Here is a 63184-nt window from a genome sequence, read left to right on the forward strand (position 1 = left end):
ATTTTCACTCTCTCTCCCTCTGCTCCTCTCCCCTGCTCATGCTTTCTCTATAAGTAAATAAATAGACAAGAAAATACATAAACAAACAACATAGTAAGTACTCAACCACACACTAATCAAGGACATAACATTTGGAGCGTGAACTCTGCATCACCTATCACCATGTTTTAGTCAAGGTACTGAGAACGTGTGTACCCCGGACGTTCAGGCTCCTTTCATCAGGCGTGATGCCTGCCTATTTGTTGAGGGCGGAGTCTCAGGAATCTGCAAACAGTTGAGCCAAGTAAGCACCCCTTCTACCACAAACATCAGCCCCAGCGGACTCAAGCAGATGCACACAGCTATAAAGATAAGCCATCAGGCCGACTGGGTTAGGATCGCTATCCCGCTGGCATCTCAGCCCAGAAAAAGCAGCAAACGTCTGAATCCCACCAGGACTCAGATGTGGAATCCAACCTTCCTTCCAAGCCACTGACATTCCTTTTATCACCACGGTGTGCCTTTAACCGGATCAAATCCCCCTCTCTTTTCTCCCGTTAACCTGCTGGTGGTGCCTCTTCTTCCTGCTTTCTCCTTTTCCATCTCTTCTGGCTCAGCCAGAGTAAAGCTCACGTTAACATTCCCAGGTCAGTGGGTGTCTTCTATGTGTTCTTTCTCCTCTGGGTGTGCCCAGCCGGCATCCCACCCGAACTCTTGTGAGAGCGGGCCCTCTCTCTGACACCTACCAGGACAGTATTCTGCAGTTCAGGCTTCAGACTGAAAACTGACATGGCTCCCACGCAGCCACCCAGCACCTTTCATCAAAGGAGAGGAACTGAGATAAGTCAGCGAGGGGGGTGTGGCATGGGTGAGAATCGTCTCAGGCAATCAATGATAAAATGTCCTTTCGCCTTTCCCAGTACACCCTGGGAGCAGATGCTTTGTGGGTCTATGACGTGTGCATCGCGCTATTCATTCATCTTACAAATATTTATTCACTTGTTTAGCCTGGGAGCCGGGTCTCTAGGCCCCTTTCCCGGATGCTGGACCGCATACAGCATCAGGGAAGACCAGTTAAGAACCCTACTATTTTAGGCGTTACGCTGTCTTGCATTCCATATTTCTACGAAAAAGTAAGGAGAGTGGTGCCTGGGTGGCTCAGGCGGTTAAGCATCTGACTCTTGATTTCAGCTCAGGTCATGATCTTGTGGTTCATGGGATCGAGCCCCGCGTCGGGCTCGGCGCTGACAGCACAGAGTCTGCTTGGGATTCTCTCTCCCTCTCTGCTCCTCCCCCACTCGCGCTCCTTCTCTCTCTCAAAATAAACAAACATTATAAAATAAATAAAAAGTAAGGAGGCTCCTGCCCTCTCAACCATCTGAGTGAGACTGGAATACCAACGGGTCCAGAGAAAGCAAACATATCAGAACGTATCCCGGTTTTGAAAGTGAGCCCTCCAGCGCAGACACTTGGCTACCAGGCTTGAGCACCCCGTGCACCACCTGCCTCCACATCACTGGAGATGTGCTCCGGCTCAGGTCCCAAACTGCCCACACAGCGGCAGAGACCCACCTCCCGGCCACAGACAGGAAGCAATGTGGGCACCATCTGAATGCTGCTCAGAGTGGTTTGGCCCATCTGTCTTTTGATGTTCCAAAATCTTCTTTGAAGCTAATAATGTGACAAAGTGGAAAGATCAAGGACTTTAGAGCCAGGCTGCCAGGGATGTATAGATAGGCTCTGTCCTCTCAGGCAGGCTACTTGGGTTCTGCCGAACCTGGCTTTATCTATCAAAGGAGCGTAAGACCACCAACGCTATAGACTTATTATTGGGATTAAAGATCACATGTGCAGAGTGCCTGGATGGTGCTCAAAATCACAGCTATTCTAACTAGCAGAATGCCAGGGTTTGAACTCAGGGACCCAGGATGATCTAAATGTAATCTCTTGAATGGATGCACTGGATGTTTCCCATTCCTAAAGATTTAAGGTGATGTACCCCAATGTTCATAGCAGCACTCTCAACAATAGCCAAAACATGGAAAGAACCTAAGTTTCCATCAACTGACGAATGGATCAAGAAGATGTGGTTCATCTATACAATGGAATACTACATGGCAATGAGAAAGAATGAAATCTGGCCATGTGTAGCAACATGGATGGAACCTGAGGGTGTTATGCTGAGCGAAATAAGTCAGGCAGAGAAGGACAAATATCATATGTTTGCACGTATAGGTGGATTAGGAGGAACTTAACGGAGGACCATGGAAGAGGAGGAGAAGGGGAAAATAGTTGGAGAGGGAGAGAGGCAAACCATGAGAGATTCTTGAATGCTGAGAACAAACTGAGGGCTGAGGGGGGTGGGAGGTAGGGAAAGGGAGGTGATGGGCATGGAGGAGGTCACTTGTGGGATGAGCACTGGGTGTTATATGGAAACCAACTTGACAATAAACTATTTAAGGAAGAAAAAAAAAAGCATAAAAAAAGATAAGGTGTAAAGAAGAAAATGACAGAGACACGCTCCTCCCACCACACACATACCTGCACGCATAAACACACACTTCCCTAAACCAAAACAAAATGATGGCAATCAAACTCAGAAGTGCCCTTTGCTCATGTACCTCCTTGAGCAAAACAAAAAAGCCTAGTTTCTCATCTCTGCTCCTGTGGACCCAGCATTTGCATTTCCAGCTGCTGAAGGTGAGCTTTCAGACCCCATCCTGGTTTTGAGGGGGCAAGATGGCAAAAAGTTTGGAAGAAGAAAGGGAGGGGGGCCTTGACACAGAAGGGAAAGGAAAAGCAGACGAAGAGAGTAAAGAATCAAAAGTCACATTACCTCCAGCCCTGGGAGTGTTTCTAGTGCCCAGTTTCCAGAGCAAGAACGTTCAGGAACAGCCTCTGTTAGGCGCTCTGTTCAGTTTCCAGAGCAAAAACATTCGACAGCCTCTGTTAGGTGCTCGGTTCTGCAGGCAGAAGAGCAACAGTGGCATCTTAAGGACAGCCAGATGAACTTGGCCAGGGAAGCAGAGGGTAATGACCGAGGAAGCCCTGCTTTCAGAACACACACTCCGCAGTGGAGACTTCTGCAGCCGGCTGGCCTTTTCTCTACCTGAGACGACAGACGTATGCACAGACACACCCCCAGGTCCCCCACCATAACCGTTGCCTCAACATGCCTCCCCTCTGCTGTTAGAGAGACCTCAGCCACACTCCCATGGAGTCAGTTCGGGTCTCTATGGCAAGCGACCAAAACTTGTTTTGGAAGGAATCAGGTGTATCAGGAAGACACCGGATCGCTCATGCAATCTCCGGGAAAGCTGGAGAACCAGGCTCAGGGGACAGACAGGAACGAAGGGAAGCGAAAACATTTAGAATCCAATCAAAGCATGCCTCTGGGCAATCAGTTCGGATGAGGGGCCTCACGGGGGTCGCCCACGGCTGCCACCAGTACCAGTACTGGCACCAGCAGCTGGGAGCCCCAGCTGGATGCAATGTCCCTGCTGCCCCTGGAGACTGGATGTTGCCAAGAGGTCCCTCTACCGCCCCCAGAATGAAATCTCCACTGTCCCTGCTGCCTCTTATCACGGGCTCTCCACTTAAAAGTCCCCAGCGGTTGTCCGATGACCCAATCCCAGGCCCCCAGGCTTACACCATAGCCTGTAAGGTGTCCCCGGAAAAGATCTTGCCCCCCAGAGGTGGCTTCCCCAAACACAGAAAAGACATCACACCGATGCTGGGCAGCCAACGTCAACAAAATGTCCCCTACAGAATGCAACTGACTGTGACTGGCCCACCACCACCGAGTGTTCTGAGTTTGTGCAAAGTCGCATGACAAAGCAGAACAGGCACTCGCCAGGACCTCAAAAACCTAGGCAAGATTCCATCCATTACTAGCTGCGCCTCGGAGGTGGGCACATAAGCTTCTCCGGGTTTTTGGTTATGCATGGAACAGAAACATCATCTCTACCTACTTTGCAAGGCTGATGTGTATATCAAACCAGTTCGTCAGTAAGTCCATTTCCCTCTGGGGGTTCGCAAGTTACCCAACTGTAAAATGAGAATATTTCCTACGTTGTAGGGCTATTGGCGAGGTATAAACACCAATGGTTTAATTTACAGATTGAAATCTTTGCCGTCTGGTATTTGCCTCAAAGTAAGGGAGGCAGAGGAAGTGGGGGGGGGGGGCGGAGCGGATACAGAGGCGGCTGACCTGGAGTTAGTAGGCGTAAAACCTGCCGGGTGGGCACATTACACCACCCTCTCTGCGTCAGTGTATGAACTTTTCCATAATAAATGTTTCTAAAAATTAAGGGGTTGGAATACTTAGAAGAAGCAGCCCCCCCCCCCACATCCCCAGCTCATCTCTGCCGAGTCAGCGTTAGGCGCCCCCGGCCCGCAGCCCCAGGCGCTGCGCCCCTTCCTCTCTGCCCACCACCCTCCGCCCCACGCGAGCGCCAGTGCATCCTTCGTGGCTCAACACCGGCTTGAAACGAAAACCAAAAGCCCCAAAGAACTGATCGACATCAAGAGAAAAACCGAAGTCCAACGAGCGGGACGCGCGCCTCAGAAGAGCCGGTCCGGAGCAACTGCGAAGTTACTCTCGCCGGCGAACACGAACGGATCCCAACTCCTCCACCCCGGGGGTCGCAACCGGCCAAGGGCCCCGTAAGAGAACGCCCGGTGCCCGCAGGCGGCGCAGGGACCCAAGTTGTCGAGTTCTGCCGGGACCCGGGGCGGCTGCGGCTTCCCAAGGGGCTCGGACGTCGGGAGCAGACGGTGCAGCCGCACGGCCGGGGCAGACGTCGGACGCGTGGAGGGCACACCTGCGCCCGAGGGATGACCCCACCCACCCGCCGCGTCTCCCTTTAAAAAGAGCCACCGCCCATCCCGGCCCCGCCCCTCGGCCCCCGGAGCGGCCCCTGACAAGAATGGCGGGCAGCGGGGCGGAAGCGCTTCCGCCCCCACCCAAGATGGCCGCCGGACAAGCCTCCGGGCGGAAGTGACCCGGCGGGAGGCTGACGGGGCCATCATGGCTGCCGCGGCCGCCTCCCCCGCGCTGAAGCGGCTGGATCTGCGCGACCCCGCGGCGCTTTTCGAGACACACGGAGCGGAGGAGATCCGCGGACTGGAGCGCCAGGTTCGGGCCGAGATCGAGCACAAGAAAGAGGAGCTGCGGCAAATGGTGGGAGAGCGGTACCGCGACCTGATCGAGGCGGCCGACACCATCGGCCAGATGCGCCGCTGCGCCGAGGGGCTGGTGGACGCCGTGAAGGCCACCGACCAGTACTGCGCCCGTCTCCGCGAGGCCGGCTCGGCCGCCCCCCTACCGCCGCGAGCCCCGCAGGTCAGCCCCGCACCCCCGGTCCCGCCCCCCGCCCTCCCCGGGGCCGCGGGCCAGTCCCCGCCGCCCGCGCGAGACTCACCTGCGGAGGGAAGAGCCTGCAGCCAATTTCTGGACTCCCTTCCTCGTGGGGGGAGCCCCGTGGTCCTGCCTGCGCGGCCTGCTGGTCGGTCGTTCAGCTCAGGAGCCGTCCCTGACTTCCGGGCCCAGATTCTCTCACCTTCCTCGTGGGTTCGCGGGGCTCTTCCCTTCCAGCTTTAGATGAAGACGCCAGGGGTCTCTTGCTCGACGCTTCCCCTCGTTCCCTGTATAACGTTTCCCGACATTATTCCTAGAACACATCTCTCACCGTCTCCTCAGGTCGTTCCTCGTCCCAGTCTTGACCCCATCCCACTCCCAAGGGTAACTTCCACGATCCCAAACAGCTATTCTAGCCTCTGTTGGAGTTGTTCCAGGACAGTGCCAGCCATCAAGCTCTCATCTTTCAGTAGCGGAACATTTTCTTTTCAGGGAAGTAAGGTCATTCTAATCGAGTTGCCCTAAGTGTCCCCCCCGCCCCCCCATGATAATGATTAGACCTGATGCGGAAGGATTCAGCCCTACATACAGCCTAATATTGGAGCAGCGTTTGGTGTTCCTAAGGAACGTTGACTTAGGGATGGATGACAAAGTGGAGGGAAGGGGTAGGGAGGGTCAGAAAAGTAAGCAAGGAATTTGTTCTTTTTTTTTTTTTTTAATTTATTTCTAGGGGAGAGAGAGAGAGAGAGACAGCGTGAGCAGGGGAGGGACAGAGAGAGAGGGAGTGACAGACTCAGAAACAGGCTCCAGGCTCTGAGCTGGCAGTCAGCACAGAGCCCGACGCGGGGCTCGAACCCACCAACCGCGAGATCATGACCTGAGCGAAAGTCGGACGCTTAACCGACTAAGCCCCGCAGGCGCCCCGCAAGGAATTTGTTCTTAACTACCTGGGGAGAAGGAACCTTATAGGGACATGGAAGACCCAGTTACAAAAGTACAGTTTGGCTCCAGCTGGGAACTTTTTGATACACCCTGTGTTTTTGAAGAATCCAGGTCAGTAAGCAGGGCTCACACAACAGAACCATAAAGATTGGAAATACTTGGCTAATTTTTGAAATGAGAGGCCTCATCCCTCTCCTCTGTTCATTTATACACGCCTCCTTTTAGTGGTCAGCCTTTCTTAGAACAGTCATGCTTCAGGTTTATTAAAAAGCTAACTTGTATCGTGCCTGACCTTAGAAATGTATTTATTTTTTAATAGTTATTTCTGATTTATTCTCAAACTCACAAATATTTGCGTGCCCTCTGTGTTGAAGGCACAAAGAAACAGAAGCCCCCCAAGCCCCCATTCCTGCTCTGATGGAATTTCCAAACTAGTCAAGGACTTAAATCCATGGAAAGATGATGAGAAAAATGTAAGTACTTCAGAGTAGCAACAGAAAACATTTTAGGATAATGTGTGATTGATTCCAAAATAATTACGTACATTTACCATAAGATTTCCGAAGGAAGTCACTTCAGGCTTGAGTCTTTCTCGGTAAGGAGGGGCTGTCATGATGGGTGAGATTTGGAGTATGGGCCTGGAGTATGAAAAGACCATTAAAAATAGGTAATCAATTTGATTAAAGCAGAGATTCTCAACCTTGGTGCTGCCAATATTTGGGGCTGGATCACTCATCGTTTCAGAGGCTTTCCTGTGCATTGTAGGATATTTATAAGCATCCCTGGCCTCAACCCACTGGACACCAGTCGTACCCCTCTTCTCCTTTCTGATAGTCAAAACTGTTTCCAGATGTTTCCGTAGAGGATGGAATCACTCCCCTCCCCTACGCATGAGAACCATCGGATTCAAGGGTCCCTGGAAGAAAGTACTTCCAAAGTACAGGAAATCTTTGACCACCCAGACCAAGTTACTAAACAGTGAGGAGCCTTTTAGAACTGAGGAAAGATAGGATCTAAACACCCTTTGAAGGAGACTAATCGGAAGGCAAAGGTAAAGGATAGCTCGGAGGCAGTAGAGAATGAGCACAGCACGAGTGAAATGGTTTTGGACTGATGTGAGTGTGTAAGGACCTGCATTAGAATCTTGGAAGTGGAACCTAGAAGCAGAGATCTGAGCAGAACCGTGGGAAGGACACACATCTCCTGGGAACGTGGGAGCGGAGTGGTGGCATGCTAAGCTACGCATGGGGGTCAGATGACAGATTTCGGGGAGGGCAGTGAATTTCATGTTGAACATACTGATTACGGAATGGCAGTGACGCTTAGCAGACAGCGGCAGAAGAGACGTCCCTGGGACACAGGAGAGTGGTGAGGACCGAGAAAGACGCCGTGGCGGTGCTCTGCTTAGAGGCGATGCTTCAGGGCAGAGGGTCCCGGAGAAGGACGGACTGGGGTGGGCAGCGGCGCGATGGCCGCAGGAGGCGGAGACGTCTGTCAAGCACTCAGAGAAGCAGGAGCAAACATGGGAAGGCAGAACATCAGAAAAGGGAAGGACGAGGCTCACTCGAACCGTGATCCACAGGGCTCCGTGCCGCGGAGGCATCTCGGGACTCGCTGATCACCAGATCGTGAGATGAGCAGGCTGAGGCCGCCTCTCAAGAGACCAGGCAGAGCCACACCCAGCTGGGAGGAAAAGCCAGTGCGACGGGCTCCAGTGATTCTGCCACCCCAGACTCAGATGCCTCACCACGTGGCATCGAGCTTAACAAGAGCTTGTGCCCTGGCAGTCCCCTCCCCCCGCGCCCCACCTCCCAATGCCAACCTCCCCCCGCCCCCCACCTGCCAACGCCAACCTTGCTCTTCTGACTTGGTTTCTGCGCCTTTCCCTGCAGCCCCAGCAGCCATCTCAGGAGAAGTTCTACAGCATGGCTGCCCAGATCAAGCTACTCTTGGAAATTCCCGAGAAGATCTGGAGCTCCATGGAGGCCGCCCGGTACCTCCATGCCACGCAGCTGTACCTGCTCTGCTGTCACCTCCACAGCCTGCTCCAGCTGGATCCCTCTGGGTCCCGATACAGCCCCGTCCTCCTGCGGTTCCCCATACTCATCCGGCAGGTGGCGGCGGCCAGCCACTTCCGGTAAGTGGAGCCGGGTCGCCGCCCTGCTCTGGGGAGGGCCATGCTTCACTGATGCCGGTTCGCGGAACATATGCCAAGGTTCTTCCTCCCAAGGTGTCAGGAATTCCCCGTTGACCTGGGTCCTCATCTCTCTAGGTCGACTATTCTGCACGAAAGCAAGCAGCTACTCAGATGCCAAGCCGTGTCTGACCAGGCTGTAGCCGAGGCGCTGTGCTCCATCATGCTCTTGGAAGAGAGTTCTCCTCGCCAAGCCCTCGCTGACTTCCTGTTGGCCCGAAAGGCAGCCATTCAGAAGCTTCTCAACCAGCCGCACCACGGTGGGTCTGGCTTCTTTCCAAAATGTGGCCCTCAGACAACGAGATGGAGAAGGATGAGCTCAGGGAGAGCAGAGCATCCAGGGTGTCCCTGTGTCTAATTTGACTGCAGGAGCTGGTTTACACGAGTTTGGTTTCTTCTCGCAGGTACTGGCATCAAGACTCAGATCTGCTCATTAGTGGAGCTGCTGGCCACCACCCTGAACCAAGCACATGCTCTTTTCTACACTTTGTCAGAAGGGCAGCTGCTAGACCCATCCCTGCCCTGCGGCCTGCTCTTCTCAACTCTGGCGACCGTCACAGGCCAGCCTCCCACTGGTGAGCCATCAGCCAGCCTGTCTCATTTTCTGGTAATTCGGCTGCTGCCTGCTGAGCTAGGTCTACCCTCTGCCTGTGCCTGCGGGGCTGAGCTCTGGGGGTGCAGCAGCGCACGGGACAAATGCGGGCCACACATTCGTGGAGGTCACACTCTAGCGGTTGAGGCGGATACTGAACTCACAGATACACACGCATCTATTGCATGGCCACATTGACCACTGTCATGAAGGCAAAGTACAAGTTGACTTGGGAGGGACCTCACCGATGACGCTTTCCTTGGAGAATGATATTTAGACTAAAATCTGAAAGCTCAGTAAGCATTAGTCAGGTGAGGGAGGCAAGGAAGTGTTCCAGGCAAAGGGGATGGGATGTGCAAAGGTCCTGAGGCAAGGGAGATATGAGGATAGTTGAGGGACTAAAAGCAAGCGGGCAAGGCTAAGGGGTGGGTATTGGGTGGGTGATGAAGAGCCGCATGGGAAGAGAAGTGGCCAGTCTGTCAGAAGTGACCAGATAATGCAGAGCTGTGTGGACCAGGCTGCGGAGTTTGGACTTGATCCAGAGAACAATGGAGAGCCTTCTAGGACCTTCCAGGCTTGTTCCTCCTTCTGTTATATGTTCTCAAGCATCCTGTGCTTTTATTTGATAGCATTTATTCTAATTGGAATTAAGTGCATTTGGCTTGCATGTGGCAGTGGCTCTTCATGGGGTCTGGAGTGGGCGTGGAGAGCTCACCCGGGCGGCTGTCCTCAGGACCTACGTGGCAGGCGGTGGGGGCTAACCGGACAACTTGGACATCTGTTTAGCAGGGGGGTTGGTAGATTGGCGGTGGAGGGTGTGGAAAAGAGGTATCCGAGTTTACAGGAAAAGGATCTGGCTTGAAAGGGCTGATGATGAGTTCTCTCTTGAAAATATTGCTTTGGAGACCATCGAGCCCTTGGGATGGGAGTGTGGAGTGGGCGGGCGGCTGTGGGTCCAGAGCAGAGCAGGAAGAGGTCTGGCCAGAGACACACATCTGTGCCTGTGGCTGCTGCGTGAGGCCGTGGGGATGGGTGACATCAGCAGCAGGAAGAGCGGATGACAGAGGACTGTGCCTCAGGGGACTCCAGAACTCAGAGGTCCGGCGGAGGAGACACAGCCAAAGGCAGAAGGGAAACAAACAAGAAAGTGGGGACAGCCCTCTGGTCAATTTCAGAGAAACATGTATTACGTAGTCTCTTCTTGGGCTTGTTTTATCTCCCAGCTAGGGGGCCACTCCCTTCTGCCTCGGCTTCCCTCTACGTGCTTCCATGTCGTCCTCTTCCCCCCCCCCCCCCCCCCCCCCCCCCCCCCCCCCCCCCCCCCCCCCCCCCCCCGTGCAAAGAGTATGGGCCAATTCGTCAAGGCTTTGGAGAACAAGGAGAAGGGACCTTAGAAGGACCCTGTGTCTCCAGCTCCGGAGGGCATTTGTGCACAGAGTACGGTGACGGGGCCTCCCAGAGTCGCCCCGCAGATGCCGATGTCCCTCTCGAGAGGTCACCGCTAAGGAGCTACAAGTCACTCGTCGGGACGAGTGGTCTTCGATTCCTAGCTCTTTCAGGTCGCTCGGAGGATAGCGAGGAAAGGCAAACGTCGTCTTTGGTGACGATGTAAGTTCCACCTCGAGGACGGGGAGGGCCGCACAGCGCTCAGTACTGCTTCTTCCCCCGGTCCCGCTCTACCCTTTGCTCTCTGCCCTTCGCCTTCTCAACCAACATGGCGCCCGTATCGGCGGGAAGCTGCCAGCTCCCTGCGGGACGTACATTCTGTACTTTCCTTTCCCCCGTTTCAGGGGCCGGGCCTGACCTGCCCCGCGGAAGACGAGATGATTTTTGGAAGTTCCTTCTAGGTCCATTTTGTAATATGCCTTCCAAAGGATGGCCCCGATGACTTGTTGCTTGGCCTCCTTTAGGGAAGGGCGCCGGCGTCCTGCAGGAGGAGGTAGCGCTGTGCGGCTGGTCCCGACACCTGCCACCATCTGTCGTCGGCTTCCAGCCCTCTCTCCGAACCCTGGCGCAGCCCATCAGCCAGGAGTACCTGAAGGACACACTGCAGAAGTGGATCCACATGTAAGTAGCCAGAACTTTCCCGAGGCTGGCAGGAACCACTCACGTGGCCACAGGAGGGCCCGTGAGGCCACTGAGGAACGCAGGGGAGGCCGGATCTTCTGGAGGATGCTCTGCGTGCTGTCCACTGGGTCACACCAGTCACTCACCCCGCCACCTGTCACTGCCTTTGGGGAGGGTCAGCCCCCGCTGTGGGAGAACCAAGGAATTCACCTTTCAGAATATTACCTACAGGGTGTTAAATTCTCTTCGTGTAACAGTCCTGCCCCTCCTAAGCTTGAATTCAGTGCAGCGGTTTCTAAGGCCATTGTGGTGAGCTGTACACTTCCTTCCGGATAGATTGCCCAGGGAGGCAAGGCTAGGCCCCAGCCCCCATCTAGCCAGAAATGCGGTCTTGAATGTAGATTTCTAAGTACTCTGAGATATATATTTATACGTGGGGACCCAGGTAAGAGGTTTTCAAATGGAGTCCTCTTTTTTTAAGAACGGTGTGAAAACCGTGACTCTAATAAAGCCCAAGACAAAGGATTCCGTTGCAGGTGCAATGAAGACATTAGAAACGGGATCACCAACCTGCTCTTGTACGTGAAGAGCATGAAGGGTCTCGCGGGGGTCCGGGATGCCATGTGGGAACTGCTGACCAATGAGGCCACCAGCCACAGCTGGGACATCATATGTCAGCGGCTTCTGGAGAAGCCGCTCTTGTTCTGGGAGGACCTGATGCAGCAGTTGTTCCTTGAGCGGCTACAGGTGAGGAGATCACACGGTCCAGTTGCCTTCCGGCCCATCCTGAGTGGCCTTCTGTCCCTCCCCGAGTCTGTTCTCTCTCTGCTGACTGAGTCAGGGGTGGCTCTTCTGGATCACGAACCACAGAAAAGAGCAGAGATCCAGACTCTGGTACAGAAAGAGACGAGGCCTCTGGCAGGGGCGGGGGGGAATTGGGGGCATGTCAGTGGCCATCAGTAGTGACCCTGTCCTCTGCCACCACCATGTGATCTCTCTGAGCATGCCGGAGAGCGTGCAGAGTGCCGGGATGGGGTCCCAGCTGGTGCTGTGGCTTTGAGATCTTCTGCCAGGGGTCGCGGCTGGAACGCTTCTCTCGCTCTCTTTCAGACTCTGACAAAAGAAGGCTTTGACTCCATCTCCGCCGGCTGCAAGGAGCTCCTCCTTTCAGCCCTGCGGGAGCTCGAGAGCAACGCCAGCAGCTCCGCTCCAAATAAGCACATCCACCTGGAGCACAACATGCCGCTCTTCCTCTGGTCCGAGAGTCCCCAGGACCTGCCTCCCGACGCCGCCTGGGTCAGCGTGGCGCACCGGGGGCAGTGTGCCGGCAGTGGGCTCTCCATGAAAGCGCTGGCCGTTAGCCCCTGCGTCCAGGACTTCTGCTCTGCCCTGGACTCTAAGCTGCAGGTTCAGCTGGATGACCTCCTGGCTTACCTTCCCCGTGCGGACCCGTCGCTGCCCAAGGACGTCTCCCCCGCGCAGGCCAAGGGCTGCGCCTTCGACAGGTACGCGGACGCCGGCACCGTGCGGGAGCTGCTGCAGGCCCAGTCCGTGGCCTGCGTCGCGCGCGTCACAGACTGCATCGGGGCCGAGCTGCGCAGGCTCGAGCAGGTGGTGCAGGGGCAGCAGGACGTCCTCAACAGTGTCCAGCTGCACGCGGTCCTTTTCATGGCCAGACTCTGCCAGTCGCTGGGAGAGCTGTGTCCCCATCTGAAGCAGTGCATCGTGGGGAAGTCCAGGAGCTCCGAGAAACCAGCGAGGGACCCCAAGGCTCTGAAAAAGCAGGGAAAGGGGAGAACCCAGGAAGTACTCCCCACGCAGGCCAAGTGGCAGGAAGTCACGGAGCTCCTCCTGCAGCAGAGCGTGACAGGCTACCGCGTGTGGAGCTCGGCGGTTGTGAAGGTGAGTGGCCGGCCCGTGGGTGTGTTCTTCCCGTGCTCAGCGGTGGCCCCGGGGGCGCCTCCCTTCTGTCAGCTCCAGGCTGGCCAGCCTCAGCGAGCGCTGTTCACGGTGAGGGAATAACAATTCTTATTTCATGCAGTTACTGTTACTTCCCTGTGATAGCGAGGTGGCTCGAGTGGGAACAGTTTTCCGCTCACGTTCTTAGTCCAGATTTTAGAGACAGAAACACTGGCTTTTTGTCCTGCTGCCTGATAAGAATGAAAGAAAGATCTCTCTTGGCGAGGGTCTGTATTTCCTGCTCTTCAACCTGAGTATCATATTCCCTGCGGTCTCTGCTGGCACCGTAAGGGGCGGCCCCCGACATCTGTAAGGCAGTTACAACAGAGCACCGGTGACTGGCGTAGGGAGTTAGCCCGAGAAGAGGCACGTTTCCACTCAGCACCGCACACATGATCTAAGCACAAGCTGGTCTCAAGATTATCCTGGTGGCTTGAAACACTCTATAGAGGAGCCCAGTGGCCTACTGGATATTTGCTTTTATTACCAGGTTTTGGCTCATGGGTTCACCCAGTCGTTGCTTCTAGACGATGCCGGCTCCATCCTGGCCACAGCCACCAGCTGGGAGGAGCTAGACATCCAGGAGGAAGCAGAGTCTGGTGGCAATGTCACGTCCACCATCCGACTCCCTACACAGGTAAGCGGGCGCCCCCATTAGCGCCCCCATGGCCTGGACAGGACCACACAGCCCACTCTGCGGAGAGAGGAGAGATCAGGAAGTCAGCCAACCTACGGCTTCCGAGGAAGAGCCGGAAGTAGTATTTGTAACTTTCCGTCACGGGGCTGAGTGGACTGACGCCCAAGTAGGTAGCGGCCTGTTCGAGAAGTCAGTTAGTTAATGGTCCTTTCCTTGTGTGTCCCGGGCTCTGCTCATCAGATGACTGTTTACCCTAAAGTGAAAACAGCGTAAAGCAAAGTGCCACCTGCCGGGCCAAGCCCCTGACCACCGTGGGAATGGCAGCAATTGTCACCTGTATCTGTTATCTGGCCTGCTGTGAGGGGGGCTGGTAGAGGGTCAAGGTCCAGGCACATGAGCCTAGTAAGGATAAACAGACCCAATTTTACCAATTAGCACAACTTGGTGACTCACCGTCCCTTTGTTCTTTTAGCCGTCCTGGTACGTGCAGTCCTTCCTCTTTAGCCTCTGCCAGGAAATTAACCGGGTTGGAGGCCACGCTTTGCCAAAAGTGACCCAGCAGGAGATACTGAAAAGCTGTATTGTCCACGTGGTGGCTGCCTACGAGAAGCTTTCAGAAGAGAAACAGGTGAAGATCGGTGTTTGCATTTTTTCCCACTAAAACCAGAAATAAAAGCCTTAGCTTTTTCTTGGGTGTGGGCCGTTCCCATCACGGATTCCAAGTGTTTACGCGCAGTGCAGGTGGCCTCAGCGGTAGTGGCTTCCGCGTGTGAGTTCCTCACACCCCTTCTCAGGGAGCGAGCTGGTGTTCACGCAAAGGCAGTTCAGTGGGAAAGAAAGCGTGGGTTCCGCACCCAGCACCGCCGAGTACACGCTGTGGCTCGGGGCAGCTTGTGACGCCTATTCCGTGCTCCACGGTCAAGTGCGGGCACTCCGAGAACTGCTTGGGAGCGGGGCGGGGGACCGTGCCCGGCGCAGGTGTGGCACACAGGCACTGGCCTCCGCCTGTCACCCAGCCCTCCGCCCCCCTCCCCTCCTCCAAAGCGCTCTGCCCTTGGCGGATGTTCCGGCTCCATTAGTGACATTTCAAAGGCAGGACCAGCTCCTCACCTGGGAAAGAATTCAGCGAAGTTTCTCTCCTGGGGCTCCTCAAAATACCTCTCCTTCACGCTAGGAGCTCTTCGCCCTTTTAAAGGGCGGTCTACAGCCCCCAGGTCCTTTCAGGTTTTTAGTTTGGTTTAAGACCAACTCTCAAACATAACTGTTCTTTCTGTTGCCGTTGTGAGATTGAACTGCCTTTATGAATATAAAAGCGGCTGCTTCTGGAATTAGCTGTAACTCAACCAGAACATGAGGCTGTTTATCTTGCTCATATCACAAGCCTCCCTTAACAGGTGGGGCCGGGAAATTCACTTACAGAAAGACGGTGCGTTCCCCATGACCCAGAATCGGGCCCTGCAGCTGCTGTATGATCTGCGCTATCTCAGCCTCGTCCTGACGGCCAGGGGTGAGGAGAAGAGCGGCCGCGCCAAGCAGGACTCCAGGTAGGCTCCTGCCACTGGCTCTCCCAAGCGCACACAGCCCCCGTTCCAGAAAGCCACCAAGGAGCGTCCTCTCTGTGTGCCATGTGCATTAGTTGTGTTTGTCTTGAACAGGAAGTGCTCGTATTGCCAGCTAGGTAGACAAGGGCCACCTGCCGGGTAAATGCCATGGTCGAGTGGGGTAGGTGGAATCTCATTCCTCCCTCTTTTGAGTCCGCCAACCAGCTCTTGGGTAGAACCCGAGCCTGCGGCGCTGCCCCCACCAGTGTGAGGAGGGACTGGACCTCACGTACACATCTCAGTGGGTTGAAGCCCTTGGGATTCCGGAAGGACCGTGGGCATGACGGGCGGTACCAAGCCAGCAATTATGACTGCATCCAAATACAGGGTTTCTTTAGCATCGAACTGCCCTCAGGTGAGTTTTGGACCTAGGAAATGTGGCGAAGAAAATCATAAATCTTTTTTTTCAGAATTGGGAAAGTGACCGACTACCTGGAAACACTCATTGACCCGTTTGACCTGGATGTTTTCACACCGCACCTCAACAGCAACCTCACCCGGCTGGTGCAGCGAACTTCCGTAAGTCCCGGGAGAGGCGGGCAGGCTCCGGCTCCCATGCAAACCCGCTCCTGCACTTACCACCCCAGGAGGTGGTGCTGGGCGGGGGAGGGGGGTGCCAAGCCGCTCAGTTCAGTTGTAAGGGCCGGAAGAGGATTAGGTAAAATCTCACCGCTGAGGCAACCACCATTGGCCCCTGCAGGTGCAGATCAGGATTATTAACGTTTTATTAAGCTCAGGGCCTCAGGAAGAGGAATGACTCTGAGGTTCTGACCCGTGGGCAGTGAAAAAGGGAATTCTGAAGCATTAACACACTCAAAAGAACATTCCCCAACAGGACGGATAGAAACGAAGTAGAGCTTGATTACTAGCCAGGGAAGGGGTTTTTCTCTTTTCAACCGAACAGTAAAAAACCCAGTGTGTCTCGTCTGCCAGGTCCTATTTGGGTTGGTAACTGGTACAGACAATCAGTTCACGCCCAGGAGCAACACATTCAACTCCCAAGAACCCCATAACATACTGCCCTTGGCGTCGAGTCAGATCAGGTAATGGTTCTAAGATGCTTTTGCCGGGCCCCGAAGCTTCCCGTTCACGCCACTGAAATTCCTTCGTCCTGTCTCCGAGGTTCGGACTTCTCCCACTGAGCATGACAAGCACCCGGAAGGCCAAACCAACCGGCAGAAGCGTGGAAACAAAGCCCCAGGTGAGTGCGGGAGCAAGGGGTTCACGTGCGTCCTGTCCCCTCCTCCCACCAGACCACCCAATCAGCTCCCCTTAAAGAATCGATAAAGAACCGAAGGACAAAATGCACTAATGCTGCTTTTAATGGCGGCGCAATATAGAAGTACAAGGTTTCACTAGCTTGAGCTGATAGGAGTTTGAGAAGATGCCCATTTACACTGTCAAGTAGCCTCCTAATAGAAACGTCCTCTCAGGCGGCCAAGGCTGTAGACGTTACTTCTGGTAGGGGTGCGGGTTCCCTGCTAACCCAGCGCTAGGTTGTACTTATTTGGAAAAGAGACATTTTGTCCCGGTGGTGGTTTCACCTTCCACTTCTTTCAGTTGGGTGGGAAATAAAAGGGAATTTGCTTCCTTGAGTCTGACGGTTTCTTGTTACCACACGTTCTGGTGCAGTAGACGGCCATCCGCTAAGCCCGCAGGAGGCCCCCTGGGTATTTGAGTTGTGCTGTGTGCACGTGTTTGAGCGCAAGCAGCCTGTCTTCTCACAGCCTTTAGTTCTGTTTGCTTCCTTGTTAGACGGAGCGTTAGCAATGCGTCCTTTCCAGCCTCCCTGCCGGCAAACCCACTAAGACCCAAGTCCTCATCAGATACCCGGTTGTCAAACGTGGGCGAGGGCAGTGACGAGAGCGAGTCCCTGCACAGACCGTCCCCTCCACAAGCACGGGCCTGTGCCCGAGCCTCCCCCACAACTCGGAATTCCCCTTCTAGTAACTGACCTAGACGTTCTGTCCGAAGGAGAGGAACCGACCAGGGAAAGGAGGTGCATGTTTCCCCTTTTCCCAGGAGAGTCCTTCCCTGCAGGTGTTAGTTCTGCCACGTAATAAAACCGCACTGTGTCCCCTGTAGCCTCTGCAGATCTTGACAAACAGCAAAGGCCCCTTCCTGGAGCGCTCGTGCTTCTCAGGTCTGCTCGCGTGTGCTGTGTGGGCTCCGAGTGCAGTGGAGGGGGGTCAGGCAGGCGGGTCTGGGGAGACTCTAAGGCACTTTCCTCTATACGCGTGGCAGGTTGGCCCCCCGGCCCTCTCCCGAGCAGATGACCCAACGCACCCTGGCTCCTTGTTCAGACAGCTGGTCAGTGAGGAGGAAGACACGTCTACACCTTCATTATTCAAGCTAGGCTGGCTCTCTAGTATGGCTAAATAACGGGGGAGCATATCCATCTCTCTCTAAATAAATACTAAGTCACTTCTTCTAATGGTGCCTCTGCTCATTTATTTCTAAGCCACACCAGTCTTTCCAGTTTCGGCGGTGGAATGTGGTCCCCGAGTTACTGTTAGGGGTTACTTTAAGCCTAAAGTGAAGCCTTGTCCCACGGTGTCACGATACTTGTGACATCCGACAGCAGTTCAGAGAGCTTACATCTGGTCAGCATTCAGCGGCGCCTCCCAGCGAGGTGACAGAAGCTGCTGACAGAACGAGTCTGTGAGTACGACACAGGTCATTCGTTACGTACTTCTCGGCTGCCAGACCCGTGCAGTGTGTCCTACGAAGTCTGAGATGGAGGCTTTGGAGGAGTAACGGTAGCAGAAGTGATCTGGGCACACGAGGCTGAAAGAGACTCTCTCCAGAGATGCAAACACATAACAAAGAGCAAAGACGGGTATTAGCAAGGGTGCTTCACCTCCGCAGTCCAGCTTGGATCTGACTGCTCTCCTGCCAGAAAGGACGGAGTACTTTCAACAGGACATCTACGTACTAAGAGGTAGTATGGCCGTTAATTTCAGTGCAAGACTGAATCAAGCTTTCTAAATTTTGGAAAAAACACTTAGGGTTTTTTCATGGAAACTAGATACTCTTCGCTGATTTATTGAATTTAAAAAAGACCCCGCATTGTTAAAAGGCCCTTTTACATCAAGTAGAATTTCTAATTGACAGATTTGGAAACCAATCTGCACTGGACAAACTATGGATTCAACACGCAGATGAGATTTCCTCATACCATTACCCGACATGGATGTGATACCCACCCTCAAAAGAATCCTATAAAAAATCGCTTCGAAGCCCCTTTGAAATTGCAATAGTGCAGCAAAACCACGAGTAAACAACTGCCTGTTAACCTGTTCCTTCAAATACAGACTGAAAAGCCAACAGGCATACTTTTGTGCAATTTTTTAAAACATCGGAAGTTGAAATATCAAATCTGCACAGCACTGTCCCTTCACAGAAGGCAAGAAACCGCCGGCACATCATGTCGGAGGCCGTCCTCGGTGCTGTAGGCTCTGGAAGTGGGCCTCCCTCAGGGTCTGGTTGATGTGGAAGTAAGGGCCTTGGCACAGCGCAGACTGCTCGGGGACGGGCTGGGGGGTGTTCGGGCCGGAGCCGGCGCCCACGAGGCTCAAGCCGCTCTCGGGCCCGCTCGCCCTGTCCGGGCTGTGGACGCTGCCGCCGCTGCTGCTGCCGCCGCTGTCGCTGCTTGAAGACTGGAAGGAGGAAGAAACAGGACCACCATTAGGCTGTTGGGTTTCTGCAGAAAGTCCCCGCGGTGTAGCTTAGTGCTCTACTTAAGACCATTCTTGCTATTAGGTTTGAGGAGCGCCAACATCGACAGGGGGCTTTACAGCTTCACAGGGTACAGCTGCCTAAGAGATCTCGTTCTTTCCTCCCAGCTACCCTGTGAGGCTGAGTGCAGGGTCCAGATTCAAGTGCAGGCCTTCTGACCGCAAACCCCTTCAACTACACCTTAATTCCTTTATACGCCTTCTCTACCTGCAAATTTTTTCGTTCATTCCGATAATGTCCAATCATCAAAGGAGGAAGTTCGCGGCCTCCGATACTTTCTAGGTACTGGGTATTTATGCCCTGTACCAGTATATAGATAAACTGGTATATCTCTACTGGTGTATATAGATACACACACATATATATAGACGTAGATATATACCAGTATATCTATACCCTATACTGGTACGGGCTATAAATATCGCTAACAAATAAATGGATTCTGGGCACAAGTCTCAAAATATCTGACACTTTCGTGGTTATCATCTCATGGACATAAAATGGTATTCTGTGAATGCAGAACACATATCCTGAAAGACTACAACATACTTCTAAGTTACAGTAGCATTTTTGCAGCTGGAGATGTGTGTGGGCCCATGTGCACAAGTGTGCCTAATTTTTTTTAATGTAGCGAGCATGACTTGATGTCTTAGTTGTCTTGAAGCAGCTACTCAGAGATCCCTGAGAGCTAGGGCTCTCAAAAGGGAAGGCAATGGAAAGAATCCATTTCAAAATTCTGGAATTTTACAATTTAAATGCTGCATTTCAAATAAATGACTAGCGGTACGCTTCCTGCATTCACAACTCAACACGAAACCATACTGAAAAGAAGCGATGCATGACAAAGGCAGAATTCTAATAACTAATGATCTAGGGTATGCTTTTCTTTAACTTAGCCGTTTGATACATCTAACTCATGGTCCCTTACACAAAGTCATTGGTTTCGAAAAGTCTGCATACAGCCATGTAAAATCTACACCTAAGAAAAAAAGACTGGAAAAAAACTGGCCATGGTAGTTATATTAGAACGGAGGGATTACAGTTGCTTATTTTCTTTCCCCCGCTGTACTATCACATTCTTGCAATGTGGTTATTTTCATTATAAAAATAAATGTATAAATAATGCTTCCAGACAGAACTTTAAAAGTGACTTTCAAAATACTACTTTATCCATTTTTGATCGAAAGTTACACCTAACAGTAGGTACGTGAACGTATCTGAAAACAGCAAAGAAAGCAATGTCCATGAAAGACCATTAATAATGCTTAAAGCGAGAATCATCATGGGCCGTAAGTCATGTGGCGCTACTTCGCAGCTCATGTATCCCACTGCCCACAGATAGTAAAAGACAAGCCATCTGTCTGTCTACAGAAAACAAATCTGAAAGCATTATAAAATGGGCTGAACAGAGTCAGAGGGTACCGGGAGCAGCAGCGGTTAAATTTACTTAAAGACTTCAGAATTCAAATACAATTCAAAACCAAAACTTGTTTCCTTACATTAAGGCCTCTCCTAACCTAGAGCAGAGCAGCCCATGCTAGTGGCCCCTGTGGCCCCAGTTAGGTCACGGGTATTTAACGAGTCAGCTACTACACTAAATAAGAAACCCACCGCGCAGAACACTTTGTTTCCTCTTAGTCTGTTTTCTTTACTGTTTTTCGTTACAGGTACTGTCTGAAAATTAAGGCAAGAACTAGAATCAGTTTGTAGTAAGTCAAGTTTCCATCTCAAATTTTATTTCACACTCTTATAGCAAAGGTGACACTATTCTGAGAAACAGTAAAAGGTCTTTAAAATGGGTCACACAAAATACTGAAAAAGGGTGGGAAGACAAACATACCTGTGATTTCTAGACCCTTTTAAAAACCGTGTGTGAAGACATGGCTTATACCACCTTTTGGGGGGTTTTTGTGTTTATTTTTGAGAGAGCGAGACAGAACATGAGTGGGGGAGGGGCAGAGGGTGAGGGACACACCGAATCTGAAGCCGGCTCCGGGCTCTGAGCTGGCTGTCAGCCCAGAGCCCGATGTGGGGCTCGAACCCACGAACCATGAGATCATGACCTGAGCCAAAGTCAGACGCTTAACCGACTGAGCCACCTGGTGCCCCTGGTCTACACCAACGCTATAAAGACAGGTACGCAAACGTTTAGTGTGGCCTTGTTTATAACAGCTAGAAGGTGAAAACCACCTGCGGCCACGTCGATCCTACCGTCGCGCTGCTGTGGCAAGGGGGACCTGGCGGCAGGTGCTGGGGGACGAGGAGAGGCCCCCTGAAGTGAGCGGTGTCTGCACTGGCCTGGAAGCGGGGCGGGGTTTGGCGAGCAGGCCGCGGCGCACTGGGAGCACGAGACAAGCAAAATCAGAAGAAAGGAGTGTTCGGGGGCAAAGCCAAGACGGCGGTGGGGCTGGGCCACTCGGGCACATTCGGCCGGACGAGCAGCCGCCAGAGGTTACGGCGGGAAGGTCCCGTGCCCTGAGGTCTGTGCCTCATTCTGCCCCGATCTGACTCCGGAGTGAGGACGCCGCGTCAAGCAGGAGACGTGCGGCAATGTAAATGAAAGGCGATGTGTCACAGCCCAAAGGGAGAGGGCAGGGGGAGACGGACACACGGAGCTGGCGGGTGCTAGGCGCCCGGTGCGTGTCTGCGGGATGGGAGGGGCACTGGCGAGCCGAGGGAACCTCCAGCGAGTCGGGGAGGCAGCCGGGACGCAGGGAGGAGAGGAGGGAAGACCGGTGGGGACAGCGGGTGGGGACAGCGCCAGCTGGGCTGAAGGCCCCAGACAGCGGCTGGGAAAGGGAAGGCGCGGTCCGGGCATGGGCCTGGTGGCGAGGGGGTCTGCCTCCCGAAAGTCAACCTTCGTGGGCTCCTGAGACGACAGGGGATGAGACACTACAGACGCAGGTTAGGGAGGCACGATGTGGGGGCGGGGGGTTCAGGAGCCTCGACAGGAGGTAGAGCAGACCAAAAAAAAAAGCAGAGGGACACTTCCCTCGGCAGAAAGGAAGAGCATATGTGTCTATAAACCCTGACACGGGACAGGAGCGTTGAGAAGCTCATTCTCTCAGTCCCCAGGGCTCAAATGATACAGCAGAGTCAAGAACTCCCGGCCCCTCGGCTCGGCCCACTGCTAGCTCCACCTTCCCAGGGCGTAAAGTCGGTCTAAGAGCTCAGCCATGTGCACCCAATGCAGACACAAAACAACTCTAAAGACTGTTCCGGCTAATCATCTTTTAGAAAGCCGTCCAGGCAGGGGTGTTAATTACTGAGTCTCTCTGCTTCATAAAGAGAGAACCAGAATATCTGTGTCTACTTGTTACCTAGAGCTGTATGCTTTCTCTTTACTTATTTTGAGAGAGAGAATGCAAGCTTGAGCGTGGGAGGGGCAGACACGGGGAGAGGAAGAATCCAAAGGAGGCTCTACGTTGTTAGTGCTGAGGCCCCTACTGGGATGGAACCCACGAACTGTGAGATCATGACCTAAGCCAGAGTCAGACGGTTAAGCGACTAAGTCACTGAGGCGAACCCTGCTTTCTCTTAATTAGAAAAGCGACCAGCTGTGTATTTTATTTCCTTTCAACCCTCAGCTTCCCACCACCTCCACGCCCCCATTCACTGGGGCTTCTGAATTTACGTGAGCCTCAAAAGGCCAAAGGACTCCCGCTCACTGCACACACACTCCCTTCCTGGCTCATGACGAAGTGGATTCTAACCACTGCAGAATCTGGAGTGAGTGACCCTAGCCAAGTCTATCACAGCATCTAATGGAAAGTTCTGCGTTTCCCAAGTGCCCAGTGATTTAAGAGACCTCCAAGTCTGCTATGATCAGCAAGACCATAAGATTCCAAATGAATTCAGTGGGCTAATAAAACTAATGTCTAACTCTGCAAGGAAAGAAAGTGCAGGTGGTCACTCTTCTGTGCCGCTGAATAAATAGCACGTCCTTTCTGTGTCTCAGTTTCCCTTACAAGATGAAGCTGGACCACACCATATGTTTTAAGTTCCTTCCTAACTGAACTATTAATCAGTCACTTGATTTTGTTTACATTTCAACAGGCCAAAACATAATCCTGACCTGTAGAAAAACGTGTGTATGTATCCTCATTATTTAACAAACTTGACCTTCAATGTCAATAACAAACAAAGCGTTTCGTGCTGTGAGCTGATGTGATGTGTTACAAACACTTCAAGGACCTAAACCAGAAAGGAGCAAAATTTCTTCAAACCTATGCTAAAAATCAGACTAACTTTTGAAAGGCTTGTTGCTCCATTTTAAGTGGACCATTTTGGAAGTTAATTTCAGGGTTCATTTGCTACAGGGTTTTAATCACAACACACAGCTAACAGTTTCACCCAAAATCCTTCCGACTCTTAGGATGCACCTGCTACCCTACAACAGACTGAAGATGAGAATGGGCAAAAACTGAGGGCCTTAGGATACTTTTTTAAAAACATTACACTAAATAATCCCACTGTCTTCTACATTCACACTACTAAAAAAAGATCACATAGTATTCAACTAATTCTTATCAGTTCAGATAAATGGATTTAGAGAATCCTGATTGTAATGAACATGGGTTCCCCTAGTTGTTAATTTTTTGTCACATGTCTGCACTCTAAATGCCCTTGGGATTTTAGAGTTATGACATGAAAACTTTCCTCTTCTAGTAGACAGCAAAAAAAAAAAAAGGGGGGGGGGCGGCAGAGGTTGTTCAAGATAAGCCACTTGGTTTTTCCTCCATTTTCTCACCCTCTGCTTGTTATACTTTACAGTGATCTAAAAAATCAAAATGGTCTTGGTAAGTTAAAGATATGTTTTAGAAACCCTACAAACCTAGGTCTTTGCATTCAAAAGATGTACTGCTTCTATTTACTCAGGTAGCAGCGCCTTTGATAAGGCATGTTCCTATGTAACAAAAGTCAGATTTATGTGCAAATGTCTAGGGTAATTTGTAGACGGATATTAAAACTGAAAGCAAAAAGCATTACTCTACTACAAATTAAGATAAAATTCAAACCCAAAAGGCCAGCCCCTAAGAGAACTCAAGTAAGTTAAATTTTAGCCACCCAAATAATTGTCCAAGATCAGGGAATGTCACTGCCTTTCTACAGGACCCAACAGGAAGACACAAGTTGACAAATGATTTCACTTTTCACTCAATGAACAGAAAAATAAGCCTCACATTAACTAAAACGACTCATCTAGCATGATGTTACAAAAGAAATTTGTACCCACACCAGTAAACTATATCCCAATTTTAAAATAGTATCCTCAGGCCCACAAGTCATTAAATCTAAGTCACTGGAGTTAAAACGTAAGGTCTTTGTTTCAAACACCAATTAGAGTTTTGAAAAACCCATTAGACCCCAATTTCTTCACTTTTTAATTTTCTTATTTTTTTAGGTTTCCAAAGAGCTACTTATTATCAGCTTGCTGATGTAGGTCCATCTGATCTAATTGTTAATCTAACTTACTGTCAAGTGGGCTAACACGCAGTGGGTGCGGTGAGCTCCCGGCCTGGGGTAGACCCCCATTCTTCTTTTTCTAACTAGAGACCTACAGCTGCGCTCAAGCGAACACTGTGTCACAGCATCTACTTGTAGAAGTGTTTTCTGGCTAAGACAGGAGGGGGAAAAATATTCTTCTCGTTCCTACGATTCGAGAGAAGTCTGGGACCTAGCTGCCTCCGGATATATTTAGCAAAATCTCTCAGAACTTCTGTCCTGTATTCTGTGAGCCGGCACATACCAAGGGTAGGAGCGAGCTCACCAGCCAAGCTCAGGGCTCACCGACCCTGCCTCTTACTAGCTGTGTATCCTGGGACGAGCCACTTTATTTTCTGTGCCCCAATTCGCCCGTCTGCAAAGCAGAGATAATACCTGCAAAAATGGTATGAAGAAAATGGACAAGTAGACTAAAAGTTTCTCTTTACAGAACCAATCTGGCAAGTCGGTTTACATTCTTGACCTTCACGGTACCTAGGAAAAGAGGTATATACGATCTGCATTTCACAGAAATAGTTGTGATTTACTTCTGGCACACATAATTCAAACACCTCACATCTTATCTCCCTGTACCTGCCAATATGATTACATTTAGGAGAAAAACGTAACTTCTGAAAATTAATTATAAAAAGCAACTTTAATTCTCTTAGAATTAAACCAAACCCCGAGGTGCCCGGGTGGCTCAGTTGGCTAGGCATCCGATTCTTTTTTTAAAATATATTTTTAATGTTTATTTTTGAGAGACAGAGAGTGAGCGAGCGAAAGAGCACAAGGGGGGTGGGGGTGTGCAGAGAGGGGGGACAGAGGATCCAAAGCAGGCTCCAGGCTCTGTGCTGACCACAGAGCCCGACATGGGGCTCGAACCCACAAACTGTGAAATCGTGACCTGAGCCTAACTCAGACATTTAACCGAGACACCCAGGTACCCATTTTTTTTTTCTTTCTTTCTCTTCTTCCCTTTCCCTTTACCCTTCCTTTCCTTTCCTTTCCTTTCTTTCTTTCTTTTTTTCATAAGCATTCGACTCTTGATTTTGGCTCAGGTCAGATCTCCTGGTTTGTGAGTTCAAGCCCTACATATGGCTCTGAGCTGACAGCACAGAGCTGTGCTTTGGATTCTTTCTCTCCCTCTCTCTCTGCCCTCCCTCTCTGCCCTCCCCTACGCATGCTCTCAAGCTCTCTTTCTCAAAATAAACATTAAAAACAAAAAGTTAACTCCTTCCATATAAAAGCTCTTCAAGTCACAAGAAACCGTTTCTCTTCACTGAGTTAGTCTTAAGAAAATTTATTTCATTGGCCCAACCTTAGAAGATAACATTTTCATTAATATTTGATTATACGAAATAACATAGTCCACTAATCATGAATCATTTTATTATTTTCTTTTAGCCACAATTGTCAAAATGCAGCGAAGTGCCCCTAAATTTGATATTCTTGTGCTATAAACATAACAATCTATTCCAGGGGTGATGATCCAATCCATTATCTAGGGCTTAACTTTCCATTTTAAAGGGTTTCCCCTGCCTTTCGCTTCTCTAGCCCTCCCTCAGTTGACTTGGCCTCATTACTTGTTAATCCCCGCCCCCCCCCAACTCTCCTGAGGAAGCAGAGCACAAGCGGCCACTCATTCAGAGAGCTGGTGACCCCTCGTCAGCAAGGCTGCAGGGAATGGTCAGAATCTTCCAGGCGGGTCTGCCACGGAGCTTAGATTTCCGTGAAAAATAAAAAAGACCTGCACTGGCTGTTAATTACAACAAAGGCAAGCTAGTCCGCCCTTCAGACCGATGATTACAGAGTGGTTTAGCCACTCGTTTCTTTGAACACGTCTGAACAAGACACGTGAACCGAGAGGCTGGGTAACAATACGTTGTTTGCTTCTGTGCCGGACCAGTGCCCAGGTGTTTGAAAGGGAAGGAAGACCATTTATACAAGAGCAATTAAAACAACACAATATAAACAGACTAAGAGTCTCACTGAATATAGGAGATCAGAGATGTTTCGTTTTTTTTTTTAATGACAACTTATTTCCTATTCTCAGGCATCATGACTGTAAACAGGGGCAAATGATCAACATGATCAACACGGTCAGACCGACGGTGCCTCTGAGCTAATGGGAAGCTCACTCAGCAGGACGGGCCCACAGACCCAAGTAAAGAAACACTGGCGTGGATACGGTGGAAGCAGTCACTGCCCGCTCTTTTAATCGACTTCTGACCAAAAAAAAAATAATGGAAGTTCCATCCATTACTGTCTCAGGTTCATCACCGGATGCTCACGGACACCTCTAATCGCTGCTTTCTGGGTACCCTCCAGTCATCACGTTACACACAAGCTCAATTGTCTTTCTGTGAATCATTTTTTACAATGTAAGAAAAAGGGGAAAAAGCATGATAGGAGACTCTTACAAGGGGGAGAGAAGTCACAAACTCAAATCTCCACACAGAAGGCCCCCATCTACAGTTGCTCATTAACTGCCCCTCAACGGGTACAACCTGCGTGAGAGCTAATGGACTTCTTAACCCGGAGTGGGGAGAGGGGGGCTTCCTTTCGATTTCTGGTAGAGACTGGATGTAGGTCAAACCCTATTCTCAAGAACTAGTTAAAGTACATCTTTCAGTGGCATAATAACTGTAAGATGCAGAGTTCTGCTTCAAGTTCTAAGACTTAGGGATCAGTGCCGGGGGGAGCTTCTCAGTCAGGGCGACAACTAGTTAAGGGTCATAATTCTCCGGTGCGTAAGTTAACAGAGGCGTCACTTAAATGCCAGCTGCCCTCCTTTCCCTCCTCAGAGCAGCCCTTCAGCTGCACCAGATCTGCCCCTATGGTACACGTAAGGAAGCGAAGCACTCTCCTCAGGGAACCAAAACTTCAGGAGCTCCTCCTTCTTCTCCCCCCCCACCCCACCCCCTACCCCCCTGCCCTGCCCTGCTGTCTACAAGGAGTTCTTTTAAGAACAAGATAAAAAAAAGTAACAACACAGGGGCACCTGGATGGCGCAGTCAGGTAAGCTTCCGACTCTTGACTTCAGCTCAGGTCACGATCTCACGGTTCCTGGGGCTGAGCCACGCCTGGGGCTCTGCACTGACAGCACGGAGCCTGCTTGGGATTCTCTCTCCCTCTCTCTCTCTGCCTTCTCCTGCTCTCTTTCTCTCTCTCAAAATAAATAAACTTTAAAAAAAAGTAGTAACACTTAAAAATAGTATTTTGCGTACACACCCACGGCATATTCGGAATGCTTACATAGTTTCTCACGAATGAAATGTGAATTTCAAGTGAATGAAAGCAACAAAATACACTTGTCTTAAGGACAGTTAATGGCTTAGAAACTGTTAGAAAACAGTTGGTTTCTCAAGTGTCAACCAGATAGTTCAAAGAGGAGTTTTCAGAGGTCCGTGAAAGTTGTACCAGATTTTGGGCCGCGTGTACGTATGAATATGTGTAGGCACGCACCGCCTCGCTGGAGAGAGGGCGCACGGCTTCCTCAAAGGGGCCAGGACTCAAAAAAAAAAAAGTTGAAACCACTGCACTCAAAGAAGATCACTTTTATTTATTCAAAGAATACTTTTAATTACAGGAAGGAACTGGGTTACTTAGACTTTGTTCGAGCAATGAGAACGGCAGACCCTCTGACCACACTTCCTACCTCTGTGTCCCAGGAATCGTGAAAGACGGGGTTTCTACTACTCCTTTTGGTCTGGGGGGGGAGATGGTGGTCCTCTTCATTGCCATTCCTTCTCCTTTTCCTGAAATTAAAGCACAAGGAGGGGGAAAAAAAAATCCAATGGTTGATCTTTTGCACACTTAAAACTGTAAATCACAACAAATCTGCCCTCTTGCCTGAGAACACAGAATTCACATGCTATCCCGACAGGTAAAAAGTTGGCGGTACACTGTCGCCGGGCACAAAAAGTAAAAATATAAAATAGCAGCAGTACGGGCAAGCTTAAATTAGTACAACTGATTTCTAAAAAGAAGCTTGGCAACTTTAAATAACTACTGGGAATAAATAAAAGCAGGGTGACGCTAATGACTAAGCTTCCAAATCCCACCTAATGAAGGTTATGGTCCTTCGACATTTCCTGAAATCACGATTTCAAGTTGCCTAATTCTGCTCCTCCCACAGGACAACATGGAAGACGGGAGCGGCTGTCTTTGCCCACGTACCCCAAAAATCCCAATCAGAAACCGCGCCGCACAGGAGGTATCGTTACAGGTCCATGCAGTCATTCATCTGCAGTTTTCTCCCGTCCTCGATTTCCCCTCAATGATCATGTGAAAAAAAGCTCGGTGCCCTCTTAAGTATTAGGTCATTTGTCCCGACCTTCACTGGAAAGGCTGCTCTCGGACACATTAACTCCACTGTTCTCCCTACACCACCTCGGATTATGACACGTTACTTCACCAGATTGTTACTTCGAGTACGGGACCCAGGCTGCTCAAAATTTTCAGGTGTAAAGGGAAAAAAACCCCCCACATTTGTCAGTGTTCTCAGATGTGCAACAAAGTTTGTATGTATTCTATGTAAGAATTAAGTGCTCCTAGAAAAGCTTCTAAACCCTAGTTTAGAAGACAAAAGATAGAAATAAATTAAAGGAGATATCATTTTAAGTCCAACTGCCTGGAATTGTGTGCTGTCCGGTACAGTAGCCACTAGCTCACCAAGTAGTTATTTAAATTAAGTTAAATTAAATCTACTCTCCCGTTCCTTAGTCACACTAGCCATATTTTGAGGTGTTGGAAGGCCACAGGCGGCTAGTGGCAACTGTGCCGGACAGCACAGACAGGGGACATTCCCATCACTGCAGAAAATTCCATCGGGCAGCTTTGGCAAGAGGTCAGTTTATACAAAACAGCATAATCTATTGTCATGAAAATTCTCACAGACTCACACTTCCATAGCTGGAGGGAAAAAGAGCTTTTCCAAAAGTACTGAATTGAGCGGGTGGGATCTTGTACGCAGCCACCCATCTTCCATGCGAGCCGCGTGGCACACCAGGGCAGGCCCGTAGTCCTAAGGTCTGGGGTTGAAGTCTTGACGCTGGAGAAACTGGAACTGTAAGCTATCCCCCCGGGGTTAATCCCCTGTCCCCTGCAGTATTCCTGTCCTCTGAAGACATCTAACTTTATTAATGGGTACAGATCCAGGCATGGGATGGTCACTTGTGAGTGGGTGTGGTGCCGATAAAGCATTAACCAACCGGCAAGGGGCTACACTATTTCCCTCATTCCCAGCCTCAATTACTTCTACGACCATCATTTCTGTTCCCTAAGCTTTCTTTCAGAACAACGGGGCTTATCTGCATGCTACTTTGAAGTATTTGGAGGTTAAAAACTAGGTGAAGAGCAGGTTTAAAACTAATTTAAATGGATGTGCTATTACCACAGATTTGAACCAAGAAATCACTATTTTCATCCTGCTATGACCAGAAAACTTTTTTGTGGAAAAGAGCTGCAGTTACAGAGCAAGGTCCAACGGAAGGCCAGTTGACACCCCCGGGGAAACTCACCAAACGACAGTACGCTGGTCCCCAAACTCTTCTCTTACGAATGTGCCAGCAGCTGCCTGAGCCACCCTAACCACTTCTGAGCCTGACCCAGACTGCAACTAAACTCTGGGAAAGTCGCATGAAAATATCCCAGCCTTGTGATCGGCTTCTTTCTCAAGGCACCAGAAAGATCTCCTGTCGGGGGCCTCTCCTCGGGACGGTACTCGATTAAGAATGAGTCCTACTGTTCTTCATTCTCCTTTTTCTAGGCTCTGTGCAGATTCCGTCCTTGGAACATTCTTCTTTCAACAAAATTGGTAATAATTGTCAAGATTATAGCTTCATGTTCAGCCCTAGCCACACGGTCAGATTACAGCTTTCTACATTAATACCACGGACCAGGTTATAATTTTAGCAGCCACCATGTAATTGATTATATTCTCCCCAGGCATCTAGCTACAGATTGTGGTTTAGCATCTGTTCCTTCCAAGGACGGCTGACTACATCACTGTCCATCATTTCATTTCTCTCCAATCTTCCTGCCATCTCCTGGAGACTGAGCAGAGATCTTAAGAGGGGTGTCTGGGGGGCTCAGTCGGTTAAGTGCCCGAGTCTTGATTTTGGCTCAGGTCATGATCTCACAGTTCAGGAGTTTGAGTCCTGCATCATTTCGGGCTCTGCTCTGATAGTGCAGAGCCTGCTTGAGATTCTCTATCTTCCCCCCTCCCCCTAAAATAAATAAGTTAACTTTAAAAGGAAGAATGAGGGGGCGCCTGGGTGGCTTAGTCGGTTAAGCGTCCGACTTTCGCTTAGGTCATGATCTCGCGGTTCGTGGGTTCAAGCCCCACGTCGGGCTCTGTGCTGACTGCCAGCTCAGAGCCTGGAGCCTGTTTCGGTCTGTGACTCCCTCTCTCTCTGACCCTCCCCTGCTCACGCTCTCTCTCTCTCTCTCTCTCCTAGAAATAAATAAAAAACATTAAAAAAAAAAAAAAGGAAGAATGAGGAGGGAGGAGGGAAAGAGGTGGAAGAGGGGAAGGAAGGGGAGGAGGGAGGAGAATGGAGGGGAGGAGGTGAGAGGAGGAAGAAGGGGAGGAGGGGGAGGGGAGAAGGGAAGAAGGGGAGGAGGGGGGAGGGAAAAATCTTGAGTATGGAAACTAGTGTTTTTCAAACTTTTAAAAAAAGTAACAAAACCCTTTCTTTCTACTGGGAAAAATATCTCAATATATATGAGATAAAGATCCTGTTTTGGTTCAAGTAGAGGTTTTCTTGACCTACACCCACCCCTCTATGGCTATCCCAATGTATTTTCTAACACTCTGAAAAACCACCATCTCAGACCAACCCTTCATCTTAACACTGAGGAAACAGATCCAGAAAAAACTGGACTGGGGACATACTGTGATAGCAGGAGCTGGCAGAACTGGTACATGAACCATGGGGTGAAAAGCAGACAAGCAGCCCCTGTCCAAATCAAAAGGTTTCTTTGATGGCAATGAAGTTACCAGTATAAACAGGTTGAGATTGTTTGTATACTATGTAAAAGAAACCTGCTACCAGTATAAGCACATTTAGAGTTCTATACAGCAATGGATAAAGGGAATCTTTCTGCGGGAAATATTTGGGCTTTCCCAGGTATGAGGCATCACAAGAGCCTATGTTCCTAATTCCAATGGCAAGTTGGTAATTGGGCCCCTCATTTCAAATTTAGTCCACTCTTGTTTTCTCTACAAACAGGCTTTGTGCCCCACTCACCCACCGTATGCCCAAATCAATAATCCAGTGCAGAAGTATGGGTGACCCTAGATCTTCACTACTGGACCAAATGACCTCAAGATGCTTTCCAGAATCTTAATCTCTGAATCGACCACCCCCTGGAGAAGGATCCTTGTGGAAAGACTGCCCAGTACAATCAGGGCCAATGAAAATACAGAACAAGGAACCATCCAGCATAACCTACCAAGGCAAGTCCATTTGATTCACCCGAGCTTCCCTGAGAGTATTGTGAAGTAATGAAAAGAGCAGTCAACCTGGAAACACTCGGTTTCCCTGCTGAGCTCCCTGTATGTTTCCTTATCAGAAAAATGAGTGTTGTTCTTGGTGATCTATAGATTTTTCGCTTCAAATTCCACAATGAGGGATTTTTTCTAATTTGAAAGAAAGTTGCTCCTCTTCGTTTGGTGTTCCCAATCCCAACTTTCTCCTCCCCACCTTTCTTACAGGGGGTTAAAAAAGAGAGACAGAAAAAAACTGCAGTTTGATTGGGACTCTATTCTGTACACGTCAAGCAAGCGGAGCACCCCTAGGTCAAGACACAGGTCCTGAGGTCAGGGCTCAGTGGAAAGTAGAACATCGCCATATAATCCTACCTCCCGCCTTCGGAGTCAAACGGCTCCGCATCCAAACAGTTTAGAATCCTGCCTGTTTATGCTACAAGCCACTTTGGTCATCCGCCCTCCTATGTTCACAACCGTCCGGGGCCCAAATTCTAACACCTATCCCAATCCTTCCCCGCTGCAGAGCTAAACCCAATCCTTTCTGACCTTGGGGAGACGGCAGCTCTCAGCCCCGGTCCCTCAAAGACGTCCTAGGGGCTCCCAGTCATAGATCAGACATTCCTCCCATCCCCCCACTCTCCTAAATTTAGGACAGAGAAGCTTCAAGGGCCACTGTCTCTCTTCCGGGACCGTTCAGACTGCATTCCAAGTAGGGAAATACAAGGGGGAAAAAGACGGGGTTGGGGGAAGACTCGGACCCTGGCGAATCCCTCCTCCAGCACCTCAGAGACCAGGTACCCGACCACTCACGCATCCCTCCCCCTCCTCCCCCGGGCCGTAGGGCGACCAGATGGAGACCCGCAGGGCCCACGCTTGCTCGGACCCCAGCTTCGCGCGCTCCGTCGGCCCCAGCCCCCAACGAGAGGCTGGGAAGGAAAGCGGTCCCTGCGGTCTCACCTGGGGCGGAGGCGCTCGCTCATGGCAGCCGGTGGAGGGGAGCGACGCGGCGCGGCTCCGCGAGATGAGGGAACAGAGGGTGTCGCGTTCCGGCGGCCGCCACGCCCACCCCCTCGGGCCTTGGCTCTTGCCGCGGCGCGGGTGGACGCTGCCGGCGATGAGTACCCCTCGGTGGGACCCGTACCACCGCTACTTCCGGCGTCTGCTCCGCGCCCCCCCATGTCGCAGCCGCCGTGGTACCGCCCTCTCGCGGCTGCGCAGTTGCGCGACCGCGGCCGCGCCGACCGGTAACCCCTCCCACGGGAAGAGGCGGGCTCCGAGTGGGGAGGAGCGACTGGGAGCTTCTGGGAGAGAGGACCTCATGAGAGGCGGCCTGAGCATTCGCCTGTTGGCAGCCGAAAGGGGCCGGCATTAAAGTCAAGCCAGGTTTAAATTAATTTAAATTATTTCATAACAGTACGATACGGGTATTTATGTCAAGCCCCTGTGAGTGAACAGTTTTGTAAAAACACAGCTGAGAAGCATCAGGCACTGGCGCAGACGGCCTGCGGCGGGTCCCCGACCGGGAGGTGGGAAGCTGCTGGAGGGCTGCGCTGGGGGGCTTGTCGCGGGGGCTTCCGGGACTTTCACACCTGGCTGGGTGAGGACGCTGGTGTGGGTGAGTTGTAGCGGGTCGGGCTGTGTCCTAGTGCCCAGGCCCTGTGTCTGGGGGTGAGGGGAGGGGGCTTCCCGAGGAGAGAGGGGGCTTCCTGGGCCTGCAGGATAAGCCCCCCTCGGCGTCCGTGTGGCTCCGGCACCTCCGGCCAGGGCTGCAGTGGAGGCCAGCCCGGAGCCGCAAGCTTCCCGACGGCCCCCGCCCACTCCGCGGGGAGTGGCGGCTCGGCTTCCGGAATGAGTGTCGGAGCTGGGAGGAGGGCGGGCCAGGTATCGAGGCTCGGGGGTGGGGGTGGGGGTGGGGGTGGGGGGGCGACTTGGCGCAAGTCCCACAGTCCCGCGGCCTTAACTGTCTGCTTTCCGGAGCACGGAGAGGCACCTGCCCTGCGAGTTACTCGTACTCGGTTCGGTGCGCACCACATTCGTTCACTGAGTGTGCTGTCAAGTTCCTCGTCCGATTGTGTCTTGCGCAGGCTGATAATTAGAATCGAGTTGCTTTTGCCAGACCCAGGAGCTGCGATCGTGAGGCATGGAGATCCAGAAGACACAACCACAAAATTAGCATCCTTCTGGGGAAGCCCCAGTAGGAAAGTATTCAGGCACCCACGGGAAGACGTTACCACGTGAGGGTGCAGGGTCTTTCCAGGAGGACTGAGTGTGGTGGAGTTCTGTTGGGGCAGATGTATCTAGAAGGTCCCAAGCCTCTTCTGAAGTTACTAGCCTAAGGCCCGTGGACTGGCTCCAACTGTGGGTATTTTTGTAAGTTAAGGTTCACAAGTTTGATTATACTGTCGGAGAGGTACCTCCAAAGTCAGAATGATTACTCTAATCACAGTTGTGTTTTGCCTGAGTTCACATAGGATCCTAAATGGGTTGGCCAAGATTGTATCTACTTATCTTGTAAATGGTTTCAGTGTCACTTTTTTGACTTAAGTAATAGAAGGTTATCACAGTCAGTGATTTATGATAGCGTTTGCACGTTTACGTTTAGAGAAAAAAATTCATTCAACATATACCATATGCCCAGCTCAGTTCTCAAAGAGGTACAAGTAATACATGGTATTAATTTTTTTCATGTGTTTTACCTGATATAACTATCACAAAGGTTTCAAACTAAATGAATTTGCTGGCAGTCCATTGTACTACAAACTATAAATAAAAAATTGGGGACCATGTTCCCCCCATATATATTATTAGTGCATCACACACACTTTTTTTGTGAGAGTGCATACACATGCGTGCAGGCAGGAGAGGGACAGAGAGAGAGTCAGAGAGAGACTCTTAAGCAGGCTCCACGCTCACCATGGAGCCCAGCATGGGCCTCAGTCCCACAAACCTGGGATCATGACCTGAGCCAAAATCAAGAGAAGGACACTCAACCGGCTGAGCCACCCAGGCACCCCTACGCACATTTATATGTACATGTATGTCTATATGTGCATTTTACTAATACAGGAGGTATTTATAGAGCTTCATTTCTCATGCTGAAATATTGGAAGTTCTAATATTTTCTTCTTGCACCTTTGTGGGCCTTCCATATACCACTTTGAAAACCATGACTGTAGTCAACGGCCTTCAGATCTTGGCTTGGATTTTTTTATTCTTCACCATTCTTTCCTTAAATGGTATGTTTGAGGGCTTCAAACAATTTCTTTGTATTTGTGTGATACCCAGCTGACTTGCTGTAACCTTAAATTGCAAATATTTTAATCTGACTGCTAGTTTGGACAACTTTTTCTTCCAGTAACCATTATTTATTAGATTTAAGTCTTCTAGCTGTGCTCAGCTCCTAGTTAGGGATGTTATAAAACCTCTTTGATGGTCTTTTATTAGTGGATGGTTCCTAGAAGACTTTAAGAAACGTACAATGCCAGGCATAAGTGAAGCCAGGAATATTTATCCTAAAACCAACTGTGTCTTCTGTTTCCTATTTCTGTAAGAAAATGAATCAAAACACATTTTTTAAAACTTCCCTCGACCTAGCTTCTTCCAAAAAAAAAGGTACACATGTGGGGCTTCTGGGTGGCTTAGTCGGTTAAGCGTCCGACTTTCGCTTAGGTCATGATCTCCCGGTTCGTGGGTTCGAGCCTCGCGTCGGGCTCTGTGCTGACTGCCAGCTCGGAGCCTAGAGCCTGTTTCAGAGTCTGTGACTCCCTCTCTCTCTGACCCTCCCCTCCTCACGCCGTCTCTCTCTCTCTCTCTCCTAGAAATAAATAAAACATTTAAAAAAAAAAAAAAGGTACACATGTCAATGAAATATCAATATTTACGAACTGCGTGCCCTTCATAACCTTCCATATATCTTTTTCAGGAAGAGGAGAGGGACTCTCTGCCGGGATGGAAGTGTGTCCTTACTGTAAGAAGCCATTTAAACGATTAAAATCCCACTTGCCGCACTGTAAGATGCTAAGGCCCTCTGTACCTGTTGATGGCAAAGCTCCTCAGTCCAAGTTAGCTACACGCCCACACACAACAGAGAGGAAAAAGCCGGTCACAGATTTAAATAACACCAAAGGGAGAGAGTCAGAGACCAATAGTAAGAAAAGAAATTCCAAGTTGGTAAAGGACAAAGCAGAATGGACGACGAAGTCTTTTCCGCCATGGGCTGTTGGTTTGGAAAGAAGTAACACAAAGGCAGATGAAGACGTCCAGAATCGAGTTCAGTGCTCCCTCAGCATGCTAACGGGTACTGAACCAAAGCCTGCTTTCCAGGGAAAAACCAAGGCTCGGTTTTATGCATCAGAAAACACCACTCCTAAAAAAGAACTTGCCAGAGATTTGCCTCCATCAGGGGAAAGAAGAAGTAAGCTTTCAGAGACCAAAGCATCTTTACCTCGTGGCCTGGTAGAACCTTCGTCAAATCAAGATAGAACATGTTCCTCAGCCTTACCTGATGATGTACAGACCGCTTTTCCCAATTTAAGATTGGACAGAATTGATCCCTCAAGACAGAAGCCTCTAGTAAAGTTACTAGATAGGGCTGATGGTGATTATCATAGTTCTCCCGTGCATCTCCATTATGGGGTTGAAAGGGTAAGGTCGTCCTTGTCAAGCAGTGAGATAGAGGCCAAGGTCAGGGACCCCCTCTCAGAAGTCCCTAGTGATGGTAGAGACCCTGAGATTCAAGTAAAGGGCAGGGAATCCCATTTTTTAGATTTTAAAGTCGGCCCGTTAGGTGAAATCCACGTCAGGGAGAGCCAAGGAGAAGGACTTGACCTTGGAGCCGAGGCACGTGGGAGCACAGGAAACGCAGGGAAAAGTGCACCCGTGACGGACACGCAGGATTGGGCTTCTGTGAGCAGTGACGCAAAGGATTTCAGTGGGGACGATTTGGCCACAGAGAGGAAACGTCAAGACGAAGGTCCTGGTTTCGGTCTGTTCACTCCAAGGGGGACGACTTGCAGTGAGCTGCTTTCTGTCTCACCGTTGCATAATCAAAACCCGGCCTCTCTGACTGTCCAGCTTGTTCAAGAAGAGAAAGCATTAGCCTGCAGGGCTCCCCCAGCCCCTCTGTGGCACGGCCCCTGCTGCGGGCCCCAGGCCACGTGGCCCGGCCACCAGCAACCTTTGCCTTTGGTTCTGCGTCACGCCTCTGACGGTCCCTTCAGCCAGGTGGGCGATGCTGGCAGGAAGGGCCTCTCGGGCTCCCTCGGGCTGGAGTGGTTTCCAGAGCTCTATCCTGGTTATCTTGGCCTGGGTGTGCTGCCGGGGAGGCCCCCGTTTTGGAATGCCGTGGCCCAGAAGCCTCCGTTCCTCAGTCCCCAGGGGGAGAGACTCTCACAAGGTAAGCGTGCTCGTTTTCAAGGACCGCCCAGCTCCTCCAGACAGCTCTGGGCCCCTTGCCCTCGTCAGGTTCAGAATACTCGTGCTTTCTCTCAGGTAGCTGATTTTTACCCAGGCGTTGCGTAGACCAGACGTAATCCCAGTTCTGAAAACTCATTCTTGTTCCAGAAGTAGTCGGTGCCAGTGGTTTACCATGCTCCCTGCCCCTCCACCCAGAGGTGAAGGTCAGACTAGGCCAGGCTGGCTGGTGACCTTGATCACTTGAGTTTCTGCATTGGGCCATCGTACGGCCAGTGGATTTGGGGTATTCAAGCTCTCTTGAGAGACTGGGGAAGAGGTTAGGGAAGAAGAGAGGACTGGGTGGCGCTCTCCTCGGAAGCTGTCCAGAGGCTCCTTGCCACTGCCCGGAAAGGGTTAAGTGGCCCCACAGAGCCAGGAAATTCCTCACTTTTTCCTGCAGAACCTTACTTTTATTGGACTATCTCTCTAGTTAGAATATGTAAAGTTTCTTCATTTTCCTCATGAGAAAGCTTTAGATTTTTGTTTTAAGGTTTTCTGGAAGAATAGTTTTTGGATTAATTTTTAAAGTTTGTTTCTGAGAGTGAGTGAGCGGGGGAGGGAGAGAGAGAAGCCCAAGCAGGTTCCGCACTGTGAGTTCGAAGCCCGATGTAGGGCTTGAACTCACGAACAATGACATCATGACCTGAGTTGAAACCAAGAATCGGATGCTTGACTGACTGAGCCCCCCAGGTGCCCATAGATGCAGTTAGTTTAATGTAGCATCCATCTCGGTGGGGGGGGGGGTGTGTGTGTGAGTGTGTGTGTGGTGTTCATCAGTGCTTTTAGATTTGACAGGAGACCTTGGCAACTCAGAATAGCTTTGCACCTGAAAAATCTGTAATTTCTCTTCCTAAAGGGACATATTTTTCTTTCTGGTATATTTTGTATAAATTATTACGTATTCACTGAAGCCCAGGTCGTCCCCTGTGAGAAGCATTTCCTTTGGTAGGGTAAGGAGTCCTTTCTAGAGCTTTCAGGGGGTACCGTGTCAAGTAAAGAGGACTGCTGGCTGAAGCTGCCATTTTCTTCCACCTGCCCTACGAACCCCCCTAACGGCCAGGTGCTCTCTCCGTTGTAGTCCGTCTCAAGGCCAAAGCTGCTCGGGAGCCCCTTTCCCACCCCCATACAGTATCGATATTAACGTCTGAGTTTGTCCACCTCAGCATGCTGGTGCTGCTGGTGCTGCTTCCATCCTGTTCTTGCTGAGGCCCCGCCCCTCTGAGAAGTGGGCGGTGACCTTTATCTCTGCTTTGCTGGTGATAAACCAGGCTGGGAGAGCACACGTGACTTGTCCAAGGTCATGTTGCCTTAAACAGTGGAGCTCCAAGTAGAACGCCCTTTCCACTAAACCATGTTGCAGAAAGTTGACCGGAGCCAGCAGCACGGGAGTTGGTCAGCTGTCTTGATCGCATAGGCACGCGCGCAGCCCGTAGCACATCTCTGGCGCGCGGGACTTCTCCAGTCCCTGTGCTGTCTCTCACCGTGCTGCGGGGAGGGGTCTCTGGTACACCCACTTTCGTTTTAGAGGGAGAGGGGAGGAGACTCACATCAGATTAGCCTCTGCTAGCTAACGTTACATTGTTACCTCATTCAGACCTCATGACAACTCAGGTGACTGTCAGTGGCGTCCCTGTCCCACCTTTGTTTATGGGTGAGGGACCTAAGCCCCAGACATCTTTTATGTATTTACTTATTTGGGGAGGGGTGGCGGGGAGAGAATCCCAAGCAGGCTCCATCTCATGACCATGAGATCGTGACCCAGGCCACCCAGGCACCCCATGCGCCCCAGGCATCTCAAGTGACTTGCCCATGTTCATCCAGTAAGTGGTGGCCAGAATTCAAGTCTCAGTCCATCTGACTTGGACACCCATGGTCTTTATCCTGTGAGCTAGGCTTACACTGTTTGAGGCACTTAGTGGTCATTGTCACAGTTGATTTAAGTTATTAGTTGACAGGCTCCCTTTAGTGGGTCCCAAGAACATAGTACTAGTAAGGTAAGGGCTGGGTTTCTCCAGAATAGTGGTGAAGAGCTATTTTGCTCCCTGGGATTGCTCCCAGTCTGCACTGCTGTGACCAGCTTGGCAAGACTGGTAGCTCTGAGGACGCGGCGGAGTCGGGTTTCTGTAAGTCAGGAATGACAAATAGGTTTACTGAGCTCGGTGGCATCAAGAGCTGAGCCATCCTGTGAGGTTTAGGGAGAAGGATTTTCACGGACTTACTACCCCAAAAAAAGTGTTTTTTCCAGCACTGGAGAAAACAGACTTTAGAAGTTCCAAGATTTAAATCTCTGGAGACTGAGCGAGTACAAGTGGCTGACCGTCCTCAGCAATAGAAATTGGTTTCCTTTGTTCAAAGGAGAGCCTTGCGAGCCCTTCGCCAGGGGAGGGGTGCTTGGCTGAGCCCCGCCCAGATGTCGGTGCCCTAGCTTCTGGGACTGAGGGTTGAAGAGCTCTGAGCCCCAATCAGGACAACCTGATGACCCCATATAGGATGAAAGATTCTTGGACCTCATCCCCAGAGAATGATCCCGAAGTCCGGTCTAAGATTCAGATTTCCAGACATTTTCAAAGTTAGAGTTCTGCAGGTGTCGGGGAGGGCCCCGGGGTGTTGGCAAACAGAAGGTGAGGGAGAGAGGAGGAGGTTTGAATAAAACACAGTTCCTAGAAATTGGGCGGCAGGGAGAACAGAAAGTACGGAAACCCGATAGGGTCACGGGCGTTTAAAGACCCAGAAACAGCTTCATAAACCCTCTTCTCTGAATGAGAGAAAAACACCATTTCCACCGATAAGGTGTTGAGTGAGGGTTTCAAGATGGGACACCTATGACAAAGGGGCTCAGACTAGTCAGGGTCAGAGCAGAGCGGGAATATGACCAGTCAGGAGTAGATCTGCTAGTACCCAGAAGCGACTGGGAAAGGGGACGTGTGTCAACAGCCAGAGGCAGGAGGGGTGCGTTGAGTCACATGTCTGGCATTCCAGCCAGGCCAGAGGGGTGATAGGAAATGGTGGAGGTGCCGGGGATGGTTCTGGTGTTTATGCTAGAGAATGGCGCCGCGGTCACTAGGTTTGGGACATAAAGACATCTATACTGGTAGCGGGTCAAGGACCCTGTCTAGAGACGAGATGGCAGCGGAGCTAGGCCGAAGGGGTGTCGATCAGAACCCAGGGTTCCTGGACGGTGGGAAGGAGACACAGAAGAAACTCTCAGCAACTTCTGTGGGTTCTGAAATGGCCTCTCCTGGGCCTCGGGCGTCCCAAAGTGATGTCATTTGCACAAGTGTGATGGAGCCCTTAGTGGAGGAAATAGGCTGCTGGTTGGAGAAGGGACAGCGTGGAGGGGCCGCCCCATTCCTGACACGGCAGGGGAGGTGGTTTTTCAGCTGCAGTTTTCACAAAACTGCTCCTTCCCATCTTGTTTTCAGACCTTTTCCAAGAAGAATGGGATTTGTCCTGCTTTGTTTTTTTAAGAGACTAATCTTCACCTCATGGAATAATTTTCTGGGTGATTTCTCCGAAGCCAGTGCGGTTTTTCTCATCGGTGGTTCTCAGTGTTGCTTAGTGTCACGATCATTTGGGTGTCACCGCATCTGCTAAACTTGTTGCAGCTGTTCCCTTGTTTATCCTTTCTCCCGATGGACCGAACCGAGACCGGAAGATCAGTGACAGTAGAGATTCCCTTTCCTAACACAGAAAAACAGGGGCAGGAAAGCTGTGAATAGAGAGCATAAACCCTCCTTTCTGGTTCTACGTGGATTATTCCCATGTTGAACATAACCGTTGACTTGCCAGTAAAAGCAGCACGCGTGCCGACCCTAGTCGTCATGAGAACTAGCAGTAGTTAGTGTCACCGTAGAAAGTCACGCCTTCTACTTTAAGGTACAAACCAGATGTACATAAGGGAACGGAAGCAAAAATAAGATAAAAACAGGGAGGGGGGGAAAACATAAGAGACGCTTAAACATGGAAAACAAACAGGGTTCCTGGAGGGCCTGTGGGAGGGGGGATGGGCTAAATGAGTAAGGGGCAGTAGGGAGTCTACTCCTGACATCGTTGTACTCTATGCCAACTAACTGGGATGTACAGTTAAAAAATAAATTGAAACAAGGAAGTCCTGCCTTCTGCTGAAACACAGCAAGTGGTAGCAGATGCGGGCTGTCCCTCTCAGGAAGCATGCGCACGCCTGTTGGCTGCGCGGTCCACTCATCAGACCGGAAGTGTAGCTCAATCCCAATCCCCAGGGGCTCCCCCCGCCCTTCATAGAACCTCTCTCAGGGAATAAACCGCCTTGACCTTCAGCACTTAGTTAACTGCAGCCCTCCAGCTGTTCCGGGATCCTTCCCCGCAGCCTGGCCCCGGAACCCTGGGCACAGAGTGTCGGGAAAGGAGCGAATCTAAACGAACTGTCACAGTGACTTCTGTTTGGAACCGTAGTTCCTTTGTTGGAAAGAAGCTGGCCTGCTCTCAGGAGTTGGGGACCCCCGACCAGACTTCCAGCCTCCAGCTTTACTCTGATGAGGCTCTTGGGAGCAGTCCGGAAAGGTGAGCTGGAGTCATTGACTGCTGGGTTTTGTTGCCGGTTCTGAGCATTTGGAGAAGGGTCTCTTATTTTAGCCAAAATGGTTCCAGCCAGGCTAAGGAAAAGAGAAAGAGACAAATGTGGAGGCTCCCTTCTCTTCCCTCGGTCCATTTTCACCATGGAGCCTGACGTCAACACCAGGAGGAGAGCAGCAGCCATTACGGGCCAGCTTTCCTTTTTTGTGATGCCTCCCCCTGGCCTCCTCCCCTCGCCTCTCCCCTGCCCGCCTGGATCGTCTTAAAGCCCGGAGGGCACTAAACCTCAAGTTCTCCAGGCGTGTTAGTCTCCCCCGACTCGCGATTCCGACCAAACTCCTAAAACAAGAGTGTCTCAACTTTTAAAATTAACACCTTCCACCTTGGGCCTTTTCATCTGTTTAAAAAAAAAGCATAACCCATGTGGAGGTGCGAGAATCCTGTGACTCCGGTCCCGTGGCCCAGGCTGATCGGGGTGACGCGAACAACGGCAGGTCGCGTCACCACGGCAACCACATTTCTCTTCCCACAGGCTGGGTCAGGTGCCGTACCACCGTGCGGAGTGGCGTTGGGGGCGTCACCATGCTCTTCGCAGGGTACTTCGTCCTTTGGTGCAGCTGGAGTTTCAGACATCTGAGTAAGCTTCTCAGTACTCCGAGCCCAGGTCGCAGGCCTCTCCCATGACAGGGACCCGCCAGGGGTTCTCCAAATGGCTTTTTATAGTCCAGTTTTGCGTTCTCTGGCACAGCCCAGGGACTGAGCCCCTGTCTGGGGCTCTGGGGTCTTTTATTACGGGTTTTGGTTATAATGACCTTCACAGGGTGGGACTAGAATTACATGATTGGCCCTGTGCTCGGGTCTCACCGGAAGTCTGCTGCTCTGTGCTGTGTCCCTAAAGCTGTTTGCCCACCAGATCGGCGACCCCCCGTAATTCCTACCTAAGAACCGCCTTTCAGCATTGAAACCAAACAGTTTATACCCCAAGAGAGGAGAGGAGACCTTACGGCCGGCAGTCTTGTGTCTATGGGGCACAGAAGCCTCAGTTAACGTTACTTTCTGCGCTGAGAACACAGCCACCCTCGTTAGGGGTTCACTTGCGCAGGTCCTGTCCAGGAGGAAAGCGTCTGAATGCCACCTCTCTTTTTAGTGCAGGTTAACTTTTCTCATTTTTTATTTTATTTTTAATTTTTTTAATGTTTTTATTTATTCTTGAGAGAGAGACACACACAGGGAGTGTGAGCAGGAGAGGGGCAGAGGGAGAGGGAGACACAGAATCCAAAGCAGGCTTCAGGCTCTGAGCTGTCAGAACAGAGCCCGACGTGGGGCTCGAACCCACAGATTGCGAGATCATGACCTGAGCCGAAGTCGGACGCCTTACTGACTGAGCCACCCAGGCACCTCGTCTCCTGGTTTCTTACCGCTTCTCTCTGTTTATCCCAAGAGCTGCAGCGCTGGCGGAAGTAGTGGCCTGGACACCGAGTGAGAGCACTCCAGGACGTGGGGAGCGCAGCCGAGACCACTGCGGTGCAGATCGGACAGTTTAGAATGGTATTTGGGGCAGGGAGAGGGCGTGAGAAGAATAAAATTATTGGAACCGAACACCGTGATGTTAGGAAGTCCGTCCGCCCCTTTCCCTTGGACAGGCCCGGGTCTGTGTGGACAGGTCTTGGGCTGGCTCTCCGGAGAGACAGTGCTCCTGAGAAGCCTTCGGTTTGTCTGCTCCTGAAGGCCGAAGATGTTGAGGGAGGCAGGAAGGTGACAAAGGTCATCAGTAAAATTTTTTTAAAGCGTTAATTTGCAGTGAGTAATACCTCACTTTTAAATCTCTCTCCCTAAAAGTATTCGCTAAGCTTTGGCATTTTATTAGTCATCTGTATGAGATGCCAGGCTTCACGCCCCCTGGTACAGATTAGTGTCTGAAGTGGCAGGAAATCTGCCTCCATCCGGCCCTTTGGGGTCATTGACACCTTGGCAGGTGTGAGAGCCATAAAAACAAAACAAGGGTGGAGACAGAGTTGCAGGTGAGTCTGTGGGAAATCCTTAACAAATAGTTTTAAACCAATTAAAATGAGATTGCACACTGAACAGAATATTAAAGTGCCTTTTATACATCTTGAGTGTAATAGCAAATGGTTTCTATTGGTCATTTTTTCTAGAAACTTCAGAATCCCACCCCATCCCTTCCTGAGAATTTCAGTGAAACACTTAACACCTTCCTTTTACTTTATCAGGGCTGTTGGGTTTTCCAGGTCTCTTCCCCCATCAAAATAGTCAGCGTTTTTCTGATTTTATAGCTTCTGCTTTGGCCCTCACTTGGTTACTTACAGATAGAAAAGGCTTAGAGGAAACGTAATCTAGATTGCACTGACGGAGAGCTGTTTCTCCAATCCGTTTTTCCAACATGCGAGTTGATTATATATCCTAGATACGTTTATATCTACCTGTTTTATACACATGTGCGCATGCGCACACACATACACACATTAGCTTTGCTTGGGATGTTCTCATGCCAAATGCATGCTGTCAGCCCCTGTTTTATCCGAGCTCCTTCAAGACTTGAGTTCTGGCTCTATCTTCTGCTTTATCTGCCTTTTCTCTTCCCTGTCTCACTCCCCTTCTAATTATCCCCAGCGGGAGTAATTTAATCCTGCATCAGTTTTTCAAGGTTGGGGAAAAGGTATACCAGAATTCCCCGTAAGGAAAACATTCAAGGTTGAGGAGAGAACTGCATTTGTATTACTGAGGACTTCATTGGAATTCTGAAAACAGGATCTTTCCTTTTGAAAGGGCTTTGTGGCCATTCTTTGCAAATGCCCTTTAAGGGAGATGCTATGCTCCCTGCACCTCCCCCTTTGCCTTTAGTCCAGATCAGAAACCCTCAGGGCACCAAGGTAGAAGAGAAGGCTGCCCCTGAGCCCTCACGCAGCTGCCGTGGCCCCTGTGGTGGCCGATGCAGCCCACTCCCCGTTTTGTGACTAAAGTCTTCCTGGAGCACAGCCGTACCTCCGTGGTCAGGTGTGGCTGGGCCAGAACTGAATGCGTACAGCAGACACCACATGGTTCGCAAAGCTGAAAATACCAAGAAAATGTGTGCCGACCCTGCCCTGGGGGAGTGGACCCCCACCCCGCCACCGGCCTCCACGTGTGGAGTGTTGAAGGCAACTTGGGATCGCGGCCCTAAGATAGTTTAGCAAACACAGTTTGGTAGAAGCTTTCTTGACTTACAGCCTTAGAGAGAGACAGAGCATGAGCGAGGGGAGGGGTAGAGAGAGAGGGAGACACGAATCAGAAGCAGGCTCCAAGCTCTGAGCTGTCAGCACAGAGCCCAATACTGGGCTTAAATTCCTGATCTGTGAGATCATGACCTGAGCTAGAGTTGGATCCTTAACCAGCTGAGCCACCAGGCACCCCAATACTGAGTGTGGATTCTTAAAGGGTCCGGAGGACTTTGAAAAAGCCGTTGGCTCTCTGTCCAGATGCTGGAGTGCTGGTTCCTGGCCACTCATTACTTCCCTGTGGGGTGAGGTTGTGCTTGAAGACCTTTCCTCAAGTCTTTTAAGGATTTCCTGATAATATTCCAAAGAGCCCACGTTGTTGAGGTCAGCTGAGAGCCGTTGATTCTTTTCCTAGATTCCAGTCTAGACCAACTGCGTGATCAAAGGAGCAGTTTCCGCTTACAGTAGCGATGGACAGTTGGCTCGTGGGGATGTATTTACTGCTCACATCTGCAAATATCCCTGCAAGATCGTTCATTTGTGCAGCCAGTCCTAATCGTGTCTGTGACCCGGCAGATCCAGGGCTCCATCCAGGAAGGCGAGAGATTCTTTTCAGACCTGGGGTCGCAGCTGAGTGAGCCCATTACCTGCGGGCATGAGTCAGGAGTAGCTGCTCTTCACAGAGCCGAGAGAAAGCCAGGGACGCCCCTAACATGATGGTCCGTGTTAAACAGCCTCCTTGATGTTGCCTCCCAGAGTGATGCCTGGTGCCTCCCACGGCATGGGCAGGACCCCCCCCCCCCCAGGTGAGAAGCAGTGTCCGCGGCGGCGGCGGCGGCGGCGTGGATTTCCAAACCTTCCAGCAGCGCACAGAGAATCCGTACCAGGCGGTCCATATCCACCTGTGAGAAGACTTACGGGGAGGGTCCCTTCCGGATGGTTGGAAATACTTGCAGGCAGGCCCGAAGGCCCTGGCTGCACCCATGTGGTCTGCGTTGGGGGTGGGGGGGTATCCCTGGTCATAGCTCCTGGGCTGGAAGCCTGAGTGACCATACCTGAAATACTGAGTTTACTGGGGGAAGTACGTTTTTCTAATACATACGAAAATACTTAGCGATTAAAGGTAATCCTTTGTACATTAGCAACAGGGTGTTTTACTCGTTCTGGGCAAACATTACCATTACCACGTCCTTTTTTTACCCTGATTTACATACAGATTCCCCCGATTCCCCCGCTCCCTGTGTTCCTACCTCATAACAGTATTTTCAGAAATTCCCTCTCACCTGATGATTTGCCTCTTCCAGACCCTCACCTTTGAGATGGTGGCCATGGCCTGGGGCTAGTTGTCTAACTTCCTGGAGCCTCTTTGGAGGGTCTGGACAGTAAAGTGGCGACAGTTATACCTCTTTTGCAGAGATCCGGTGGGATTAGAAGACCTGCACGGTAAAGTCCGGCAGGGCCTACGTGTGGTAGGAATTACATTATAACAGCTCCTCTGAACCCCCGGTGGCCTCTTGCTAGTTCAGATTCTGAACGTGAACCAAGCGAGAACAAGCCTGCCACAGTCCCCGCTAAAATGCGGCTGCCCTTTGGGGCCTGCCCTGGCCAAGCCAAGTGCTGTGCAGAGTTCTCTACCTGCATTCTCTCATCCTTAGGACCCCCTGGAGGCCGGCGCCATTAGGCTCATTTGTCACACTGAGGAAACAGGCTTGAGGCTAAGCAGTCTGCACACACGGCTGTGTTTGAGCAGCCCAGGCGGGGCTGACCCCCAGATTCTGGGGGCGGCATTCTGAGATTGCCCTGTCCCCTTACCTTCCAGCCCCAGGGTCTGGGCAGGTGTCTCCATCTGCCACGAGGTGGGGGGCTTCATACCACACCCCTTCTACTGATGTTTTCTCCCTTTCTCCGAAAGGCTCCACTTAGCAACACCTCCCGCTCAGTGGGTCAGATCGCATTGGCGCCTGACTCCCGCATCTGCATCTGCGTAGACAGTATGGCGTTACACAGGCCGGGTCCCGCCCACACCTCCCCAGGGCAAGCCTGGTTTGTACCGTCTCCCTCCCCATAATTCCTCACATCCGCCACGCACAGAATACAGCCTTCAATTTAAGGAGCCGTAACAGGGAAGCCACTGTCATGCTAAAGAAAACCGTTGAATTTAATCAGCAGTTTGTAGCAGCAGGGGAGGCAGCCGGGGCTGTTCTCGCGGCAGGTGTGGGCGCCGCGCGGTGGGGCGGCTCTTCTCCGCTCGCTTGGGTTTGGGGTTCATGGACATGCCGCTCCCCCAATTTAGGGATTACCCGCCCGGCCACAGCCCCTGTGCCTCCAGCCCCTTGTGGCTCTGGCAGCTCGTTCGCGGACGGGACGAGGAAGTCGCCCGAGTGCAGCCGCTACTCCCACACCTCCCACCCTGTGTGGGCTGACGTAGCAGTCACCGGGACATGGGGACAGCATGGCCCTTGGGTCTCTTCGCCAGAAGGTCTTCAGTTACCCCACAGGCCAGGGTTGTCTTCTGATAACTCCTACCTGCTGGAGTCTTACTACACTTGCTGGCATAATGCCCCGGTTTTTGACACTAAAAGAAAGAAATTAATGGTGTGACTTTCCGTAAATTCAGATCCCAAGAGAAAAATCCTAACCTGTCTAGGGAATCACAAGAGCTATTAGCTGCCTAACTACCTTTTTGATGTTGCACAAGTGGGGAGGGGAAGAGAGAGGGCGGGCAAATTCCAAGCCGTCTCCTCACTCAGTGCAGGGCTAGACGCAGGGCCTGAACCCACAAAGCCACGAGATCATGACCTGAGCCGAGACCAAGAGTCGGATGCTTAACCGACTGAGCCACCCAGGCACCTTTGATGGGTTCTATCTTAAATGAAGCTCCATTTCAGGCCCGAAAGACCCTGAGGTTCCAGCCAGTATCGCCCTCCTGGAGGACGGCTCTGGATGTGCAAAGGCCCGAAAGTCAAACATACGAGAAAGGCAAGGGCCCTGCTCCCTGCCCTCTGCTGAGGGAGCTTCTACAGCAGAGAGAAGCCAGCAGCACAGGACAGTCGGGGACCTGGTCAGCCCAGCTGGTGTGACTCTGGCTCGCAGGGTTGTGAGCTGGCACGCTAGGTGTAGAGATCACTTACAAATAAAATCCCCAAGACAAAACAAAAAGCACAGAACAACATAGAGTTTATCCGGAAGGAAGGTATGTCTGTTTTTCTTCTTGATAAATGGGGGAGGGTGGGGGAATCAAAGTGCTACATTCCCTTCCTTGAGGAACATTATATATCAACTCAGAATTGATAGGCAGCAAAGCAGCTGATGAAAGCTGTTTAACCTACTAGCTTTTAAAGAAAGTAAGTCTTGTCTGGCCAGAGAAGTAAGTTGGATGAGGTCGTGGAGACAGGGTAACATTGGGGTAACCAGTGCCCCCTCACTGCCCTCATTCACACCCCTAGACCCCAGTGTGGTGGTCTTACCTGACCCAAAGGGGTTACAAGGCTACTCCCCTTACTTCCCCCTCGCCCTCCACAGAGCAGTAGCCTGGTGGGTCCGCTGCTACTCACCCTGTAGCACAGGCCAGGCTCCAGCGTCCTGAGTCCCAGGTGGTAGGAAACCAGCTGCTCTGGGGGCCTCTGAGCAGGGAGAGGCAGGCCCCTCATCGGGGAAAGGGGCTGGCGAGGTCCCCAGGCACAAGCAGGAGGGGCTGAACCCCGTGGCCAGTTGACAAGCTGCTGATAAAGTCAGGAGAAAACACTGCAGACACGGTGACTTTACACTGAGAGCAGAGGCTCTGGCCTGGTGTTTAAATGCAAACCTGGGTTCAAGGTGCTTTATGATTACGGTTTTAATGGCCAGAAGCGTGCCTTCCGATGGGCCTTAGAAATGGGCTTGTGAATTGCAAACAGCGACTGAAGAGGCTTCCGGCCTTCCAGCCGAGATCCCACTTGGACGCAGCAGAGGGCGCCCTCCGTGCCCTGGCCCGCCTTTCCTCTTGCTGAGGGACGGGATGTGGGACCACTGATTGACGGGGCCTAAGCGCCCGCCCCCCGTTCCCACGGCCAGACTGAACTGGCCGTCCAACATTCAGCCGTCCTGACCAGGGGTCAGCAGAGGCTTTGCAGGCCGTCTGGGCTCCATTGCAGCCACTCAGGCACGAGACCGGCTATAGATGATGGGGACATGAGCAATAAAACTACGAGCACTGACATTGCCACGTGTTACAGCATATTCTGGGGTTGTTGGGTTCTTTTTCCCCCTACGATCTATCTTAGAAAATCATTGTCAAGTGCCAGGCTGTACAAAAACAGGCAGTGGTCAGATCTGGCCCCCAGGCTGTGGTTGGCTGACCTCTGGTGCAGGTGCGACCTTGGACCACAAGCCCGGAGCTGGGCCCCTTGTTCTTTCTCAAAGAGCCACACACACGTTGGGCTCCTGGCTAAGTTGGAAGAACGTGGGACTCTTGGTCTCAGGGTGGTGGGTTCGAACCCCACGGATTACTTACACACACATGGCCTCCACCTAAGGAGAATTCAGGGGCTGACAAGCAGAGCAGTCCTACCTGAAGCAGAGGTTACGGAGGTGGGAGGGGGTCTGGGCCGCGGCCTCTCCGGGGACTGGCGGGTACTTGGAGCAGATCGCGTGAGAGGGAGGGCAGCTGCGCGCGGTACCAGAGTAAGAGCTCTCCGGGGAACAGGTGCGGTAAAGGGAACGAAACACACCCCTGCCCCGTCCCTGCCTGCACACTCACCTTCGGGTAACTCTGGTTGAATAAAAGATTCGTCTTGGGACTGAGTGAAGTACAGAGAGAGAGAGAGACAGTTACAGCCTGGCTCCAGCCCCATCACCTGCTCATTAGCATGCCCCTCGCCAGACTACTGCAGATTTCCGGTTGCTGAGCCCTGCGGGGAAAGGAGCCCATGCCCCAGCCAGTGGGGAGGGGGAGAGGGAGAGAACTGCAGAGGGACGGGGTGGGTTTTAAAGGTTTCTGCTCATTTCTAGAACAGTTTGGGAAGAGCTATATGCCTGTGCCCCGCACAAATACATATGAACAGCCTAGGATAGAGGACAGTGCAGCCCTGAGCAGGGGGGTGGGGGTGGGGGCCGGTGCAGGGTGAGCTAGCAAGGAAACCACCCCGGGGTGGGGGGGGGCGTGCTCTCCAGACACTTCATTTCCCACCTTGGGCCAGTGAAGGTATGAAAGGACCCAGGAAGCGGGCCCTGTACTAGATGGGAGTTGCTAAGCTAAGTGTCATACTTACTGGGCAAATTGGCACTTGGGTCCCTCAGGGCAGAAGCCCACGAAGTAGTTAGCACACATTATCTTACGGACATGGCGGTGTTTGCACAGGGGACCTGCTGGGCAAAGAGCAGCCAGAAACACACACGATAGATCTCACCCGGAGGGTACGGCAGCCCTAGCTCTCCACTTAACAGGGCATATAAACCTGTCCTCTCCGGGCTGCCCAAAGCACCTGCTTCCTAGCCACGTGGCCGAGAGGGGAACGGCCACCTTGGAATGTGCTGGGGTGGGTGCCAGCTGGCCAGTCCTGAACAGTAGGGTCGGAAGTGTCCCTAACACACTGCATCTTGGAGGATTTGCGTGGCTGTAGACTGTCATTTGTCATCTTTACTTAGCTCCGGAAGCTACAGCTGAGGAAAGGCTAACCCCACCACAGTTTATTAATCGTCTCCTAAGATCTCCCCAAAGGCACACTGCCAAGGACTCAGAATGACGCGCCTGAAGACCAATGAAAAGAAAGAACGTGGTACTCAGAGCACAGGGACTCCGATGGGGGGACCCTGCCTCTTAATGGGCACGAGCAGCATGCTTAGGTGACAGCACACCCCCAGGGGGTAAAAGAAATAGAGAAGAGAATGCATGTGAACAGTCTCCTCTGGGCCAGACCCTATACCAAGGGCTTCCTATGAGGTCCTGTATCTGACCGGCTCGATTACCCTATAAGGGAGCCATTTTCCCCTTCCGTAAGTGAGGAGATGCATTCAGCGATTCGTTCAAGGTCACACAGCCGATATATTCTGAAGTGACTGGGATTTGAACCCACGTAAGCCCGCTGGGAGAAGCCACACCAGGCTGACTGTTACAGTATCACAGAGGGTTCTTTCCTTCAGAGCCAGCCTGGAGAGAACTGTGGAAAGGTCTCCCATTGGGATTTTAACCCAGGGACACACCCCACGGGGCCTTAGCAGGAACACGCATCCTTCCCCTGCTGGGGTCTCCCCCCCCACCCCCGCACCCCGATCGCCTAGCACTCCCTTTCCGTCAGGGCTCACCATCCTTGCAGAAGCCTTGATCATACCAAGGACAGTCCCAGGTCTTGAAAGCTGGCTTCAGGTGGAGGAAGGGACACTCCTTGTTGTTGCAATCACCTGAAAAGCCCAGCATTCCTTATGGCCATTTCCCCCCTTTCCCCAAAGTGGACTGACCACACCCCTTGCCTAAAAGCCACTTGCCTTCCTTCCGACAGCAGCAGCTTTTCAAAGACAGCAAGGATTTTCTAACCCTTCCCTCAATCTAAGAAGGATGCATCCCAGTACTACTTGCTAAGTAGGGCTTGGGTAGGAATAAACACATCTAGAAAAGTGGAGGCAGGGCCAGGTATCCAGAAGGAGGGACTGGAACAGAAGGCATTTGGAGGTCACCAGAGAGGAAGGAACGAAGGAGAGGCAGGGAGAGGAGAGCCAGGGCGAGCCCCTAAAGATCCAAGAAGACTCAGTGTGGATGCATTTCGATTAAAGCCCTCTGTTCTGCGTCTCCGTGACAGAGGCCTACAGTGCTTCTCGAATCAGGGCACAGTCCTTTCTGGTGGAGATGCCAAGAAGAGCCATGGACTGCTCCCAAGCTGGCACTGGCCTGATGCTAGATGCTACCCAGAGACCCGTGTAGTTGCACCATGTCTGTGCCACAGACCAAGACTCAGGTAGGTCCCCTGGAAGGAGCCAGCCTTGTGGGACAGACCACTTGAGAATTGTCGTAAGAACCCTCTTAGATTTCTCCCCAGAGGCCCAGGGGCTTTGAAGGAGCCATGAGGAGAATTTGGCTCATTTGTCACCTCATTTGCGTAGAGAATTGGCAAATGCTTCCGATCCCATGCTCCTTCAAAGTCTACAACTCGTTGCTTCTCAGAGCCAGAAGGAACTTCATGGTGTTCACCTCACTGGTTTTCAAACTGCTCCAGAGACCTACTTAAATGTCTTCTGCAAAGCAGGTTTCACCCGAAGAAGAGCACCGCTGATGCTGAAGAAGAGTCTGAAATCACCATTCCCTCCTGGCCTTCCCCATCTCACGAACGAGGACAGCAGTGCTCAGAGAGGGGAACTGCCGTGAGCAGCCCCGGGCAGAGTGCTGACGCTGGGCTCCCGCCTTCTGAGGAATGGAAGCGACATCCGTCCCCTAGGGCCGGTGAGCATTCGATCCAGGAGGCAGTGGAAAGTCACCTGTGCAATGCTGCCTTTCTGTCCTGGCCTGGATGCACCGCGCTGCATTCCTCTGGTGGCCAGCAGGTGGCACCCTCGCCTCACCCTCCAGCCCGCGTCTCCAGAGTCCCCGGTCCCTTTTAGAAGAGCCCAAAGAGCTGCATTGCCCAAACCCTGGGCCCCCTCGGCTGCCCCCTTCCCACTCCAACACCTCCCAACACAATGTTCTAAATAAAACAATTTACTTCCAATAAGAATGATAATTACTTTGGGGGCGCCTGGGTGGCTCAGTCGGTTAAGCGTCCGACTCTGGTTCAGGTCATGATCTCACGGTCCGTGAGTTTGAGCCCTGCGTCAGGCTCCGTGCTGACAGCTCAGAGCCTGGAGCCTGTCTTCGGATTCTGGGTCTCCCTCTCTCTCTGCCCCTCCCCGCTCACACTCTGTCTCTCAAAAATAAATATAAAAAACTTAAAAATTTAAAAAGCAATAATTAGGGGCACCTGGGTGGCTTAGTCGGTTAAGCGTCCGACTTTCACTTAGGTCATGATCTCACGGTTCGTGGGTTCGGGCCCCGCGTCGGGCTCTGTGCTGACTGCCAGCTCAGAGCCTGGAGCCTGTTTCAGTCTGTGACTCCCTCTCTCTCTGACCCTCCCCTGCTCACGCTGTCTCTCTCTCTCTCTCCTAGATATAAATAAAAAATAAATAAATAAATAAAAATAAAAAGCAATAATTACTTTGATATGATATTAGAGATACTCATTACTCCAAGAGCAGAAAGAGAGGTTACATACTATACTCAATGGTTTCCACGTACGCCCCTCACAATGAGAGCTTTTGAGGGCAGAAGGGAGCCTGGTCCTGTACCCATCCCCAGCACAGTGTCCGAGTCCCGAAAGAAAACCAATTTTATTGAAGGAATTAATAGGTGCCATTTTGCGGGGGCACCTGGGTACCTCAGTCGGTTAAGCTTCTGACTTCAGCTCAGATCATGCTCTTGTGGTTCATGAGTTTGCTGTCAGCACAGAGCCCAATTTGGATCCTCTGTCTCCCTCTCTCTCTACCCCTCCCCAACTTGCGTGCTTGCTCGCACACACTCTGTCTCAAAAATAAATAAAAATTATTTTTTAAAAAAAGTGGCATTTTTAAATGAAAGAGGTTTAGGTGGTGACCAAGGGGAGCCGGGCCGCAGGTAAACTTTGTCCTTCCCTTCCAAGAACACATGCGGGCAGCTGGCCCTCAAGTCCGAGCTGGCAGGACACGGAATTCTGGCCTGGGAGGGGCTCTTTGGGGACACTTCGCCTTCTTCCTGAATACCCGGGACCTCCCCCACCGCCAGCCCCCGCCACCGGCACTAAGGGCAGCTACCCACAGCTGCCTCAGTCAGAGATGTCCCTGGGGGCCGTGCCTCCTCTCTCCCTCGGCCACTCTTTTGGAACACAGTTTGGAAAGCCCTGGACTAGATAATCCTTAAGGCTCCTTCCAGCTCCAGAAAGCACCGAGCTGTAGAATTTTAAGGGAAGCTACTTTACGAGATCTGTAGCCCATTTGCTGATTCATTCTTTTTTTTTTCCGAAAACTATACTTTATTTGTGATGAAAATTGCTTAAAACATAGACTGTGCCAAAGATATTTTGGGAGGTCTAAAGGCCCTAAAGGCTTGGGTTGTATAAGGCCCACACTCACTGAACTCTCTATATTCTTTGTTTTTTTTTTTTTTTTTTACAAATAGTTTATTGTCAAATTCTTAAATGAGGTGGCAAGTGGCTACGGCTTCCCCCTGGGCAGCCCTGTGCGTGACAGAAGGATGTCTGGAGGCCAGGGGGACGGAGGACACTGGTCCCTACCCGACCACACAAGATAATTTTAGAGGCTGCGCTTCTGAACCTCATGACTGTAGGCTTACGGTTACCCTGCACTGCCAATAAGAGATGCTAGCTTTCCTTTCCGCTTAGAGAAACAATGCAAAGTTTTCTTCTAAAATAAGACTCTGTAATAGCAAGACAATTGAAAGAGGGGACAGGGATACAGGTCAACAGGACAGGTGCTTTCTGTGTTTGGCCGTGACCGTGACTTTCAAATGCCTGCTGTTTGGGAAACACTGGCCTGGACCCACCAGGGACAGAGATATGGCCCATTCCAGGCTTATTTCCGGACAGTCAGGCTGGGTCTGTGATTAGCCAGGACTGCAGAGGGAAACAATTCAGCCTTTGAGTTCAGCCACACCCCACCCCTCCCTGGGGAGGGCGACCAGCATGTGCCTGAGCCCGTGGGGCAGTGAGACAGGGATCCACTGTTCCTAGGGGGGTGCAACAGCAGGTGCTTGGGGCCCAGAGAGGCCTGGTCTGCCACCTGAGACATACACAGCCTCCTTTGGGCACCCGTCAAGACGTCATTCTGTCCCCCCAGTCCCCACTGCCAACACCCCCCCCCCCCCAAGGGTAAGGGCTGGAGCCAGGAAGGGGCGTTACCGAACTTGGAGTAGAAGTAGCACTCGGGCATCCGGGTGACATCGTACTGGTGCAAGAAGTTGCACTGGTCGCCCCTCTTACACAGTCCCCGCAGCCAGTGCTTACACACCACCATCTTCTCCCCTCGGCTGTGCCGGAGAGGGCAGAGTTTCCCTGGGAATATCGGAGCACCCAGCTGGGAGGCCCCCCCTCTGCCTGGGGCTCCCCAGGAGAGTGCTCCCCTCTCCTCCCCTGACCCCTGGCGGAGGCCACACGGAGGAAGGGCTGTCATCTTAGCACTATCGCACGTCTGCCCAAACGTTCCTCACTGCCCGGCCTTGCCCTTGCCTTTGCCCTTGCCCTTGCCCTTCTCAAACCCCGGGAAGCCCCAGCCAGGACCCTCACAGCTCCCCCCACCCCTCCTCCGGGCTCGGGGGGGGCTCCTACCAGAGAGCAGAGCTGGGGTTCCAGCCCAGGGCCCCCACCCAGCATGGCCCCTGGCACACATTGCTCATTAAGGACCTGTTAAAACCAAGTCTCAGAACTCCCCACAAAGGTTGTGTTGACCTAAGGGCCGGCTTTGTAGCAACTTGGAAGGAAGAAGAAATGTCCTATGTAACTCAGTTATCTTCTTAGGGGGGAGCTGCCGTCGGCAGAGGTGCCCCAGGGCCCACATCCCTCAGCAGGACCAGCCTCGTGCTTGGCCACCCACCCCTCTGATAGAATGTGAGGGGAGCTGGGAACAGGCTCTTTGTAAATAGTCCTGCCCTCCCCGGGCCTGGGACTTGCTTGGGTGTGACCTTCACCAGAGCACTTGGAGTTCTTTGCAAGAGGGTGTGTATGTGTAGACGGTCGCTGCCCCCGCCTCCCCCGGTTCATCTGCTCACCCACCTTTCTCACAGAGCCCTTTGGCGAAAAAGTTGCACACAGCTGAGCCGGACTCTAAAAGGGGAAGAAGGGAAGAGAGAAGGTAGCTTCCCAGAGGCTGCACCTGCCAGAGGGTCTTTTCCTCCTCGGGAAGCCCCCACCCACCCCCACCCGCAACCCTGAACCTCCTCAAAGCTCGGGCCTGGGGGCCAGGTCCCAGCTCTTTGGATGCTGGCCTCCAGCAATGGCCTCAAGACCTCAACACCGAAGCCCCCAACTCTGAAACACAGGTGCTGGCGGGGCCCGAGCCCGCTCAGGAGGCCGATGTGGACTTCCCTGGCTTCTTACAATTCCCTTTCTGTGTCTCTCTGCTTTCGCAGTCTGGAAAATGGGCTGCCTGGAAGTCAGCTCCATTTTCCTGGAATCCTGGAGAGGATGTAGGAGGGGAGGCTTCAGCCCCTGGGAAGGGAGGGGCTAAGCTGAGAATCACAGAAGGCAGGCCCCAGCCCCCCACTCGGTCCCCTTGGTGCGCAGCAGTGAAGGTGCTGCCGGTCAGGAGCCCTACACATCAGCACATAGTCCCCCAGAGGGCCGGCTGACACTTTGTCCTCACTCACTGTCCATGCCCTGGAAAGGCAGGAGTCCAGTGCCTTTTTGCCTCTCTACATCCTTCTCGAAGGTGAAGGTGAACTGGTCCAGCCCAGCAATGATCTCTTGCATCTTCCATCTCCTGCCGAGCTGCTAAAACCTGCTCAAGCCTTTGCAGGTGGACCCTATATAGCTCATTGGAGGCCCTTAAGGCAGCAGGGCCCGGTGCTGCCCCCCTCATCCCCGGGGGCCAGGGGCCAGGTGTCTTCTTACTCCCACCTGGTGCAGGTGCAGACGCCCCAGCCCCCCCCACCCCCGCGCGGTGTACCTAACATCCAGCTCACAAGGCGGGCCGCCCGGGGGCGGGGGGTATTAGCAGAGCCCCACGTCTGCCCCGCATAGGCGCAGATGTTACCAAACCTGCGCTCAGTCTTTCAACATGGAGACAAAGCCACAGGTTAGCCTTGAGACGAGTTGCACAAACCGGCCGCAGCAAGCCTGTTCTGATTCCCAGGAGCTTGGGGGCCAAAGGGTGAGGGGAGGCGGGGCAGGGGTGCGGAGGGAGGGGAAGGAGACCCCCGCCTCTCTCCAGCCTCCCCCCAATCAGGTCCCAGCCGACCCCTCCCTCTGGGACTCCTGACGTCCTTTTTCTGGCCTGAGTGACAAGCCCTGAGTGAGCCCTTCATGGGAGAGGGAAACAAGGAACGAAATCCAGAGGAATCGGAAATAGTTGGATGAATAGCGCTTTGTTTACGCGCACACAATCGCAGAGCTCGGCTGGGGGTGGAACCAACCAGAAGCCTCCCGGCCAGGATTCCGCGGGCCACCCCAGCGCCTCCCACCCGTGAGAAAGTGCTTTGTAAACGAAATCTCTATGCAAATGTTGTTTTATTATTATTACACCGCCCCTGCCCCCGGGGCTGGGGACATCTGCAAGCGCTTTCAAAGGAGCATTTGAGGGCTCTAACTAGGCCAGGCCTCCCCCTCCCCGCACGCCCTGGCCCCGAACGGGCCCCTTCCCTCCAACTGAGAGCTGATGTTTTCAGAGTCGTGCAGGAGCCCAAGAACCCGACGCCCGCCTTCCCGGACCGGGTGGGGAGAGGTGGGCAGCGCGCTGCAGGCCCTAGCTGGCCCCCATGGAGCCTGCTTGCTGGCTTTTGTTTTCCCGGGGCTGTCGCTCTGCTCCTCCTGGAGGTGTTGTTCTTTTGAACTCCGGATCAGCGAAGAAAATCGCTGGGGAGCAAGACACCTGGAGCCGAGGCGGGCCGGGGCCTCGAGGGGCGGGCAAGGGATCCAAGAATTTCCACAAGCCCGGGGCCTCCCTCCAGCTTCATTCCCAGGGAGGCTGGGGCACAGGGGCCCCTCCCCTGGGGCACGAACCCTGTTCCCCGGCCGTGATTAGTAGTCCCAAGAACACATTCATCTGTCAACACACCAACCCGGCAAGGCAGGCAGGCGGGCGGGCGGGCAGGCGGGCGGGCGGGCAGGCTGGCAAATGAGGACATCAAGACCCAGCGAGGCCAAGGGCACACGGTTGGGAAGGCGGTGACACAATTCAAATCCAGGTCTCCCGAAGACTTCTTTCTATAAACATCCACAGAGCGTCTATGTGCTGGGGACTGGGGCCCCGAAACAAAGTGGGGTATTCCTGACCTCGGGGACAGCCCAGTCAAGTGGGGAGGCACACGCTGGTCCTGGGGGGGTGATAATGGCTAACGAGGTGATAAATGGTAAGAGGGGGCGCTAAGAAGGGCAGGGAGGGGCTGCGAAGGAGCGTCTGGTGCCGATGGGAATGTTCCAGAAGGGAGGCCAGCCATATGAAGGCATGGGGCAGCGTGGCAGGTGGGGGGTGGTGCTCAGGGTTTACTTAGTCCTTCTGTTAGGGGGATGGGGAAGGGGTGGGGATGCCGAACTTGGCATTTGAAACTCGAGTGTCTTTTAGGGCTTGGTTTTCTATCATGAAGCCAGCGGAGCACCCCGGAAGGGCTGGTAGAGAGCAACACACGGCGCCCTGAAGAATAGATGGAGGAGGAAAGACAGGGCAGGCAGCTATTTAAGGGATGATAAAAATAATAATCAGAGCCCTGGAGAGGTCTCCAGGGCTGCTTCCCTGCACTCTGGTGGCCAGAAACGGTTCATTGGCGAGAGCCGGGCTTGGACGAGGCTCCAGTGCAGACTCCTCACCTCCCCCCCCCGCCCCAGAGGCCCCGCCTCCTTCGGTCGAGGCCCCGCCCACTCCCCGTGTGCCTGTCAGCCCAAGGGCAGGCCAAGGGCCGGCCCAGGACGCTGCCTCCATGAGTCCCCCACTCCCAGGGCACAGTCACTGAATTGGTCTAACAATGACAGCACCTGGCATTCGCGGCTTCTGCTTACCCCACATGCCTTCTGGGGTGGGTTGGTCTCCCCCAAAGAGGGAGACCCAGTCCTAACCCCTGGTACCCGTGAAGGGGACCTGATTAGGAAATTGGATCTCTGCACGTGTAACTGAGGATCTCAAGGAGATCATCCTGGAATTGGTGTGAGCCCCAAACTCAATGGCGGGGGTCCTTACGAGAGGAGAGTTTGGGACACGCAGAGACGGAAGTCTTAGGACACAGAGAGGGAGTCTCGTATGAAGATGGAGGAGGGGACGGGATTCTGGCGGCTGTCACCGAGCACCCAGGGGGGCCTGCCACCACCCTCCCCACCCCCCGCCCAGACCCCAATGGAGGCGGGACTGGTTTTCTGGCAGGAGCCCGCCCTGCCCCCACCGCCCTCTCGGACCTGCGGCCACCGCCATGGGAGCACATATCTGTTGTCTTAAGCCGCAGGCTCTGTGATAATTTGTTAGGCAGCCGCAGCAAAGTAATACATCCGCCTGCTTGGAAATTCAGTTTCAGGAGACCTCACCCGTTTTACAGATGAGCAAATAAACGCACAGGGAAGTGCTTGACTGCCAAGGTCTCACAGCTAATTGGTGTCAACTGGGGGGCGGGTCTGGGTTTCCCAACTCCTAAGTCCTTTCCTGCTCTTCTGGTCACTCAAACCGGCGGGGGGGGAGGGGGCTGCCCCCATGTATACTACCACCCCAAGGCTTCCCAGGTGCACCAGCATCCCCACTGTGCAGACATAAAGCAAGGCCCAGGCCAGAGAAAGGGCCGGAGTGGGGAGCCCGGTGCCCCCTCTGGAACCTTCACAGCCCTCGCTCTGTGCCCCGGAGCCTATCCTCAGCACTTGTGTTTTCATCGATTAATGAATTCATGGCTGCAAAGTGGACACCCAAATCACTCTGCAAACAGTGCTGTTAATTTTTAATCACCATCATTATGAGGCGCCTATTTAACTCCGGCTGCAGATTTCCTGAATCATCATCCCCTGCCCCTTTCCCTCTGTAAATGCGCTGTTCTGAAAAGCAGATGTGTGGGGGAGCTCTAGAACTCTCTGACTGTCAGGAACTAGGGGAGGTCCTCCAGCCCGTCCTCCACCCCCTCTGACCTTGGATCATTTGAAGCCAGTGCTTTTCTGGGCCCAAGTGTGGCCAGGCCCTCCTCCCTGGTGTCTGTGCATCTATCTGCCTCCCTCCCACCTGGGGCATGCTGCGTTCATGCAAAGGGTAAAGACTGTGGCATTGGCCAGGCCAGGTTCACATCTGGGCTCCGCTGGGCCCCAGCCCGTGATCCTGGGCCAGTCTTTGAATCACTTCTCTGAGCCCTAGATTCTGTGTCAGGGGAATGATACCCACAGGGTGACCGTACCTGGGGTGCTGTGTGAGTACACATGGGCACGTGGGTGGCTGACATCAGGGAGTAGTTGGGTCGGAGTCGTCCCTCCTAGAAAGTATGTGCCGTAAGGAGTGAGGAATGGTGTCCTGCCCCAGATCCAAGGTGCCACCCTCTTCAAGCTTACTGTTCCTAAGGATCCCTGATAAAAGGCGCTGTGGGAGACGGCGGGCTCCTTGCTGTTCAGCCGCTGGAGGGCCCGCTCGAAGTCCAGCAGACATGGGCCCGGTGGCTGAATAACCATGGTGCTGGGATGGAGTGGAGGTCAGAGGACTCCCCGGGGACCCACAGCTGCTGCTGTTCGCTCAGCCCCAAGGACAACGGGCCAGTGTGCCCTGACCTCTCCATTGCTCTGTGTGCCCCAGAGATGCCACTTGGCAGAGACAGCTGTTGGCCTCACAATAGCCACTTGGAGTGCAGGGCAGGGAGGTCCAGCAGCTGGGATGGGCCTGCGCTGTCTTTGTCCAGAGCTGAGCCTGTCTAGGAACTCTACTCTGGGAAAGGCGCCTGTCTCCCCAGGGGCGCGGGCACAGTGATGGCACTAATGGCACTAATGAGCCGTCCCACACGTCTCATCTGGGCCTCCTCCTGTCCTGACTTGCAACTGTTCAAGTTGCTTGTACCCATTTTGCAGACAAAGAAACCACGGCTGAGAGGTGAGAGGACTGCCTTACTAGTAGATGTCGGAATGGGGACGTGGACTCCCAGGCTTCGTGACCAGTTCCTAGGACTTAGCCAACTGAGGTGCACTTTGTACACCATATTCTAATTCCCACAAAACCCCAGAAAGAGAACCATTATTATTTCTCTTCCACAGTTAGGAAGCCTGAGGCTCAAAGGCGTAGATTAGATGAGCTTCCCGAAGACCAGAGGCTCCGTCTGCAGGAGCCTGACCCCTGAGACCCATGCTCGGCCACAGAGTGGGTGTGTGGGCTGCACTTTCCATCTGAGAGTCAAGGAGGCAGGACCCCGTGGGGCCCAGGGGGTTCCCAATGGCTTTCTTCACCCACTGTCACTGCCTCCTTGAGTCTCAGTCCTCGGGTCATCCTCTCTTCTGTGCCCAGAGCCCTTCTAGGGGGAGCAGAGGCTGCTGGGAGCCTCCTGGGGCTCCTATGCCCCGTCGCCGGCAGCTCTGCAGGTGGGGGGTGGATGCCACAGGCCCAGGCCACCAGCAAAAATGGGCTCGCAGGAGAGGCATGTGGGGCCACTCAGGTTACACTCATTTCTTCTTCCTTATCCACCGCCTTCCCAGCGTTCCTCGTTGGTTCTGCCCCCAGCCAGCCTCTAGGGAGCTATTCTTTCATCCATCCATTCAGCTCTCACTCAAAAATATTGTTGAACTTCCATTCATGCTAAAGGATACAGAACGAACAAGGCACAGCTTTTTTAAAAAAAAACAATTGACATCCAAGTCAGCACAGTGCAACAATGATTTCAGGAGGAGATTCCTTACTGCCCCTTACATTTAGCCCATCCCCCCCCCACAACCCGTCCAGCAACCCTCTGTTTGTTCTTCATGTTTAAGCGTCTCTTATGTTTTGTCCCCTCTCCCTGTTTTTATATTATTTTTGCTTCCCTTCCCTTATGTTCATCTGTTTTGTATCTTAAAGTCCTCATATGAGTGAAGTCATATATTTGTCTTTGACTGATTTCACTTAGCATAATACCCTCCAGTTCCATCTGCGCAGTTGCAAATGGGAAGATTTCATTCTTTTTGATGGCTGAGTAATACTCCAGTGTGTGTGTGTGTGTGTGTGTGTGTGTGTGTGTATACCTCATCTTCTTTATCCATTCACCTGTCGGTGGACATTTGGGTTCTTTCCATACTTTGGCTGTTGTCCATAGCGCTGCTATAAACATTGGGGTGTATGTGTCCCTTCGAAACAGCACACCTGTATAACTTGGATAAATACCTAGTAGTGCTGTTTCTGGGTCGTAGGGTAGTTAAGGGACAGCCTTCATAATTTTCTGTGGGGGGAGAATACAGGCCCCCACAGATGCCCACGTCCTGATCTCTGAAACCTGTGAGTAAGTGACCTTATGTGGCAAAGGGGACTTTGTGGATGTGGTTAAGGATCTTGAGATTACCCTGGATTGTCTGGGTGGCCCAAGGTCATCACAAGGGGACTTAGAAGTGGGAGGCAGGAGAGCCAGAGGGAGGCAGGAAAGGAGAGAGAGAAAGAGAGAGATTTGAAAACATCACTCTGAGGGCCTTGAAGATGGAAGGAGGGTCATAAGTCAAGGAAGGCAGGCGGTGTCTGGAAGCTGCAAGAAGTGAAGAAGCAAGACTGTCCCCTAGTACCTCCTGAAGGAATGCAGACTTGCCGATGCCTTCATATTCATTCGTTCGTTCGTCCGTTCATTCGTTCGTTCGTTCGTTCGGTAAGTAAGTAAGTAAGTAAGCTTTACTCCCAACATGGGCCTTGAACTCACAACCCCGAGACCTTGAACTCACAATCCCGAGACCAAGAGTCTTGTGCTGTACCGACTGAGCCAGCCAGATGCCCCCAGTCTGCATTTTAGAGAGAATCTCTGGCTGCAAAGCCCTGGGGCCAGCCTCCAAGGAACCCCTCCCCCCCACACACAGAAGGACTTGGAGCAGCCCGTTAGCCAGAATCCAGCAGTCCCAGGAAAGGGGGTCATCTTCCCCGCAGCCCTGAAGCCGTCTGTGCTTTGTAGAGGAGAGAAACGTCCAATGTCTGGATCTGCCATAATTATTAGCCGAGTTCTCCTATCCATTCCCGGATCCCGGGAGGTGGTTTTGTGCACCTCATGGGGTGCGTGCGCCGCTTGCCTCCCACTTGCAGGAGGGGAGGGCGGATTCTACAG

General features: G+C 52.2%; 4 protein-coding genes across 13 annotated transcripts; 2 read left to right on the forward strand and 2 right to left on the reverse strand.

Moving 5' to 3' along the window:
• Nucleotides 1-5002: 5002 nt before the first annotated feature.
• On the forward strand, nucleotides 5003-17764 carry COG1 (component of oligomeric golgi complex 1). 4 transcript variants are annotated; one of them, XM_039229766.1, is made up of 15 exons: nucleotides 5003-5323; nucleotides 8173-8417; nucleotides 8553-8734; nucleotides 8879-9049; nucleotides 10977-11133; nucleotides 11670-11880; nucleotides 12244-13035; nucleotides 13583-13729; nucleotides 14202-14363; nucleotides 15149-15273; nucleotides 15741-15849; nucleotides 16264-16373; nucleotides 16453-16531; nucleotides 17416-17473; nucleotides 17575-17697. In XM_039229766.1, the coding sequence occupies exons 1-15, from the start codon at nucleotides 5009-5011 to the stop codon at nucleotides 17604-17606; spliced, it is 2895 nt and encodes a 964-aa protein (XP_039085697.1). In that variant the 5' UTR covers nucleotides 5003-5008; the 3' UTR covers nucleotides 17607-17697. The 4 variants fall into 4 exon arrangements, 3 of the variants coding, with proteins under 3 accessions (XP_039085697.1, XP_039085695.1, XP_039085696.1); XM_039229764.1 differs by having other exon boundaries at nucleotides 17416-17764; XM_039229765.1 differs by lacking the exon at nucleotides 17416-17473 and having other exon boundaries at nucleotides 17575-17764.
• Nucleotides 17765-18340: 576 nt separating this feature from the next.
• FAM104A (family with sequence similarity 104 member A) lies at nucleotides 18341-33315 on the reverse strand. 3 transcript variants are annotated; one of them, XM_039229771.1, is made up of 4 exons: nucleotides 33008-33315; nucleotides 28214-28313; nucleotides 20680-20742; nucleotides 18341-18989 (listed from the first exon to the last, which is right to left on the reverse strand). In XM_039229771.1, exons 1-4 carry the CDS (start codon nucleotides 33226-33228, stop codon nucleotides 18756-18758), a joined length of 618 nt encoding a protein of 205 aa, XP_039085702.1. In that variant the 5' UTR covers nucleotides 33229-33315; the 3' UTR covers nucleotides 18341-18755. The 3 variants fall into 3 exon arrangements, with proteins under 3 accessions (XP_039085702.1, XP_039085703.1, XP_039085704.1); XM_039229772.1 differs by lacking the exon at nucleotides 20680-20742; XM_039229773.1 differs by lacking the exon at nucleotides 20680-20742 and having other exon boundaries at nucleotides 18905-18989; nucleotides 28214-28231; nucleotides 33008-33253.
• A 54-nt stretch (nucleotides 33316-33369) lies between these two features.
• CUNH17orf80 (chromosome unknown C17orf80 homolog) lies at nucleotides 33370-46378 on the forward strand. 5 transcript variants are annotated; one of them, XR_005527953.1, is made up of 6 exons: nucleotides 33370-33433; nucleotides 35973-37445; nucleotides 41936-42043; nucleotides 42588-42692; nucleotides 43497-43603; nucleotides 46027-46378. XR_005527953.1 is itself a non-coding variant. In XM_039229767.1 (5 exons), exons 2-5 carry the CDS (start codon nucleotides 35999-36001, stop codon nucleotides 43517-43519), a joined length of 1683 nt encoding a protein of 560 aa, XP_039085698.1. In that variant the 5' UTR covers nucleotides 33370-33433; nucleotides 35973-35998; the 3' UTR covers nucleotides 43520-44185. The 5 variants fall into 5 exon arrangements, 4 of the variants coding, with proteins under 4 accessions (XP_039085698.1, XP_039085701.1, XP_039085699.1 ...); XM_039229767.1 differs by lacking the exon at nucleotides 46027-46378 and having other exon boundaries at nucleotides 43497-44185; XM_039229768.1 differs by lacking the exons at nucleotides 33370-33433; nucleotides 46027-46378 and adding an exon at nucleotides 33588-33665 and having other exon boundaries at nucleotides 43497-44185.
• Nucleotides 46379-49815: 3437 nt separating this feature from the next.
• CPSF4L (cleavage and polyadenylation specific factor 4 like) lies at nucleotides 49816-56729 on the reverse strand. The gene is made up of 6 exons (XM_039229796.1): nucleotides 56627-56729; nucleotides 56034-56084; nucleotides 55164-55316; nucleotides 51553-51648; nucleotides 50520-50613; nucleotides 49816-49915 (listed from the first exon to the last, which is right to left on the reverse strand). The coding sequence occupies exons 1-6, from the start codon at nucleotides 56727-56729 to the stop codon at nucleotides 49816-49818; spliced, it is 597 nt and encodes a 198-aa protein (XP_039085727.1).
• Between the last annotated feature and the right edge of the window lie 6455 nt (nucleotides 56730-63184).

Source organism: Hyaena hyaena, unplaced genomic scaffold (genome assembly GCF_003009895.1).
Source record: "Hyaena hyaena isolate Hyena2069 unplaced genomic scaffold, ASM300989v1 scaffold_39, whole genome shotgun sequence".
Lineage (NCBI taxonomy): Eukaryota > Metazoa > Chordata > Mammalia > Carnivora > Hyaenidae > Hyaena > Hyaena hyaena.

Excerpts from the sequence above, each read along its gene's own strand:
- COG1 (XM_039229764.1), top strand. The coding sequence starts at position 5,009 with ATGGCTGCCGCGGCCGCCTCCCCCGCGCTGAAGCGGCTGGATCTGCGC. Across the intron at positions 8,418-8,552 it reads GCGGCGGCCAGCCACTTCCG|GTCGACTATTCTGCACGAAA; the intron begins GTAAGTGGAGCC and ends TCATCTCTCTAG. Across the intron at positions 16,374-16,452 it reads TTGGCGTCGAGTCAGATCAG|GTTCGGACTTCTCCCACTGA; the intron begins GTAATGGTTCTA and ends CCTGTCTCCGAG.
- FAM104A (XM_039229771.1), bottom strand. The coding sequence starts at position 33,228 with ATGGGGGGGCGCGGAGCAGACGCCGGAAGTAGCGGTGGTACGGGTCCC. Across the intron at positions 28,314-33,007 it reads AGCGAGCGCCTCCGCCCCAG|GAAAAGGAGAAGGAATGGCA; the intron begins GTGAGACCGCAG and ends CTTTAATTTCAG. Across the intron at positions 18,990-20,679 it reads GAAACAAAGTGTTCTGCGCG|TCTTCAAGCAGCGACAGCGG; the intron begins GTGGGTTTCTTA and ends TCCTCCTTCCAG.
- CUNH17orf80 (XM_039229767.1), top strand. The coding sequence starts at position 35,999 with ATGGAAGTGTGTCCTTACTGTAAGAAGCCATTTAAACGATTAAAATCC. Across the intron at positions 42,044-42,587 it reads CTTGGGAGCAGTCCGGAAAG|GCTGGGTCAGGTGCCGTACC; the intron begins GTGAGCTGGAGT and ends CTCTTCCCACAG. Across the intron at positions 42,693-43,496 it reads CTGGAGTTTCAGACATCTGA|AGCTGCAGCGCTGGCGGAAG; the intron begins GTAAGCTTCTCA and ends GTTTATCCCAAG.
- CPSF4L (XM_039229796.1), bottom strand. The coding sequence starts at position 56,729 with ATGCAAGAGATCATTGCTGGGCTGGACCAGTTCACCTTCACCTTCGAG. Across the intron at positions 56,085-56,626 it reads GCCTTTCCAGGGCATGGACA|AGTCCGGCTCAGCTGTGTGC; the intron begins GTGAGTGAGGAC and ends TTCCCCTTTTAG. Across the intron at positions 49,916-50,519 it reads CCCAAGTGCCAATTTGCCCA|CTGCCCTCCCTCTCACGCGA; the intron begins GTAAGTATGACA and ends TACCGCGCGCAG.